This window comes from Pelobates fuscus, chromosome 6, assembly GCF_036172605.1.
Source record: "Pelobates fuscus isolate aPelFus1 chromosome 6, aPelFus1.pri, whole genome shotgun sequence".
In the NCBI taxonomy this organism is placed as follows: domain Eukaryota; kingdom Metazoa; phylum Chordata; class Amphibia; order Anura; family Pelobatidae; genus Pelobates; species Pelobates fuscus.
This window is the reverse complement of record NC_086322.1, coordinates 140983134-141035611: the sequence shown is the minus strand read 5'-3', so window position 1 is coordinate 141035611 and position 52478 is coordinate 140983134. Positions and strand designations below refer to the sequence as shown.

Genomic DNA, 52478 nt, shown 5'->3' with positions numbered 1-52478 from the left:
ACCAATGGCCTTGGGAAGCAAAGGAGGTAATGTCCGGTTCTGAGGCAGTTGACCAACTAATATCTACACAAGCCGATTATCATTTGAGTGTTAGAGGTAAATCTGAGTGGAGATTAAAGACCTCCATCATAGGTTATGTTTGCATAGCAAGGAAAGGAATAATGTATAATACTTCTGTAGGAGAATTAACTTGTCTAGGGCAAAAAGCTTATGATGATGATACTAAAAATACAACTTGGTGGTCGGCTTCAAATGTCTCAGAACCATCTAACCCGTTTGCTAGATATGCCAGTTTAAAGGATGTGTGGTTTGATTTATCCATCACATCTACCTGGAGAGCCCCAGCAAATTTGTACTGGATCTGTGGTAAGAAAGCCTATTCGGAGTTGCCACAGGACTGGGAAGGGGCATGTGTGTTGGGTATGCTCAAACCATCCTTCTTCTTGTTACCGATTGAAACAGGTGAGACTTTAGGTGTTAAAGTGTATGATGTGAATCATAGGAAGAAAAGGGGACCCTTAGAGATAGGCACCTGGGAAGATAATGAATGGCCTCCCCAGCGTATCATAGATTATTATGGGCCAGCCACGTGGGCAGAAGATGGTACCTTTGGTTATAGAACCCCAATTTATATGCTCAACCGTATTATAAGATTACAGGCGGTGGTTGAGATTATTACTAATGAGACCTCACAAGCACTCAATCTTCTAGCGAAGCATAATACCAGGATGAGGACAGCAGTGTACCAAAATAGATTAGCCTTGGATTACCTTTTGGCAGTAGAGGGAGGTGTATGTGGGAAGTTTAACCTGAGCAATTGCTGTCTTCAAATAGATGACGAAGGGCAAGCAATAGCTGAGCTTACTAGCCATATGGTTAAACTAGTGCATGTGCCTACTCAGGTATGGAAAGGGTACAATCCAAGTAGTTGGTTTGGTAGCTGGTATGAGTGGTTTGGAGGGCTTAAGGCAGTGGTAGGTGGAGTCCTACTGATTTTACTGTTGTGTCTACTCCTACCGTGTCTTATACCCTTAGTAGTTAGGTCTGTGCAAAGCCTGATAGGAAGTATAGCAGAGAGGAAGGCTGCTGCACAGATAATGGCGATATATAAGTATAAGGCTCTAGATCAAGGAGAACCAATGCAGGAAGATGAGTGTTAAAAGATTCACATCATAAGATAAGTCTGGTCTGGTTCATGGTAACCTGAGGTATATGCAAACCAAGGTTAAGTGATGCCTCAAGTAATTGTGAAATATCAGAGGCATCAAAGGGGGGAATGTGATGTAATTCCAGTAAAATACAAGTTTAGCAGGCTAAGATTGCCACAAGGCATATGTATGTATATGTGTTTGTAGTATCAGTTAGTTAATTACACGTAGCTAAGATACTGTTATCACTGTACTGACCAGGTGCAGGAATGTAAGAACTGGAATTACGCGTCCCTCTCCTTTGTATCAGATGAGCCACGTGGTTAGACCGGATGGATGAGTTTAGACTCTATTTATTAAATAGGTTAAGGGTATGTGTGGGTGTAGTTAATTGTGGGAGGAGCTACAGTGCTATATAAGGAATGTACTCTATGTATTCAGTACTCAGACTTTGCTGTATTTTGGTGACGCTAGTCCCTCTGAGTCCCGATCGGTGATCCAATAAAGAATCTCTTCCTTCCTGAAGAAACCTGTGTCCATCTCTCTGTGCTTGGCTTCCGTCAGTTTCTCCGGTATCACATTGATTCAATTCATCTCTATGAGGAGATGCAGATTGGCCAGGGCTGTGTTTGAATCATGCTGGCTCTGCCCCTGATCTGCCTCTTTGTCAGTCTCAGCCAATATGGGGATGCACTGTGATTGGATCAGGCCACCACTTCTGATGATGTCAGCAGACTGCTTGTTTTTTTTTTTTAGGCAAACAGCATGCAGATCTACAGCTTCTGGCTTGAATACAGTAAGATTTTGCTATATTTATGGAGGCATGAGGGGCCCAGGGGGGCTAGATGGTGGTTTTAACACAATAGGGTCAGGAATACATGTTTGTGTTCCTGACCCTATAATGATCCTTTAAGACTACAATAAACCAAAAGCAAACAAAAACCTACTCCTTTTAGAACACTAAAGAGGGGTATTTCCTTTCTAATAGTACTGGCCAGCTAAGCTGGTTCCCAGTCACAAAATAATAAACAGCACAAAGTTTTTCTTATTACTAAGGCTCAAATTCACACTCTCTGTGTCTGTGATACCTAGGGTCTCTTGCAGTCTTAGCGAGCAGCTGTACCGCCCCATCCCAATCAAAAATGTCAGTGTTTTGTTTGTTTTTTCAAGATCAATTTCAATCATTTATTTTGTCTGCATTTCCATTAAATAATATTTCATGTTTAGTCTATACAGTCTCTTTAAAAAAAATTGAATCAGAAACATATATTGCATACAAGCATTGTACTCAAATGAGATTAAGGCTAAATATGTAATCTCACATTCAGAAGAAATATAAAACCTTGATGGGACTAATTTTACATGTGGCAGCATGGGATGTGAGGGGGACAGTGAAGGTAAGAGGGACATGGGGCAAGGGGTATAAGAGCAACATAGGGAAGCATGGGGACATGGGACAGCAGAATGTGTTTGAGGGGGAAATGGAGCAGCAGGGGGTGTGATGGGAACACAGGGCAATGGGGGACATGGAGCAGCAGGGGGTGTGAGGATGACATGTAGCAACAGGGGGACATTGAGTAGCAGGGGGTGTGATGGGAACGTTTGGCAATAGAAGACATGTGGCAACGGGAGGAGGGAGGTATGAGGGGGACAGCAGGGAGACATGAGACCGGTCTGCTACAAGAAGTGACCGTCAGACTAAAAACGCTGTAGGGGGCCATTTTCGCTAAGCCCCAGGTCTGTTATCAGCAGCTTAGTGAAAAAATATCAGGGCTAAATAGGGTTGTTCAGTTTTAAATTACGTAGCAGCTGAAGCTGCTCCTGGTATTTATCCTAGCTTTCACATGTGTCAATTTGTGCGCACAGGGCCATCTTTAACAAGGGGCAGCTGCCCAGGGCCCAGTTATTCCTGGGGGGTCCAAAGCAGCAGCCCCTTGAGCATGCAACAATTTAATCAGGGGCCCATGGCTCTTTAAAATTCCTCCCGGTCTGCTGGGAGGAAGTGAGTTCAGGACAGGTCACTTCCTCCCAGCTAAAAGCATGCCGTGCGGGTTGGAGGAGAAGGGACCACATGCAGAGGAAATGAGGAAGCCTAGGGCCTCAGATTTTCATCAGCCTAGGCCAGCCAGCTCCCACTGAACCACAGGGAAGCCACCCTTCTGCATCAAAAATAAGCAAACAGGAGGGTGGTTAAAATATATATATATATACACTGTAACACACCACCTCTTTTCCAGGTAGGATTTTGTCACAGATCTTGTAACCACAGCCTTCTAGGGTAATTAAAGTCCAGGACACATCCAGCTCAGTTTTTCAGCTTTATTCAGTGAAATATATATACAAGTGTTTCAAAAAGTGAAAAATAAACAGAACACAATTCCTTGCTCTTGCTTGAGCACTTACTATACACAGCAAATCCCTATCTGGAATTGGGTGGCTTTCCCACTTGCCAATTTACAAAAAAGTATACCTGCAAGACACCATTCCTCTGGCTTTTCCTCCTCACCCTGCAGCATGCTGATCCCTTCTTTTTAAAAGCCTGATAGCTAATTGATCAGATACAGGTGAGGTGAAATTAGACATAAGTGATACTACTAAGCAAAATAAAAGTTCTGGTCTGACTGTTACATAGCAGCTGGTGCTTTTGGAGCACTGGCCCACCTTGCTCTCCAAGTGCTCCACCCCAGGGACCCATACCGTGGTTTGCAGAGTACCAGTAATGCATCTTGCAAACCTAACATCTCTCCCTGGGACATTTAACTCTCAAACCTCAGGCTGCTGTTCAGTAAATCAGGCCTAATATATATGCCATCAACTACCAAACCACATTTTCTCTCACAGTACCTGTTTATATGAGGTTGTGCATATATGTGTGTATGTGCACCTATGTGTCTATGTTTGTGTACCTGTATGTCTGTGTATGTGTACCTATGTGTCTGTGTACCTATGTGTCTGTGTTTGTGCACCTTTGTGTATATGTTTTGAATATATTTATTAGAGTCGCAGAAAAGCGTAGGCAGGCATTTTGCGAATTGGTAAAAATAACATATGGTTGCCTGCGCAGAGGCATACAAGTCAGAATAAACAAGCAATTATATAGATTAGGTGTACATAAACTTTGCGAGATTTGGTGCATCAAGGGCATTTGACAGGCATATTAACTCATTGTGCAGGCTTTTTAGTCATCTGAGCAATACCTGTGTCTAACTATGCGTGTGATGGTGCTTTCGGCTTGTGTAGCCTTATACGTAGTTAAATAAACTAGCAGTGAAGTAAGTTACATGTACATAAACGTTGCGGGATTTGTTATATCGTGGGTGCTTAACGGGTATAAGAACGCATTGTGCAGGTTGTATATGCGTCTGAGCAATACCTAAGCTTATGAGACTCATATTGCATAAAAGTTATGTCGGCCTGGTAGCATGGGTCAATTCACAAAATCTAGCGTGGGTGCAGTGTAATAGTGCCTCATTAAGTCTAGGCTGATGCATCAGTAGAATTTTCGCTAGGATCAACTATATCGACTTTTAATGCTGATATGGGTAGTCTATTGCTTTGTTATATGGTCCAGAAATTAAGGTAAAAAGCAAATATAATACATAAATAGTTTCAGCAGACCATTTGTGTTATTTCATCTCAGGGCTTGGTCCCTAGGACACAAACTGTAGCACAAATAGCCTATTGACTTTTTTTAAAGCTGATATAGGTAGTCTATTGCATTGTTATATGATCCATTATTAAGGTACTAAGCAAATATAATACGTGCATTATTTCAGCAGACCATTTGTGTTATGTCATCTCAGGGCTTGGTCCCTAGGACATAAAAAAAGTGAGTCCCTTCTCTGGAGGTGGTTTATCAGCTCCGCTGCGGGGGGGATCCCTCATCCCATGGTATATGGCTTCTCGGGTGGTCTTTTGTGCTTCAAGCTGGTTGCTCACTGCTTGGGCCCCCCAGTGTCCCACATGTAGCAGACCCCCTCAGTTCCACCCAGGACTTGCCCCTGCTGTGCATCAGAGAGTCTCTCAGCGTTGTGGGCACTCAGGGTCGGGAGCAGTCCGGCGGCCTCCCACCCCTGAAAAGTCCGCGGGCCCCCCCGTCCCCTGCACCTCCGCAACTCTTGCTGACCTCTGCTGGAGCTCCAGTCCTTTGACGCCTCACCCTTCTCCGGCCACATGCTCGGCGTCGGTGCGCGCCTCCCCAGCCACCGGTCCGCCGGGGTCAGCACACCCCGGTGCCGCAGAGCTCGCAGAGTTGGGGGCGTCTGCCCCTGGACCACCACCAAATCCTGGGGCCCAGACTGGCTCCTTGCCAGGCAGGTCTCCGCCCCGAGTGGTCCTTCTATGGGATCCGGTATCCTGGGGGTCCAGGTGACCCAGCGTGGCTCTCAGCCGTGTGTGTGTATCCGCCATCTTGGTTCCCCGTTGGGAAGGGGCACCCGCGCTGCGCGGGCCTTCGCCCCCAGCCTCTGAAGGTCTGACTCATGGGCCGGGATTACCCCCACCGGCTGGGGGGGGGGGAAGCGGGACCGGGCCGGCGCCCATCTCTCTCCCTCCATCGCCTTACGAGCTCCGCCGCCTCCACATGTGTGTAGGCCTTGTGCCGGTCATTCGGGCTTCGCGGTTGCAGCGTGTGGAGCGGCTGCTTGTTCATCGCTTGGGCTCTTCTTATATGCTGCCCTGGCTCCCGGTGCTCTTAAAGGGTAATTTTTCCTTTGGCTTTTTGGCTTTTTCAGCTTTTTCAAAGCTTTTGTGCCGTTCAAGGTCAGAGCTAGTGCGGATGGCTGCCGCTCTGCTCGGCGGCCCGGCCCCGCCCCACCTTTGTATGTGTGTCTGTGTATATGAACCTGTGTGTATTTTTTACCTGTTTGTGTATGTTTAGCTGTGTGTATGTATATGTGTACTTGTGTGTCAGAGAGTATTTGTACCTGTGTGTCTGTGTACCTGTTTGTGTATGTGAACCTGTGTGTCTGTGTATATGTACCTGTATGTATGTGTACCTGTTTGTGTATATTTACCTGTGTGTCAGAGTATATGTGTACCTGTGTGTGTCTGTATGTTTCTGAGTGTGTGTGCATAACTGCGTGTGTGGAAATGCACACATCCCAGCATTCCAATGCCAACACTGCACAAAAATACACCCTGCATATGTACCTGTGTGTATCTGAATGTGTGAGCATATCTGTGTCAGTGTGTGCAAGTGTGTGGCAAATAATACACACTGCACACAAATATACCCCTCTACTCCAAAGCTAACACTGCACACAAATACACCTCTGTCACCGCCAAACACATTGTCACCCCTCACATACTTTCACCCCCCACACAGTCACTCCCCCCACACACACTGTCAACCCCTACACACTGTCACCCCCCCCACACACACACATACTGTCACCCTCCTTTACACATACTGACACCTCCTTCACTCTGCCACACTCACATTAACTCTGTCACGATATCTAGTGACCCAACACGCAGAGTGTATATATGATAGACTAGACAACGTTTACCGGTCCTTAGAATGGCCAGGTTATACGCAGGGCCGGTGCAAGGATTTTTGTCGCCCTAGGCAAAAGAAAAATATGATCTACCATATGAACTAACGCCAGTGCTGCCCACAGTGTGTGTTTACATTAAAAAGCCTGCAGGGACAGGCTATAGACACCGGAACCACTTAATTAAGCTGCAGTGGTTCTGGGGACTATAGTGTCCATTTAATGTGAGGTAAATTAGAGATTAGTGTCACCAGTGGCGTACACACAACCCATGGGGCCCCGGTGCGCTTACTCTGTGCGGTTTGGGGCCGCAACACATGGCGGTGGGCACCTGGTCGCAGGGCTGCGACCCCTGCGACCCCTGCGACCGCGGTATGTAAGCCAGTGCATGCAGATACACATACACTTAAAGGACCACTACAGACACCCAGATCACATCAGCTCAATGAAGTGGTCTGGGTGCCAGGTCCCTCTAGTTTTAATCCTGCAGCTGAAAACATAGTAGTTTCAGAGAAACTGCTATGTTTCACGGAGGGTTAATCCAGCCTCTAGTGGCTGTCTCATTGACAGCCGCTAAAGGAGCTTCTGAAATTCTCACTGTGAAAATCACAGTGAGAAGACGCTGAACATCCATAGGAAAGCATTGTAATGCTTTCCTATGGGCAGTTTGAATGCGCGCACGGCTCTTGCCACGCATGCGAATTCGGAGCTGAGAGGCGGATCGGGGCGGAGAGATCCCCAGCGCTAAGGGAGTCCGGCACTGGAGAAAGGTAAGTGCTTAAGACACACACACACACTCTCATGAACAGACGCATACACACTAGCTAACAGACACACACACTCAGTGACAGACATACACACACACTCACTCACTTATAAAACACACACTCACTAACAGACGCACACAATCTAAAACACTCAGTAAAAGACACACACAGTAACACACTCACTGACACACTCTAGCACACACAAACTCTAACACACACACACTCTAACACAAACACACTAACACTAATACACACACACTCTCTAAGACACACACACTAACACACACACACACTCTCTAACACACACACTAACACACACACACACTTTTTAAAAATTTCATCCCCCAGCCTCCCTACCTTTGGGAGAGCTGAGGGGATTCCCTGGGGTCCAGTGCTGTCACCCGGTGGGCAGGCAGGCGTGACGTCATCTTCTGGCTCCGGTATCAATGCGGTGCGCGAGGGAGCTGAAGAGGGAGCATACAGGGGAGAGTGCTCCCTCGCGTGCCCGCCATCCTGCCCACCGGGTGACACCAGGGCCAGCCTCGGGGGGCCCTGAGGTGGCCAGCTCCTGGGCCCAGCAGGAGAAGAGGCTGGCCACAGTGGGTACATACCGGGTCGCAGGGCGGCCGGGCCCCCTTGTGCGCCGGGCCCGGTCGCAGCCGCGACCCCTGCAATCCCGGTATGTACGCCACTGAGTGTCACTAATAATATACTAGATTGCCTACTTACAACCAGATGAGGATGGTGATGGGCTCTGGATGCAGTTTTGCTCCACTGGTCTGGTGTAGAACAGGCTCTCTGGAGGCTGTTTGTAACTGTGGTCACAAAATTCAATGTTCTGGGGGAACGTGAAGCAGCTCCATTCTTTGGGGCCCCTTACACAGCTCAAGGTCTGGGCCCCATGGTCTGACGTAGAGTATGCCCATAAGGCCCACCCATAAGCCCACCTATATGTTCCACCCATGAGTTCGCTTGCAGGGAGTGGAGTGTGTAGGTGATGTGTTATTGTAGAGGATCTAATGTGTGTGCTTATGGAATGTAGTGTATAGGGATACCAGTTTGTGTAGATTATGCAGTGTGTTTGTGTGTAGTGGAAGCAGTGTGTGTTTGTGTACAAGGGATGTATTGTGTGTTTCTGGTTGTGTGTAAGGAATGTAGTGTGTGAATCTGTGTTTGGATGCATAAGGGATGCAAGGTGTGTGCCTGTAAGTGTGTGCATTGAGTGTGTGTAAGAAATGCATTGTGTTTCTGTGTGTATGTAAGAGAAGCAGTGTGTGTTTGCATGTGTGTGTAAGGGATGCATTGTGTGTTTCTGTGTATGTGTGCAAAGGATGCGTTGTCTTTGTGTGTAATGGATGCATTGTGTGTTTCTCTGTATGTAAGGGAATCATGTTGTGTTTCTGTGTGTGTAGGGATGCATTGTGTGTTTCTGTGTATGTATAGGGATGCATTGTGTGTGCGCGCGTAGTGTGAAAGAGCTCCCTGTCCTGCCCCCTGTCCTATAGAGCTATCCCTTCTGTCCCTTAGAGCTCTCCCCTGCCCCTTAGTGGTCTCTCCTCCCACCCTCCCCTAGCGGTCTCTTCTCACACCCACCCACCCTCCCTGTGTTCTCCTCACCCCCTCTCCCGTGTTCTTCTCACCCCCCACCCTCCCTGTGTGCTTCTCACTACCCCTCTCCCTGTGTTCTTCTCACTCCAGCTGTGTTCTTCTCACCTCCCCCTCCCTGTGTCTTCCTCACCTCCCTCCTCCCTGTGTTCTCCTCACCTCCCCTTCTTCTCACCCCCTCTCCCGTGTTTTTTAACCCCCACCCTCCCTGTGTTCTTCTCATTCCCTCCTCCCTGTGTTCTTCTCACTCCCCCGTGTTTTTCTCACTCCCCCCTCCCTGTGTTCTTCTCACCTCCCCCCTCCCTGTGTCTTCCTCACCTTCCCCCTCCCTGTGTTCTCCTCACCTCCCCTTCTCCTCACCCCCTCTCCCTGTGTTCTTCTCACTACCCCCCTCCCTGTGTTCTTCTCACCTCCCCCCTCCCTGTGTTCTCCTCATCTCCTCTTCTCCTCACCCCCCCTCCCTGTGTTCTTCTTACTCCCCCACTCCCCCTGTTTTCTTCTTACTCCCCCCGTTTTCTTCTTACTCCCCTCCCCCTCTTCTTCTTACGCCCCTCCCCCCCTCTTCTTCTTATGCCCCTTCCCCCTCTTCTTCTTACGCCCCTCCCCCCTCTTCTTCTTAATCCCCCTTCCCTTCTTCTCCTCACCTCCCCTTCCCTGTAGCATGGCCGAGCTCCTCTCCGGTCCGCGGTACAGGAGCTCGGCCACGCTACAGGGAAAGGGAGGTGAGGAGAGAGGCAGTGCAGGCGGCTGCAGCATTTAAAGGGCCGGCGATGAGGCACCTTATAGGAAGCGCTGGCCCTGCCTGGGCTCTCCTCACCTACCCTGCTCCTCACCCCCTCTCCCGTGCTCTTCTCACCCCCCACCCCCCGTGTGTTCTTCTCACTCCCCCCCCTGTGTTCTCCTCACCTCCTCTCCCTGTGGAATCTCGGTAAAAATAAATTTAGTAGGCCGAGATTACCACGTGGCATGTGTACGTGCATATGCTGACGTATCGATCAGTTGGTTGCACGAGGCAAGATACGATCAGTAGTGTACGGAGCATGTGCAAGAATACAGGATGTAGTATTCCCCCTCCTCCATTGTGCTGGACAAGCCATGCGGTCAAACAGGAAGTTAATTCTTATTTGTGTTGATTGGTTAAGAGAATGTGCGGGTGGAGCTTAATATGGGAGGAGTTATGTGCCTATATAAGGAGCCTGCACTATTGTCCGGGGCTCAGAACTTGTGGTATTTTGGTGACGCTAGTCCCTCTGAGTCCCGATCGGTGATCCAATAAAGAATCTCTTCCTTCCTGAAGAAACCTGTGTCCATCTCTCTGTGCTTGGCTTCCGTCAGTTTCTCCGGTATCATTTGGTGCATTGGCCGGGAAGCTCATCGTTCAACGGTAGCTGAGAGGCAGAGGCGTGAGACGGTCTATCTTTGCCCACGTTCTCTACGGCTGCACCCCTGAACTTCTGCGTGGACCTCCCTTCGTCTCGGCGCCACTGGTCTGTTGTCCAGGAGATCATCGGCCTCTACGTGAGAAGTGCTGGGGTGTCCCCGTCGATGAGTGTGAACTCAGGTTCAGGAACGAGGAGGTAAGACAACTGCTGTTTTAGACGGCAGGACCCACTAGGGGTATACCGATTGTGCGGTAGGCCCAAAGGGGTTTTGAATCTGTGTATCTGCCCCCTCTGTCGGAGGGAAGGAGCGAAGGCGCACCGCTCGATCGAACGCTCTTTAGTCAGACCGTTTGATTTTGTTAGTCAGGCGGGGCTCTGGTGTAAATAGCCCTAGCCGGACACCGGTGTCTTGTCTAGACTAGCGTTCTAGGGTGTATATTTTGTTCGCTAGGTCGGAGGGACCGGGAGACTAAGCGGCGTCTGTGTAAATTCGGTTCGCTAGCTCTCATCCTATCTGGGCTAAGTGGGAAGGCGTGTAAATTTGGAACCCACTAGACTTTTGATAGTGCGACTAAGAGGCGTCTGTGTAAATTCGGTCCTCTAGCTCGCTATATATGTGGTGATTGGGCAGTGTGGCTAACCAAAACGTATGTAGATTGTTTTTAGGTAGTCCATTCAAGGTACTGGCCAATAGTTTAGTTGGGAATTGTAAATGTGTTAAAGATTGTTAGTAAAGTGTATATCTTGTTAGATAGCGCGAGCTCAGCCGTTTAGCGAGAGTGTTAATAGTGTGTTGCTGTATCATAGTGCACGGTACCATAACCCTGTATATTTACTGACACTGTATATAAGTACTAATCATTGTCGTCTATTGCATGTTTAACACCATAACCACTAATAATTGTATTGTGACCTTAACTTGTGCTTTGACCTATGCTAACCGTACTGTAACCGCTATTTGTAAAAGACGATGTTACTGGGGTGTGTTATAGACGGGTAATTCGTATATAGAGAATTATAGCGTGGGTGACTGTATAGTTACGCCAAAGGGCATAATATTGATTATATAGTGACTGGTGTAACAGCTGTGTGTGTACGGGAATTCCCTGAGTGTTTATTGTTATTGTGTACGTTTCACTTGGTAACCGTACCACGTGGTGCTGTTGCCAGAGGAAACGGGTGTGACTGTTGAATAGTACGCGTGTATAGTATTCGTTGTCGACGACGACGTTCCATTGTTAAGTATGGGTGCGTCGCAGTCAACGATTCCGGATCCCTTAGGTTGTATGGTGAAGAATTTTAAAAAGGGATTCAAAACTTGTGATTTTGGGGTTAAAATGTCTCCTGTACGTTTGGTCACTTTGTGTACTAGGGAGTGGCCTACTTTGGTTGCGGCATGGCCGCCACGTGGCAGTTTGGATCCAACTCTGGTACAGCGCTTACACGTGGCTGTATCGGGTAGGCCTGAACTTTACGGCCAGTTTCCTTATATTGATTGTTGGAGACAGGCCGTAAATGACTCGCCAAAATGGCTCCGGACATGCCACGAGGAGCAATGTCGCCTCATGGTAGCTAGGACTTGTTCGTCCACTAGGACTGGTGTTAGGCCCATTTTGGACACGCCCCCTGAGTCCGAGATCCCTTTGCCGCCCCCTTACTTTCCGTTAAGAGGAAGTGACGCAAACGCAGGAAGTCCTGCAACCCTCCCCTCATTACCCTCATCCACTTCCGCTTCCTCCTCCAGTACAGGATCCACCCCCCCTCGTACTAAATCTCCCCTTCCGGAATCAGAACCAACCCCCATTAAAAACGAATATCCTGATTTGGCGCCACTTCAGACTTCCGGTCAAGCTTCATCTAGCTCGGCTCGAAGTGTTTTATTTACAACCTTTTCCCAAAACCAAGCTCCCACATCCCCATACCCTATTTCTCCCCGACTGGAACCTATGACTGATGCCCCTCCACGTAGCCCCATACAGACCCGACAGTTGACCGGTGCCCAACAATTAAGACACTATCAGATGCCTCTTCGTCTGAATCCTGGGTCAGCCTATATCGATGCCGCAGGCCAAATGGCACATGCTGACCCAGTCTTTGTATATGTCCCGTTCACGACAACCGATCTTTTAAACTGGAAGACCCACAATTCCTCGTATACTGAGAAACCACAAGCTATGACTGATCTGTTCACCTCAATAGTACAGACACATAACCCGACATGGGCTGATTGCCAGCAGTTATTAATGACTTTGTTTAACAATGAGGAAAGGACAAGAATTAACCAAGCAGCCATTAAAGCACTAGAGGATAGAGCCCGTGCTTTGAACCAAGCTAATCCAGCAGCATGGGCCGCAACACATTATCCCAACACCGATCCCGATTGGAACGTAAATGGTGCTGATATGGTCCAACTCAGAGCCTATAGAGACGCTATAATTGCTGGCATGAAAGCCGGAGGAAAGAAAGCTATTAACATGTCGAAGACAGTTGAGGTGATTCAGAAAAGTGATGAAGCGCCCAGTGTCTTTTATGACCGATTATTGGAGGCATACCGCTTGTATACCCCTTTTAATCCGGAAGACGCAGATAATTCCCGAATGGTGAACTCCGCCTTTGTCAGCCAAGCTTACGGAGATATTAAGCGCAAGCTACAAAAGTTAGAAGGGTTTGCAGGTATGTCAATCACCCAACTAATGGAGGTAGCGAATAAGGTTTATATGAATAGGGAAACAGAAAGTAAGAAAGAGGAAGAGCGCAAGATGCGTAAAAAGGCTGATATGCTAGCGGTAGCGATCGCAGGCGTAGATAGACGGGGCCCAGATAGAGGCGATAGTAGATGGAATGAGGAACCTCTAAGTAGAAATCAGTGCGCATACTGTAGGGAAGAAGGGCATTGGAGAAATGAGTGTCCTCGAAGAGAACAGTGTGAGAAAGACAGACCTAGGATAGGTTATGGAAACTTTAGAGGCAGAGCGAGAGGTAGAGGAGGCCCCGGAGGGAGTAATGGGAACAGAGGAAGTGTTAGGGAAGACAGGTATATTCCAGCAGCGCAAAGGTCCCGCGATAGAGAAGGCAGGGACTTCGTAGGATTGGCTGACACGGTCATGGAGGACTATTGATACCGACCGGGCTCCATCCCCCTTGGTCGAGCGGAGCCTATGGTCGATGTATCAATAGGGGGGAAAAGGAGTGCGTTCATGATCGACACTGGTGCTGAACATTCAGTGGTGACTAATCTAGTTGCTCCTCCATCTGGAAGGACTATTACTGTGATAGGAGCAACTGGAAGAAGTGCTGAAAAACCGGTTCTTAAAAGTCGACTCTGTACATTGGGAGGCCACGTAGTAAAACATCAATTCCTTTATATGCCTGAATGTCCAGTCCAATTGCTGGGACGTGATATGCTATCAAAATTACAAGCGCAGATTACGTTCCTACCAAATGGAACAACATCCTTAAAGTTTAATGGACCTTCAGGTATCATGACATTATCCGTACCAAAGGAAGAAGAGTGGCGACTTAATACAGCGTTGACTAGCCAAAACCCTAGGAGTGATGAGACATTATTTAATATACCAGGAGTTTGGGCAGAGAACAACCCACCAGGACTGGCCCGCAATATTCCACCTATAAAAATTGAACTAAAACTTGGGGTTTATCCAGTGAGCCTAAGACAATACCACATCCCGCAGAAGGCTAAGAAGAACATCCAATCCTATCTGGATAAGTTCATACGGTATGGTATCCTAAAATTCTGTACTTCCCCCTGGAACACCCCATTGCTGCCTGTTCAAAAGCCCGGTACAGATGAGTATCGACCTGTGCAGGACTTGAGAGCAGTCAATGATGCGGTTGTTAGTATACATCCAGTTGTACCCAATCCATATAACCTGCTTGCTTTAATTCCGGGCGGGGCTACTTACTTTACAGTCTTAGACCTCAAAGATGCCTTCTTTTGCCTCCGAATTGCCGCAGAAAGTCAATGTATTTTCGCTTTCCAATGGGAGAACGCTGTAACGGGCTCAAAACGCCAAATGACTTGGACAAGACTGCCCCAAGGGTTTAAAAATTCACCTACCCTATTTGGTTCAGCCCTAAGTCAAGATCTACTGGATTTCGAGTCCATCCCAGGAGAGTGTGTATTGTTACAATATGTAGATGACTTGTTGATAGCAGCAGTTACAAAAGAGATCTGTCAGCAAGCAACGCACGATCTACTACACATTCTCTGGAAGGCAGGATACAAGGTGTCTAGAAAGAAGGCTCAGTTGTGTTTGCCAACTGTCAAATATCTGGGATTCCATATCTCTGAAGGTCAAAGAATTATGGGGCCAGAGAGAAAAGAAGCTGTCTGCCAAATACCAATACCCAAGAATAGAAGACAAGTGCGAGAATTCTTGGGGGCAGCAGGCTTCTGTAGGATATGGATCCCCAGCTATGCGATACTGGCAAAACCTCTGTACGCAGCTATCAAAGGTACAGAGCACGACCCCTTCTTATGGACCCAAGAACAGCAAACGGCATTTGAAGATGTGAAGAAGGCTTTGATGAGTGCCCCAGCATTAGGTCTACCTGATCACACACGACCATTCTACTTATATGTACACGAGCAAAGAAGAATGGCTGTGGGAGTATTGACACAGTACTTGGGATCATGGCAAAGACCTGTTGCCTACATGTCTAAGCAATTGGATGCAGTGGCCAGCGGACTTCCACCTTGTCTAAGAGCCGTAGCTGCAGCCGCCCTGCTAGTAGCTGAAGCCGATAAACTCACTCTGGGTCAAGAACTTTATGTACGAGTCCCACATGCAGTACAGACGTTGTTGGATTACAAAGGAAATCATTGGTTTAGTAACAGCCGTATGACCAAGTATCAAGCAATGTTGTGCGAAAACCCAAGAGTGCATTTAGAGACTGTAAACACCTTAAATCCAGCTACCCTTTTGCCACAACCTACTGAAAGTCAACATGATTGTTTGGAAGTAATGGATGAAGTATTCTCAAGTAGACCAGATCTTCGTGATTTTCCCATCCAGAACCCCGATGTTCAATATTATACCGACGGCAGTAGTTATGTAGACAAGGTGATAGAAGCTCGGCCACTGGCGAAAGGAACATCAGCACAAAAGGCAGAATTAATAGCACTAACACGAGCGTTACAATTGGCTGAAGGTTTAAGAGTGAACATCTATACGGACTCCAAATATGCGTTTTTAACCACTCATGCCCACGGAGCTTTGTATAAAGAAAGAGGACTACTGAATTCAGAAGGCAAAGAAATCAAATACGCAGCTGAAATCCTACAACTATTGGAAGCAGTGTGGGAGCCGAAAGAAGTCGGTATCATACATTGTCGAGCGCATCTGAGAGGAGATGGTGATGTAACCAAGGGAAATCGGATGGCAGATAGTGCAGCTAAGCGTGCTGCTGAATCAGGAAGACAGGAGTATGTGGGGCATATAGCTGCTCTTATACCAACTCCACTGTCCCAATGGACTCCAGTTTATACAGCTCAAGAAGAGGAGTGGTTAAAGACTGAACCAGGAAAGTATTTGGAGAACAAGTGGTATCAGCTAGAAGATGGAAGAATAGTCATACCAGCATCACTAGCGGTAGAAATTGTCCAAAATTATCATAACGGGACACATTCTGGGAGAGACAGTACTGAAGAATCTCTCAGAAAGCATTTCTACATACCAAGATTGTCCAACTTGACTCAGGCCATTGTACGAAGATGTGTAACGTGTGCTAAAAATAATGCAAGACAAGGACCAGTAAAACCACCAGGAGTCCAGTTTATGGGGGGACTCCCCATGTCCGATCTACAAATAGACTTTACAGTGATGCCTAAATCGGGTGGACATCGTTACCTGCTGGTAATTGTGTGCACCTATTCAGGCTGGGTAGAAGCATGTCCTACTCGTACAGAGAAAGCAGGAGAAGTTGTAAGATTCCTGCTACGAGAAATAATACCCCGATATGGACTACCCTGTTCTATAGGATCGGACAATGGTCCAGCTTTTGTTCATCAGTGCCTACAACAACTGACTCATATGCTTGGTATAAAGTGGAGGCTTCATACTGCATATAGACCCCAGAGTTCTGGTAAGGTAGAGAGAATGAATAGAACTATTAAGAACCAGTTGGCTAAAATGTGTCAGGAAACCCAACTTAAGTGGAACGTTCTCTTACCCATAGCTCTATTGCGAATCCGCAGTACCCCTACCAGAAGGATGGGCCTCTCTCCTTTTGAAATCATGTATGGGCGACCACCTCCCGTACTTGGTAACTTAAGGGGGGATTTGAGTCAGTTGGGAGAAGGAATTACCCGGCAGCAGGTTGTAGAGTTGGGTAAGACTATGGAGGAGGTACAGAAATGGGTACAAGATAGATTACCTGTGAATATTTATCCCCCTGTTCATAGTTATCATCCAGGAGATCAAGTGTGGATTAAAGAGTGGAATAATGTACCGTTAGGGCCTAAGTGGAGAGGTCCTTATGTTGTTCTTTTGTCTACCCCTACAGCGATAAAAGTAGCCGAAGTGACTCCGTGGATACATCACTCCAGGGTTAAACCAGCAGCAGTCGATTCTTGGCAAGTTACAGCAGATCCAGAGAATCCCTGCAAGATCCGGTTAAAACGCACTACTCAGTCGGAGTAACGAGGAATCGTGTGGATTACAAATTTTATTGTTACAGGGATTTGGTGCGTGAGTGAGAAGGCCATAATAAAGCCTGTCCGCTTACCAACACATAGTATATAAGCCAGGAAAGTCTCGAAGGGACACCTGTGAAGACGAGCAGGACTCCATTCCCTGCAGCCCTCACATCCTGGAAGCTGAGGCGCCTTCGCACGGACGAAGACTGAGGATGACGGCGAAAGATGTGCTTTTGATTGTGTTTATTTATATGTGTTTTTATATTCAGGAAGGTAGAGGTACCGACACTCCTAGCTGTGAGGTATGCATTAAGACTACGAGAACAGGTAACCATATTTCCCAAACCCTAATCTGGCATTCACAATACGAGTGTAAAGGAGATGTATCGAGATGTAGATACTTAAATATAGACTATAGTGTGTGCCATTTAGGAGTAGGAGAACCTAAGTGCTTCAGTCCAGAGTATCAACCTCGTACAATCTGGTTGACTCTCAGGAATGGAGATCCTCAGGGGACCCTAATTAATAAGACGGTGTTAGAATCCGTACATTCTTCGGGTGTTCTGCTATTTGATGCGTGTAAAGCGATATCGAGTGGTAGAAAGCCGTGGAATGTATGTGGGGATCTTAGATGGGAGAGGACGTATGGGTCTAATGATAAATATATTTGTCCCAGTAGTAAAAATAAATATGTAAGTCCTAGATGCCCAAATAAAGACTATAACTTTTGCCCATATTGGTCTTGTGTGGGGTGGGCGACTTGGGGACAGACAGTAGACAAAGACATGATAGTGACTAAGTTGCCGACTAGCCCATATTGTAAGTCTATGGAATGTAATCCCATCCATATACTTATAAATAACCCCGATAAGTTCTTAGACAAATATGGCAATTTATTTGGGTTTCAGATATACGGGACGGGTTTAGATCCTGGGACATTATTGTTTATAGGGATAGAGACTGATACGGTATCCTCCCAAACTCATCAAGTATACCATTCCTTTTATGAAGAGATGAGTATAGATAATAAGATCCCCCATAATGCTAAAAACCTGTTCATCGATTTAGCCGAAAGTATTGCCGGTAGTCTTAATGTTACCAACTGCTATGTGTGTGGAGGTACTAACATGGGAGACCAATGGCCTTGGGAAGCAAAGGAGGTAATGTCCGGTTCTGAGGCAGTTGACCAATTAATATCTACACAAGCCGATTATCATATGAGTGTTAGAGGTAAATCTGAGTGGAGATTAAAGACCTCCATCATAGGTTATGTTTGCATAGCAAGGAAAGGAATAATGTATAATACTTCTGTAGGAGAATTAACTTGTCTAGGGCAAAAAGCTTATGATGATGATACAAAGAATACAACTTGGTGGTCGGCTTCAAATGTCTCAGAACCATCTAACCCGTTTGCTAGATACGCCAATTTAAAGGATGTGTGGTTTGATTTATCCATCATATCTACCTGGAGAGCCCCAGCAAATTTGTACTGGATCTGTGGTAAGAAAGCCTATTCGGAGTTGCCACAGGACTGGGAAGGGGCATGTGTGTTGGGTATGCTCAAACCATCCTTCTTCTTGTTACCAATTGAAACAGGTGAGACTTTAGGTGTTAAAGTGTATGATGTGAATCATAGGAAGAAAAGGGGACCCATAGAGATAGGCACCTGGGAAGATAATGAATGGCCTCCCCAGCGTATCATAGATTATTATGGGCCAGCCACGTGGGCTGAGGATGGTACCTTTGGTTACAGAACCCCTATTTATATGCTCAACCGAATTATAAGATTACAGGCGGTGGTTGAGATTATCACTAACGAAACATCACAAGCGCTCAATCTTCTAGCGAAGCATAACACCAGGATGAGGACGGCAGTCTACCAAAATAGATTAGCCTTGGATTACCTTTTGGCAGTAGAGGGAGGTGTATGTGGGAAGTTTAACCTGAGCAATTGCTGTCTTCAAATCGATGACGAAGGGCAAGCAATAGCTGAGCTTACTAGCCATATGGTTAAACTAGCGCATGTGCCTACTGAGGTATGGAAAGGGTATAATCCAAGTAGTTGGTTTGGTAGCTGGTATGAGTGGTTTGGAGGGCTTAAGGCAGTGGTAGGTGGAGTCCTACTGATTTTAATGTTGTGTCTACTCCTGCCTTGTCTTATACCCTTAGTAGTTAGGTCTGTGCAAAGCCTGATAGAAAATATAGCAGAGAGGAAGGCTGCTGCACAGATAATGGCGATTTATAAGTATAAGGCTCTAGATCAGGGAGAACCAATGCAGGAAGATGAGTGTTAAAAGATTCACATCATAAGATAAGTCTGGTCTGGTTCAAGGTAACTTGCGGTGTATGCAAACCGAGGTTAAGTGATGCCTCAAGTAATTGTGAAATATCAAGAGGCATCAAAGGGGGGAATGTGGTGGAATCTCGGTAAAAATAAATTTAGTAGGCCGAGATTACCACGTGGCATGTGTACGTGCATATGCTGACGTATCGATCAGTTGGTTGCACGAGGCAAGATACGATCAGTAGTGTACGGAGCATGTGCAAGAATACAGGATGTAGTATTCCCCCTCCTCCATTGTGCTGGACAAGCCATGCGGTCAAACAGGAAGTTAATTCTTATTTGTGTTGATTGGTTAAGAGAATGTGCGGGTGGAGCTTAATATGGGAGGAGTTATGTGCCTATATAAGGAGCCTGCACTATTGTCCGGGGCTCAGAACTTGTGGTATTTTGGTGACGCTAGTCCCTCTGAGTCCCGATCGGTGATCCAATAAAGAATCTCTTCCTTCCTGAAGAAACCTGTGTCCATCTCTCTGTGCTTGGCTTCCGTCAGTTTCTCCGGTATCATCCCGTGTTCTTCTCACCCCCCACCCTCCTTGTGTTCTTCTCACTCCCCCCGTGTTCTTCTCACTCCTCCCCTCCCTGTGTCTTCCTCACCTCCCCCTCTCTGTGTTCTCCTCACCTCCCCCCTCTCTGTGTTCTCCTCACCTCCCCTTCTCCTCACCCCCTCTCCCTGTGTTCTTCTCACTCCCCCCCTCCCTGTGTTCTTCTCACCTCCCTTACTAAGTGTGCACTTCCTTTCAGTCCGGCCGGGTCCGCGGACCGGAGAGGAGCTCGGCCACGCTACAGGGAAAGGGAGGTGAGGAGAGAGGCAGTGCTGCAGTCGTCTGAGGCTCTCTATAGAGCGCTCAGCGGCTGCAGCATTTAAAGGGCCGGCGATGGCGGCTGCCTAGTTTGCCTTATAGGAAGCGCCGGCCCTGGTTATACGTTGTTAGAATAAGAATGGTCAAGGACAAGCCGAGTCAGGGAAGCCAGAAATCAGGGAAGTGAAAAACCAATAGCAGAGTCAGGGAGAACAGAACAGAGAATAATCAGGAGAAAGCCAAGATCAAAATACCAAAATAGACACATAAAATAACGCACTCTTGGGAACTGTAAACAGAAACCACAAGAGGGCAATTACTTCTTTTATAGTCTATGCCTTACATTGATAGCCATGGCCCCAAAACTTTCAAATTCAAAAGTTTCGGCGGGCCGTGACGTCATTAGCGTCATGACGTTGGTGCTCATGAGCCGCATCATAAAAAGGGGTGGGGTTACAACAGCCGGCATCGGAACCACAGGTGAGATGAGAGGGACTGTGAGAAGGGTCTCTTTCCCCTTCATGGAACAGCCAGGGCAACATAAGGTAATGTAACAAACTCCCCCAATCCTGTCACTCACACCCATGCCAAACTCACCTCTTTACTGTGATACTTGTTAATGGGCACACTGACTGTCAAATTTATTAATGGGAAAACTTAGTGTGATATTTATTAATTGGAAAACTGACTGTGATGTTTATTAATGGGCACACTGGCTGTTGAATTTTTCAATGGGCACCTGGCTTAGCATATGTTTAATGGGCAAACAGACTGTGGCATGTTCTGTGGGGCAAAGTGATGCTGGCAACAGGCAGGTTTTGTGTGTTGTTAAATTGCCACTGTGCCAAGTGCTGTGGAGCAATGTGGAAATTGACATGAGTTATTGTGACACATATAAGTGCTGTGGGGGAGTATGGCACTGTGGCAAGCGCTGTGGTGGCAGTGTGACCTTTTTGCAAGTGTTCTGGTGCATGGTGACCCGGTAGCCATATATTTTTGCTTGTGGTGTGCCTTGGGTGAGAAAAAGTTGAGGAGCACTGACATTTGATGTTTGTTTTTTTGTGGGTTTTTTTTTGTCTGGTGTAATTGCATGCTAGGGGGTGGGAGGGTCCAGGGGGCCCAAGCAAATGCTTGCCCAGGGTCCAATCTAAATTAAAGATGGCCCAGTGTGCGCATGTGCCATTTTCTTAGGTATAAAACTTATTACACCATTTTTTACATGATTTATCTTTCTGATTATTTTTTGTAATGCTCCAAAAATATTTCTATATCAGTTTTTTTGCTCTTTTTTTTCCTAGTGATTTTACATGACATTCACAAAGTAAGACAAATGAGTAATATTCGGGGAAGAAAAGACGCATTTTAACCACTCAGTGGTAGAAAAATATGTTGGCAAAAAAAGGCACAATCTGAAACCTTTTAGGGGTGACACATTTGTGAACTGGGGAATAAAATATAAACAAACAAAAATGGACAGGAAAAAAGAATGACGGAAGAGGCGCAGTAAAATTTTAGCAATTGATTTATTTATTTTTTACTTGTATTGGGACTGTAACAGTAACGGGATCTACTAAAAAGAATAGCAGAATGGAATGCCCATAGGCATAGACAATAATGGAGCAAACAGGATTGCCCATAGAGTATATCAGAACCATTCAACATATCAAATAAATCTTTAGCGTACCGTTTAATATTGAGAGTAAATGGGACAACACATTACACTAGTTCTAGTGCACTAGACTAGTTCTTAAAAAAAATTGAATGCAAAATTCCAGCAGCCTTAACTACAAATCCCGGCATGCCCTGCCAGTCCTACGGTAAGTAGGAATGCCGGGATTTGTAGTTTAAATGAGAACTCTGGGGATTCCGAATCTAGGTATAGAATTTTTCACTAGCAATCCTCATAGAATCACAAACATACAATGCTTGGGACGTTCCATTTCTAGTCACGCGGTGGGCACATTGTTGTTCTCAAGTCCCCTCTAATGTAACACGCTTCCTGGTTCGGGGCCCTTACTACAGGCTGGGGCTTCCTCTTCCTTGCTCCTCCCAATTCTACCGCCACGTCAGGCCTGTGCAGGTCAGTGTGATCAGTGCTGCACACCCACCATCCCTGGGCTGCTGCTGGCGGTAGGTACATTAGATTTGAGGAGGGAAGATTCCTGTGTGTTCCAGTGGGGTGCTAGGCTGTCTGTGCCCTGGGAGGGGGTATATTGTGACTGCTGTGAATTCTTACTCTCCCCTCCTTAATCCCCAAGTGCCCCAGCCCCATACTGTACCCTATTCTATTGTATGATTTGTCTTGCTGTGTGCACTCATTAAGTGCTGGTGGTCCATTATAGGGAGCTGTAAGGCTGAAGGATGGAGAGTCTCTACCGTATGCCATTTACTGTGCTGGAATGCCCCAACTTGAAGCTGAAGAAGCCTTCTTGGCTGCATATGCCCTCTGCCATGACAGTCTATGCCATGGTGGTGGTATCCTATTTTCTCATCACAGGAGGTAAGGCAGATCAATTCAGTTCGTGCAATCTCTGCACCACATACCGTAATAACATGACTTCCCAAATCTCTGCATTGTACTGTATTGCCTGTAATGTATTTTTGATTAATCAATTTGGGGATGTGTGAAAGAATTACTGCTTTTTCTGTAGTTTGATATATTATGCTAAACTACTACATTTCTATTAGCTGTTGTGTAGCGTACAGTCCATATCAATGAACAATGAAGTGAGGTGGCAACCAGACTCCTGTTCAGTATGTAATGAGATGCCAAATTGAAATGTCCCAATGGTGACAAGACACATCCCTCTCAATTTACATACAATGTAGCAACCTGTCTTATAGCCTAGCTATAGTCTATTGATCATATGTTTTAAAGGGGAACTCAAAGAAGTTACTGCTCCCCCCCGATAATTTAGATTAGGCATTAAAATGTCACTCTAACCCCTTGTAAAAAAAATAAATAAAAATAAAATGTTGCTACAGGGACACTTTAGTCATCAAAATAACAGCAGCTTATTGTCGTTCTTCTGGTGTCTATAACTTGCCTATGCAGGCTTTTTAATGTTCGGAGAAAAGGCAGCATTTACATTACTGCTTAGTAATACCTCTAGAGCCAGTCACCAGATGTGCTTTTCTGCGCTGGTGTTCAGCATCTCCAGCGTCTCAGCTCTGAACATTCCCCAAAGAGATGTATTGATTTAATGTTGACTGGTGCAGCGCAGCATTTTGGTGCACATGTCCCGTCGCACCCAATGACTTGGTGATCTTAGCCATGGTGGCGGACTAAGGCGGAGCCGGTGACGGCGAGACCAGCGCGGCATGGGAGAAAAGATGACTAAAATCACCTTTACACCTTTTTACCTCAAAAAAAGGGGGACTGGGGACCTAAACAGTTATTTTACCACTATAGTGTCATTTGTCTTTGTGTTTCTGATACTATAGTGTTCCTTTGAGTTTACAATGCATTATTAGCCAGGTGAATGCAGGGAAACAGGAAGGGAGTGGAGGCTGGAAAAAACTACTTTTCCCTTGCAGGTAATGCTGCCTGCACACTGTGCATTCTGGAGATTTTTGCACAGAATTTATATTATTCAGCCTGGAACAGAAGTCACGTGTGCCGGTGGTGGTGGGGCGTGCAACTAGCCTCGGGGAAAACGTGCACATTAGTCAATAGGCGGCGCTCCTGCCCAACGGAGAGGTATAATAATGCTGAACTGACACCTCCACATTATCAATGTCTGTTCTATCCAATCTGAAAAGTATTGATTGGCTCAGGGTGCAAGGACCATCCACTACTAATGCTCTCAGCCAATCGGTACCATGCAAGTTAGATGGAATTGACGGTTTACAAAGATATTGATTTAAATGGTGAATCCGTGCCAGGATATTCTTGGCAACATAACCAGTATGGCGAACTGTAGTGATTATGTTGTTTAAACAATCGTAGAGCTGCTGTCAACTGCTAGGTGTCTGTAAAGAAGGGGCTCCACATACATCTAATCCACTGTAGTTGGCTGTTTTCAAGCACCATGATCACTACCATACACTGTAGTGGTGATAGTGTCTGGGGCACCTTTCCATCCTACATGGTTAAACTGTTAAAGAATGGTTTGACAACTTACCTGGGGTCTGCTGAGCACCTTCCACTGGCTCTCATAGATATGGAAGCTTTCTGGAGCTTCCCTTAACTGCACTGGGTATTATCAACCAGACTTATCTCTGTGTAGGAGCTTCCTTTTCATTGGAGGTGGCAGCAGGCAGGACTTGGCTCACTGTAGCTAATGGATGGCAGCTCCTTGAGGAAGCTTTTTGGTTTCAGGACATGGCTGGTTTTCCCAAGTAAGTTGTAAAACCATTCTTAAATAGTTAGACTACTGGGGGAGACACCAGGTCACTCCTAGCACCTTAACCACTATAGTGGGATGTAATGGTTATGGTGCCTGGAGCTTTATTTTAATGCTTTGCAGCTCAAGGTTAGGAGTCTGCCAGATTTCTGTTGAGTCAGTGTAGTTTCTTGATTTCACTGTCGATACCGTAAATCTTTTCTTGTCCTAATAATTTTTTTTTTTTGGTGCTCTGGTGTCATCCTTACGTGATTCTATTAATTTTAGCAAGGTATTCCAAATGTTCAATTTGCAGTGTTAAGACAGCATCTAATGGCTATCTTCCAGACAGCCACTAGAGGTGCTTTGTGCGTTCTTACTCCGTGAAACGATGTTGGACGGCATCACGCTTTGCATGAGGACATCCAACATCTTAAAAAAAAAAAAAAAAAACATAGGAAAGCATAGATCCAGTGCTTTCCTATGGGGAAGGTCTAATGCGCACTCAGGACTCACTGCACATGCGTGTCAGGTTTCCACTAGCTGCGTGACGTCTCGTGGAAGATGAGACCTATTCGGTGCCGTGGGACCTCAGCACTGGAATTAAGGTATATGGAAAAAGGGTTTTTAACTCTTTAATCGCCAGGTGGGGAGGAGGTGCAGAGGGACACTATAGCGTTAGGAAAACACATTTGTATTCCTTACGTTATTGTGCTCCTTCAATAATTTATTTTATAAATTAAAAGGTGTTTTAAATAGAGGGTTTTTTCTTCTCTCAACTATAATTGAGTCTAACATAGGTTAAACACAGATGTTAAAGTATGCACTTTATGTAAGCGACCGCAACTGTCACAACAAAATGCATACTTTTAAGAAAAATATTTTTTAATTTCTGTTAAATTCTTTTAATATTTTTTTTTTTTGGGGGGGTGGGGGAAGGTTAAATTGTTGCACATCATTATTGAAGGCTTAATGCTGTTTTTGATTTTGTGTGTTTTTAGGAATAATATACGATGTGATTGTAGAGCCACCTAGTGTTGGATCAATGACAGATGAACATGGCCATCAAAGGCCTGTGGCTTTCTTAGCCTACAGGTAAGCCTTGAAAATGTCTTTTACCCTATTGCTAATTTTCAATATTGCCATAAAACAGTTTTTAATCCTGGTTTGCTGCTTATTAGAAATTATTCAGTTTTAAAAACATTAATAAATGTTTTAATTGTCAGACTATAATGCGCCTACAATATAATGCTGAACATTATACATTCTTTAAAGGGCTTTGAACTTGTTGGCCACTAAGTATTCAGGTAAGGGCCAGGACCGGATTTCCCATTAGGCAGAGTAGGCACCTGTAAAATGTCCCCTGTCTTCTAGGGGCACCTCTTTTCAGCTCTTATAATGCTCCTTTGTGGAACCCAAGGGGTGATAGGGAAAGATAAGTACCCAGAGCCTTGGCCAGTGTCCTCAGTAGTCCAGTCTCGGTTGATTGCAGGTCTTCAGGAACAGTTATGGAGAGTGTGCAACTCGGAGCTCTGCCAGCTCCTAGAGGGTGCCGGGCAGGAAGTGTAAAGGATCACTTCCCACAAGCACGTTAATAGCCTCTCACACAGGAAATCCATTGCAGGAGGAGCAGGGACAGCACTGAGTATGCATACTGTATGACAGCTCCTGCAGCTCTAATATTAATCATAAAAGGCTGACTGAACTACAGAAGTCATAGGAGAGTGAGTAATTTGCAAATAAACATTAATTCTCCAAAAGACCTAAACACCCTTTTCCCCTACCCTAGATTTAACCCCTCCTAAAACCCGAACATTTTAGCACTCAAAGCCTAAACCTGAAAAATCATATACTTTAATCTTAGGTTAACGCGTCTTAAACACTAAACACCCCATGTACCTCAATACTAACCTTAGCCCAAATCTAATCCAACCATAAACAGAATAATTCTAAACACCCCTAATACTACAACTACAACTCAAGCTTTTCAATTATTTAACTTAACACTCTATGTAAGCTAACTCTGACATTAACCCTTCTGTAACCTTAACCCTCCTCCCCCCCCCCCTTTACCCTAACATAACATAACACAATCTTTAACCCTGCATGTATTTACATAGATGTAGCTGGGATGGGGTGTCAGGGGGTACCTTAGAATTGTGTGCCGATAGGCCCCTGACATGGAGATCCAGCCCTTAGCAGGACTATAACTGGTGTTGAGCCCTTTAAATATTTACAAAACTCTATGGGGTTTTTTATTTACCTATTTCAAATCGAACTGTTCCCCTTATTTAGAGAGCAAAGTAATACAGAGCTACTGGTGTTAAAGAAGAAACACTTTCAATGTTGGAGGAAGTTTTTTTAGAAACCACATTGTGATAGTAACTTGGAATGTCACTGGCCCTTGAGGGGTTGGTGTTATCTGGATTGTGGTTGTTGCAGAGTACTAAAGAAGAAAGACCCATGTTTTATGCATGCATATGTTTTTGCATGCAGACCCATTACCTTTCCTTTAAATTATAACAGCACTTTGTCTTCCAAATATCACAAGACTAAAAAAAGGATATTAAATCTTTATTCTGACATAGTTGAAAGACATAGTTAAAATTTTCAAAGATGTCCTTTTTTTTCTGTTCTGATACTTGATTTCTGTTCTGATACATGATTTGCATGTATTCTTTAATGCTCTACTGCAGTGTTTCTACACCAGTCCTCAAGACCAACAAACAGTCCAGGTTTTGTCAGTATTTCCATTGGAATAAAACAGGGAAATACATAAATCCTGGATTGTTGGTGGCCCATGGGGACTGGTTTGGCAACAACTGCTTCTACTACAAACTTATGATAGTAACAACAAAACTCTTCACTATCTTACTTAGAGAGACACCAATACTCTGCATACCATAGAGAAGTCACGTAACCCTGGAAAACATGACTTTGGTTCTGATTAAACCCAGATAGACTCTAGCTCTAGTTCCAACATAGAGTAAAAAGAGGCAATATTATGTCACATCTTTTCCCATTGGTCCCTTTTTAAGTTGTATAATAAATATTGCATTATCTTTAGGGATGTCCTTGTCATTATTTTCCTTCTTCAGGTCCCAAAGCCGTATTTCTCATCACAAGACTGATTACTATAGTTGTATACATTTATTTTGTGTTCCCTGATCACTGTTGTTTTGGATTTCTGCAGAGTGAATGGACAGTATATTATGGAAGGCTTGGCATCAAGCTTCCTGTTTACTATGGGAGGTCTAGGATTCATCATCTTGGATCGATCAAATGCACCGAATATCCCCAAGCTGAATAGGTTCCTGCTGCTGTTCATCGGATTTGTGTGTGTCCTACTCAGCTTCTTCATGGCTAGAGTATTCATGAGAATGAAGTTACCGTAAGTAATTTCCAGTGTCAAGTAACTTCTAGTTCTTATAGATAAAAAAAATATCCACTGAAGTTACTCCTCGTCAAATCAGATTTTATGTAAACACCAAAGTTTAACAAACAGTGCTTGGATTCTGTGCATTGTGGTAAGGTGGATTTATTTTGAACTCATGGATACCCTTGGTTTGTTAATAGTTTAAGTGAATGACTATTTATAGGGTTTGTAAACCATTAAAGGGATTCTATAGTGTAAGGAAGACAAATCTGTATTGCTTGCACTATAGTTCCTTCTGACCTTCTCCTCCTTTGCACCTCCTCTCCCCCAGCATTGCAAGGATTAAAACCCTTCTAACATTTTCCTGATTCCAGTGCCAATCTCCCTCTGTACTGGGTCGGCACTCCGCCTCCTGCAGTGTTACCCAATGGGGAGGGGCTCATGCGCATGCCATTAGACCCTCCTTATAGGAAATCCTATGGGGAATTAACTGACGCTAGATGTCCTCGTGCAGCGTCAGGCAACCAAAAGTAGCCTAACCAACAGCAAGTGCCTTTACTGGCTGGCTGACAGCCACTAGAGGCAGTCTTAGTCCTGCAATTTAATCTGCAATGATTTATAGTGCAGGACTAAGTGGGACTGGGACACTGCACCCAGACCACTTCAATGAGATGAAGTGGTCTGGGTGCCTACAGTGTCCTTTTATCAGAATGTTTTAACCAGTGCCAGATTGATCCATTAATAAAGTGAGTCTAGGGTGCCCAGCAAACTTGAAAGGAAGGATGGAGTTCTGCGACTCATTATAAAAGAATACTGTGTATTTCTGTAGGATTTATTCACTAAATTTTGAATTGTAAGCCAAAGTGCATAATTTAGGCTAAAATCACCAGTCTCTGAATTTTTTGAGTTGGAGAATTTTTGCAGATCAGCTATCTTGGCCTAAATGTAGCAGTTTGGATTTCAGTTCACTACAAACCCAATGCTTAGTATATTCTTATGTGGGTCTAGTGTATTTTTCTGTGTGTCTGCGTGTATTTTTCTCTGTGTGTGTCTGCATGCTTGTATACCCATTCCTTCTTGACTAAAATTTGGGGCCTCTTAAAAGCTAATCAGATTGTAACCAATCATCTCTGAGTGGAGGTGTACTTTGAAATGTTAGAAGATGGCAAACATAGGATGTCTTCATTAAAGTGCCAAATACTTCAGTTTGCTTGCAAAATTACATTTGGATCCATCGGAAAGAGCATGTGAAGAGCATCTTCTCAGAGCATGGTCCAGAAGTATAATGACTAGTAAGAAGTACTTAGCTTGTTGGAGTGAAATGTTTAGTTAGAATTCGAATTATTGATATAGCACCTACATATTACACAACGCTGTATAAAAGGAAACAAGACAAACGTTTCGTTTTAACAAAACATGTGGTTATGGCACGGCTCTCCAGATGTAGCTGAACTACCAGTCATTTGCTTCTCTGGCTATTTATTTCATTCAAAGTATAATGGGAGTTATAGTTTAGCAACATCTGAAGGGCCAGTGTTTGGAGAACCATGACATATGGGAACTGTAGGTTTCCATTCACGCTGTCATGTGGTGAGCGATAAACTTTGTTAAGCCACTCGGTTTTATAGATGGCAAGTATCCCATTTCAATATTATTTCTAACCCATCTCTAGCAGGCCAGCCCTTCTTTTTACTCCTCTTATTTTGTCTCTCCTCATCACTTGTAAAAAACAAAACAAAAAAAAAACAGTAACATTCATGATATTGTTATCTGTTGCTGGAACACATACTCATAGACTTAACCCCCTTAAGGACACATGACGGAGATTTTCTGTCAGGCTGGTCCTACCCTTAAGGACGCATGACGGAAAATTTCCGACATGCAGTATTTTTCCAGCAGGGTCTATTACCTTGCTGGTAACTATGAGCCCTAGGTATCATTTGATTCCTAGGACTCCCCTCTCTCACCTGGGGCCAGAATTAGTGGCCCCAGACTGACCGATGCTCTGTTTGCAGAGCTCAAGGTGAGCGCTGAAACAAGCTTTTAAATGGGGATTTAAATCCCCACTATTACAATTTGGTGTGATCAGGGTTAAATCAATGGAAACCTGGGGCTCCCCTCTATCAGCTGGGGACATTTTTAGTGACCCCAGCCTTTTTGATGAGCTACATGCAGTGCTGGAAGTCAGCTTGGCATGTATCTGCTTAAATAGGCATTTAAATGCCTATATCTAGATTGTGGTGTAAGCAGGGTTAAATCCCTGCTCACACCAGGAAACCCAGGTATCATTAGATAGCTGGGGCTTCCCTCTGTCAGTTGGGCCATTTTAGTGGCCCCAGACTGTTTGATGAGCTGCATGCAGTGCTGAAAGTCAGCACTGCATGTAGCCCTTTTAATCCACAAAAAACACTGCAGCTGAGATCAAGCTCCGCTACAGTCATTCTTTCAAGTGATCTGGTGCTTGGGAGACTCCCAGGGTCTTAATAGACCCTGGAGTGTCACCCTCTATGCCCCAATGCCATTCTGATCAGTACTGGGCATTTTCAGTTGCCCAGCACAGATCGCATTGCATTGGGCATAATGTCTTCAGATGGGACACTGCAATACTGAAAATAGCCAGTAGATGGCAGCAACATACCACTGTCTGTTTTAGTTTAAAATCCTTTTACAAATATCAGTACTGATATTAGTAGAGGGAAACCTTTGGGATTAAGATTACAATTAAGGATTATTATTCGGTTTAGAATAAGTACTAGATTTATTATCGGGTTTATTATTGGGTTTATTATTAAATTTGTTTAAGATTAGGTTTATAATTGTAGTATTGGGATTATGTTTCAGATTAGGATTCAGATTATGGTTCAGATTAGGATTAGGGTCAGCACGGGCATCCCTTGCTTAATATAGCTAGGGAATTCCTCCGCTGACACCAGTACAGGGAATCATTTTAACACTAAAGGTGCTAAAGGTAGGATGGAGATTAGGATTAAGGTTATAATTAGGGTTACACATGGGATTACGTTATGGGTTAGGATTGTGGTAAGGGTTTATTATTAGATTGAGGATTAGATTTGGGATTAGGATTTGGTTAAGAATTAGGAATTTAGATTGGGATTAAGATTGCTACTTTCCAAAGATATACATATGGGGTATATTTGTACTGAGAAGATGTTGCTGAGTACAGCTAAGGTCATTTTATGACAGTGGGACACTGATTTAAAAAATAAGCATCAAAAATACTATGAGTATGTAAAAATATTAAAATAAAAATGAATACCACAAACTTTGAAACAAAATGTCACTTCAATAAAGATTATAATATTTTATGTGAGAGTCCCCATGGTGTCCACTTTTGTAAATGGTATGCATTGGTGGCGTAATTTAAATATATGAGCGATTAAAATGCCCCAAAATGAAACAAAGACCCATCGTCAATTTGACATTTTAAAAAAACGGTACTGTATTATTTCACAAAAACCTGGCTAAGGTATACAATGGGGGTCATTTTGTACTCCGGAAATATAGCTGAGAATAATTTATTGATTTAATTTACAGTAGCATATATCAAGTTTCCAAAATGAACTACTAAAATACAACAGGTGTGTATAAAAATGCAAAAATAAAACAATATGATCAAACTTGAAAAAAATTGGTGCTAACATAAATGTATAATAAAGCTCAAAATGCACCATGTGACATAGCCCGTGGTGTCTACTTTCACAAATGGTATGCATTTATGGGGTAATTTTAACTGTCAAGCTGCTACAATGCCCTAAAATGTGATATACACACACCAAATCCATTTATCAAAATTCGAATTGTAAAAACTGTAATGGTCAGGACTCTTTTAAGGCACTGTAGCTTCACAGGATAGTGGCAAAGACATTATTGGAGGTATTTTTATTCAGAAGAGTTTGCTGAGCATAATTATGGGGTTTTGATCACAGTGGCACATACCAGAAAAATGATAAAAAAAAAAAAAAAAAGTAACGTGTATGTACAAAAATGCAAACAAAATTATTTTACCACAAAGTTTGACATAAACTGGTGAAAAAATGGCATCACGTTAAGGCACAATGTACACCATATGAGATACACTGTAGTGTCTACTTTCACCAATGGTAGGTCCTTGAGGGATAAATTCAACAGTTAAACTACTACAATGACCCAAAATGAGACTTGCCACCATCAAATTAATCTATCAAAATTATCACTGTGAACACTGAAATGGTCAGGTCTCTTTTATGACACTGTAACGTCACAGAATAGTGACAAAGGCATAGATTGGGGGTATCATTTTACTCCGTTGATATGGATGAAAACAATATGGGGTTTTCTACAGCAGTAGTATATATCAGCTTTATGAAATACACATAAAAAATCCTTGTTTTATGTGTGTGTTAGAAATCTGAAAAAAAAAAGTTACTACACTATTTAGCAGAGATTGGCAGCGAAATGGCTACATAAAAAGTGTCAGAATACCCTGACACTAATCCTAGACAAATTATGCACTCTGAAAATCAGAACAACTAATTGAATATTTTTTAAATTACTTTCCTTAAAGGGACTCTCCAGGCAGAGTAGTTAACTCACCTGGTCCCAGCACTGGGAGCCTCGTGAAGCTGCGCCCCCTATTTCGTTAAAATGACGAAATAGGCAGGCGCGAGCAGGGAGCAATCAGACGCTTCCATTTGGAAGCGTCATTGCTCCCTTGTGTGCATGCGCGGGTTCGCTGCAGATGCGCACATACTTCATAGGGCTGCATTCATGACGTCCTCTGAAGTCCTGAGCGCACTACCGCGCCTTCGTGCGGCCGCAAGCTGAGCTGACTGACCGCTCAGCTCGCGGTCTTTGCCCGCCACCTCTCCTCTGCTGACAGGCTGGAGAGAGAAGGCGCGCATGCAGTGCCTTCTCTCTCCTGCACACGTCAGACGTATTTTAATACGTCTGGCGTGTACAAGGCCTTTTTAGGGCCCTACATGATAGGAAGTCCCTCTGGTGGCCTTCTGAGTGACGGCCACTGGAGGTATTCCTATCAATCAATGTAAACACTGTATTTTCTCTGAAAATACAGGGTTTAAATTAGATTGGCTGCAGGGAGCTATAGATCTCACCTGAACAACTACATTAAGCTGTACTTGTTCAGGTGACTATAGTGTCCCTTTAAGCTGCACTTATTATACACATGTTATTATTGCCTAAACTGTGGGAAAAAGCAGTTTTTTCATATTTTTTTTGCAATTGTTTTCATTTTTTTTTTATAACAAATAAGAATTTATATATGTCACATCAGATTAAAGCCCTTTTTTTGTCCTTTAAAAAACTATATATAACATGTGTTGGTGCAATAAATAAGAAAAATGCAAATGGAGGTTGAACACAAACAGCAACAAATGCTTGTGTCCTTAAGGGTAAGTCCAGATTTTGAAGCTGTGTCCTTGAGAGGTTAATAATACCAAGTTTATTTATACTGTACAGAATAAATGGGTATGATCCCTATACAGCCTTGCATGTTTTTATATAAACCATTAGGAGCTTATTCAGCTCTGTGTGTGTCTATAAATCCACACAGCAGCTATAAAACATTCCCTTATTTTACCTTGCATGGCACAGTCTGCTCTGACACTTTTAATGACTGCCTAATTGTGTACGGGAATGAGGTAGACAGAGCTTGTCAGTGAAAGGTATTTCTGTCATCTTTTACTTCTGACTGTTCTGCTCAGAGAAATCATCCTGTACCTCAGTCTTTTTAATATGGTGACAGAGCAAGACATTTTGATAAGTGGAGAACAGATGTCGAAATCCTCTTTGACAAGGTAATAAAATTCACATGTAAAGGCTGACATTACCTGCTGGTCCTAATAAGAATTGGGTTAAGGCTGCAGTTATACGTTGATTAGTGGGGTACTGCAAGTCTGGTAAAGCCGTGTGCCTGCAACCTGTCACTGTCATCCATGCATCTTTTTATCACAGCAGCAGTAGACAGGACAGGAGAACCAATGTTTTTGGCATATCGCTCAAAATACAGTGTGATAGAAATTTGCCTGTAACCTTGTCTAGCGGTTCCCAAACCAGCCGTCAAAGCACACCAACATTCCAGGATTTAACCATTCTCCAGTTCTGTTCCAGTGTGTTTACTGACAAAACTGTTTTCCTTGAGGACTGGGATGGGAACCATGGTGGAATGCAATGCTGCATATATCCTTATATATTTTATTCAACTCTTAGTGCAATAGCAAGATTTTAAAACAAAGTATAATGTCATTTTTATTGAAAGGGATACTCTAAATACCAAAACAACATTAATTTTATGAAGCAGTTATGGTGTATAGATCATGCTCCTGCAGTCTCACTGCTAAATCCTCTGCCAAATAGGAGTTACATCTGTTTTTCTTATGTTTATTCAGCTCTAGTCACACCTCCCTGGCTGTGACTCTCACAGTCTACATGTAAAAAATGTCATTTTCAATCAGTCCATACAGTGTTTTCATTGTAGAAGGTTTTATCTCCTGCTCTGTTAACTGAACTTAAATGACACACATGAGACTTAATAAGGGGTTGTGATATTACGATATTGCACATTGTTATTACCAACACATGTTCACGTAACCATTGTGTCTTTTATTCTTTTGCAGTGGATACCTCATGGGCTGAATGTAACATTTGCCTGCACCAAATACTCTAATAAATTGCAGTAATACTCAAGGAAGAAGAATTACGGCCGCTTGTGGCAGAAAGTGGGACTTTAAGTATGAGAGATGACCAGAAAAGCGCAATCTTCCTTAAAAGACCTAGCTTGTCAGCAAGAAAATATTTTTGTAGTTGTTTTTCACTGCTTGTTGTGTCCATATTTGGTTCAGAATAAAATAATCCTTTGTTAGTTAGCATTGTTTTTAATGCACGATAGGATTTACGATTTGTACATACTAAGGGGGAACTATTGGGAAATTAACTTTGCTTGTCTTTTGGGAGCTGATCTGAAATCGTAAAGCATGAATGGCACAACTTCGACCATAACGATCATTATAATACTATAATTCATAATTATCACCTGATTAATCAATTTTGTAGAGGTCAAAATGAAAAGAAATTCCACATTTGTTTTTTAAACTTTATTTATCGCAGTCCCTGATTTAAATAGTTTTTCATTATCCAAATTTAAAGTGCTTTTCTTTTTCTTCCCAACCCAGTCTGTAATTGCTCGGAAGGGTTTATTGCCCCCATTTCTTCTCCCCTATGGTCATAAAAGTGTTAACTCCAAAGTGCTTGAATTTCCTGATCACAGATCAGAGAATTGGTTCTCTGGTTCTGAAAATACTGTTTGCTTCAATTTGATTTTTGCCAGAAATAAGCCCGTTTTGTACATCACCAGTATGAGATTTATCGGGTCTGCATATTAGTAACAAGCTGTGCTGTTTAGTTTCTTTTTTTAAGAAGTGGTGTTTTTTTGTTTGTTTGTTTTTTGACATGCTCTGCAGGGGGTGGTATGTAAATCAAACCTATGCGGTGCCATACATGCGCATGCTTGTCTGACACAATGTCTGAGTGGACATGCGCTTGTATGCCATGACTTAAAGTTGCCCAACTGAGAATGTTCTTCTATTTCCAGTAGGGATCGACCGATTATCGGTTTTACCGATATAATCGGCCGATATTCGGTATTTTCGGCAATATCGGTATCGGCCAATAGGGATACCGATATTGCCGATAATACTTCCCAGGACCGCCAGGCTCATTACAAGCCCGGCGGTCCTGGTGGGGGCGGGCAGCAAGCGTTTACTCACCTCCCAGCAGCTCCTCCAGCTCCCCAGTGTAAATCTCGCGAGACCCGCGGCCAGCTCTCACGGCCGCGGGTCTCGCGAGATTTACACATGGGAGCTGGAGGAGCTGCTGGGAGGTGAGTAAACGCTTGCTGCCCCTCCTCCCACAGCTAAGCCAATGCCACTGGACCACCAGGGATTAACATATCCCCCCTCCCTGGCAAGGCAACAAGCAGGGAGGGGGACAACAAGAAACTAATAATAATAATTAAATATATATATATTAAAAAAAATTAATATAAAAATAAAAATAATAATTTAATAAAAAATGCCCCCTCACACATACACTCTTATTATACACATGCACTACACAAACACACTGTGTATATAATTCAGTGTGTTTGTATAGTGTGTGTATAATAATGTAGTGTGTTTGTATAGTGTGTGTTTATAATAATGCAGTGTGTGTTTGTATAGTGTGTGTGTATAATGCACACTACACAAACACACTGCATTATAAACACACAAACACACTGCATTAGACACACACACACACTATACAAACACACTGCATTATATACACACACACACTATACAAACACACACTGCATTATATACACACACACTACAAACACACTGCATTATATACACACATTATACAAACACACTGCATTATATACACACATTATACAAACACTGCATTATATAAACTTCATTATATACACAGTGTGTTTGTGTAGTGTGTTTATATAATTCAGTGTCTTTGTGTAGTGTGTTTATATAATTCAGTGTGTGTTTGTGTAGTGTGTTTATATAATGCACACTACACACACACTCTGCATTATATACATACACTATACATTATATAAACACACTACATTCACTATACACACAGTACACAAATACACACACTCTGCATTCCTTATATACACACACTACACAAACCCGCACACTTTGCATTTAGTATATACAGCATTCACTTTACACACACACTGCATTCACTTTACGCACACTACCTACACACTACACAAACACTCTGCTTTCATTATATACACACTAGACAAATACACAATACACACTGCATCCACTACACACACTAGACAAATACACAATACACACTGCATCCACTACACACACTAGACAAATACACACTGTATCCACTACACAAACACACACTGCATCCACTACACACACACACACTGCATCCACTACACACACACTACACAAACACTACATCCACTACACACACACACTACACAAACATACACAGCTCCCCTGTCTAAGCACACTGCATCCACTACACGTGGCATGTATATTTTGTGCATTTACCTTTAGAAATAGTTTTTATTTTCCAAAATGGTAAATGTACAGAATATCGGCAAATTATATCGGCTATCGGCCTAAAAGTTCACAGAATATCGGTATCGGTATCGGCTCTAAAAAATCAATATCGGTCGATCCCTAATTTCCAGCTATCACGTTCACATTGCCTCTTTAAACTGCTCAATAATTGATATTTACCACAGCACTGTTCCCTCTGTACATTCCTAAGCAGTATTAAAAAAAACCCAAAAAAAAACTGACGTCCCCCCTCTGGGACAAGTGGACATTGTGAAGGAAATAGAATCCATCTTTTTGGGTAAAGGCAAAAGAGGTATGTATTTGCTGCAGCTTAACCATGGTAGACAAATTAAATGGTGCGATACAAGAGGCAGCTGCAGGTGGCCAAAACATTTTGCTCATCAGCGAGCAAGATAAACAAGAATTTTCTCTATAGCCACGGTGATCGCATGAGCCATAATCGATGCACCGTCTTGAATTGTAAAGTTTCAGAGTTCAATTGCAGGCGTTCCTATCGGTAGCAAAGTAGAATTCATTGAGCAAGTAAAGACTATCACTTCAACAATTGGTGACAAAACAAAATCAATTGCAGATATAGTCTATATATAAGGGGATTATGCATCTCAATGTGCAGCAGATATTGCCCCAATGAGAATATTGCCGTATGCTCCAGCCAGAGATGTTTATAGATACAGATGGATTCATCAGAGTCTCTCAGGAGCAAGACATGCAGGTTTTCATCTCAGGATTGAAATATTAACTCATCTCATGAAACTCAACTCATCTCATGGAAGAATACAGGATTATAACTTAAGGGGTTAATAAGCCATATTACAAATTTACATCTTTGTGTTTTTTGTTTTTTTTTAACAATCCAAGGTTTTTAATTTCATATAGCACCACCAGAATTGTAGAGGTTGAGTTGGAGATGGATGTTTGGACCATCTGTTTCCCTTAAACTTTTTCTAAGCTCTTGGCGTGTATTACTCACAGGTTATGTAGTAATGCCATCTTACTGCTCATCCTGTTTTGTGTGTGTCATGGTAACCTGAGAGGAGGAGGAAAAAAATCTATATGTTGTTCCGTGCTTATGAAGGTATACATAAACTTACCTTGTGTAATTGTTACCCCGGAGGAGGCTCTCTGAACGATTTCACTCACCTGGTGTCTTTTCTTTGGGGGGGGGGGGGGGGGGGGGGGGGGGGGATCCTCCATCCCCTTGCTTGCATAGAGGGGATATTGTGTTCTAGTTCCCATAGGAGAGGGCTGTCTGTCATTGTTATGTTGATCTGTTTGTGCCCTATTACCGATAATACCTCAATGTGCCACAATTGATCTAGAGCAGCTTTTTGAGAACTGTTCATAGGACAAACTCCTCATATCCTTGTTTGCCTTAGTAGCAGGTCACTAAGCTTGTTTGGCAGCTCAAGGAATTCTCTGGGCCCCTTGTTCAACCAACGAGGCAATTATTTCTGTTTGTCTTGTTTACCCAGGTTTTTCTCTGTATGCTTTGGACAAGCAGTTGAGATCTTCCTGTCTTGATACAAAAAGAGAATTCATGGTTTTATTTATTGCTACAGTGTCCTGTTTATATTTGCACATTTAATATCTACATGTAAGCTACAAAAATGTTATAATGTAAGTAGTGAGTGCCTTGAGGAAAGCATACTATTCAAAGATACCTAGTCAAAAACAATTATTTTTAAATTGGAACAGTAAATATCTTCTGAGCTTTCTGTCACGTCTAAACATTTGTTATGAAGGAACACAACTGCAGATTTCTTATAGTTTGAATATTTATTATCAAAAGTAAAAGGTATTGACTTTAAGTCCAATTACAGGTACTGTAGCTTTAATTAATAAACGATAACTGAAGTCCACAATTACAGGCACTGTAGCTTTAAGTAGTAAACGATAACTGAAGTCCACAATTACAGGCACTGTAGCTTTAAGTAGTAAACGATAACTGAAGTCCACAATTACAGGCACTGTAGCTTTAAGTAGTAAACGATAACTGAAGTCCACAATTACAGGCACTGTAGCTTTAAGTAGTAAACGGTAGTAATTAGCAGACACTGAATCAGAAAGAGTCTCTTTAGTAGTATTAATGAATTAGGTGATAAGAAGTTACAATAGCTGTTCCATAGACTTTAACTGAAGCGATATAGATGCAGCTAACTGAGACAAAGTATGAGTTGAAGTTAGCTGTAACGGTTTTGTTTTATCGAAGGACTTTGAAGACAGGAAATAACAGCTTTGAAATGCAACGCTTATCACAGAGGTTTTACTTAGCTTCCGGCACATAGAACACTGGTTCCCGAGATCTCCTCAGAGGCGGCTATCCTGGAAGGAGAGAGTTCAGCTTTAGTCGTGGAAGAGGAGAGGTGAAGGGAACTTGAAGTCTTCTAGTCCGGTCCGGTAACAGAGGGCTTTCACAACGATGTTGTAGCCGGTTCGTGAGTACGGAACGTAGTTCAATAATCCAGCGTCGATCAGCTGGTGCGGTCGGATTAAATAGGGAGACCGTGTCATAAAGGGGTGTGGCTAAGCTCCGTGGAACCAGGAAGTAAGAGGATACCATAGTTAAGGCATGACACTTTCTTAACATCCCCCCATGTATGGTTTAACCATCAATTTTACATATGGATGCGAGCATTGGTTTTATATTTATGTTTGTCAAGTTTCAAAGTTTTCCTGTTTGGGAATTGATAAAGACTATTCAAGATAATTGAGCTGCTGATGAAGAATAACCCATGGTAACATTTTAAACCATGGCTGTGTTGGCTGTTTACAACAATCCATAATTAGATCCACTATTATTTTCAACTCTGGGCCCATCGAGCATGTAAAATAAAACTGTCATCTACAAAACATAGATGACAAGGTCACCTTCACCTAGGTATATATTTAAAGGAACACTATAGGGTCAGGAACACAAACATGTATTTCTGACCCTATGGTGTTAAAACCACTATCTAGCCCCCCTGTCACTCCCTTGCCCCTCTCTCTCTCTCTCTCTCTCTCTCTCTCTCTCTCTCTCTCTCTCTCTCTCTCTCTCTATATATATATATATATATATATATATATACAAATCTTACTTGTATTCAAGTCTGGAGCTGCTGCCTCTGACATCATCAGAAGTGGTGGTCTGAGCCAATCACAATCCTTCCCAATAGGATTGGCTGAGGCAGATCGGGGGCAGAGCAAGCACGAGTCAGACACAGCCCTGGCCAATCAGCATCTCCTCATAGAGATGAATTGAATCAATGTATCTCTATGAGGAAAGTTCAGTGTCTGCATGCAGAGGGAGGAGACACTGGATGTTGTGATGCACACTAGGCAGGATTGCCCAAGGATGCACCTCTAGCAGCCATCTGAGTGGCCAGTGAAGTTATCACTAGGCTGTAATGTAAACACTGCATGTTTTCTGAAAAGAGTGTTTACAGCAAAAAGCCTGAAGGTAATGATTCTACTCACCAGAACAAATTCAATAAGCTGTAGTTGTTCTGGTGATGATAGTGACCCTTTAAGCAAATTCTAGATACAATTAGCTGGAGACTGCTTCTTTTGCATCCAATATTATCCAATCTTAAAAACAAATTCAAAAAATAAATAAAACATCAACACGTGGCGGAGCCACTTTAATGAAGCACTATTGTGATTATTAATCTTATCAAATTCGATTATTAGATAGCTACGCATTAAAATGAATATCAAATCAAAGAAATAAATCAATAATTTCCTAAAACATATCTCACTTTATATTATACACAAAGTTAGGTCATCTACAATCACATAGAAATATAAAACTTTCTCTCTATATATCTTTCATGCTTTATACCACTAGAGGGAGATGAGTACAAGACAAATGCCATTGAGAAATAAAAACGTGATTATCTGAATGCATAGTTTAAGAGGTCCTTGAAGAGGTTATAATAAGCATAATGTATTCAAAGCAAACTGATCCAGTGGAACATATTCACTAAACTGGGAGTTGTTAAAGGATCTCTCCAAGCACCATAACTTTAACAGCTTGTTGTAGCGGTAAAGGCAGCAGGAGTGCCCTCAAATGGGTCTGGTATGCCTAGTGCAACACACAGGGATGAGGGAGTCTGACTTGAAGTGAAGAGCTCAAAAACTGGATATAGGCAGAAATTTCACCAAAAAACTGTCTAGAATGTGAAGTATTGTGATTAACACTGTAAGTCCCGTGTAATGGATCCAGGAGCTGGTTCACTTAAAAAAGGCTTTGTTAAAATTCAGGATGAAAACATAAAATTTGTATATATGGTGTGTATACCTTTAAATCTGTTTCAAACAGAATAAAATTAGGTGCACGCCAAATACTATACTTTTAGCAAACAAGAAATTAAAATCGCCTTCAAGTATAGGAAACTGTTTCCTGTGATGTAATAAATCAGTGTAACACTGATGCGTAATGACACAAAAATATATGGTGTGTGTGTCTTTAAATCTATGATCATTAAGTGAACAGAGTATATACCAAATGGTGTACTTTGAAGTACGGAGATATATTACTTATAAGGTGGAAATATAGTGTGAATGACTGTATTTCATAAAAATGGATAAAAATCAATAAAGTCCAATGAATTCCAAATGAAGTTTAAAAATGATTCAAAATTTATTAGAAAAAAGCGCCTATGTAAGGGCATTCAAAGTGGTAGAATATAAAAATATAAAACTGCCTAAAAATAAATAAATATAAGTCAGGGACGTTATGCAAGATTGTTACCAGCACATCTGTGTAGGTTGTTCCGTTTTCGTAGTGAGGACCGATTAGGATGGATGTGGATAGTTTGTTACACTTTCTGCCGGCTGTTCGTGAGGTTGGCGTGCGTCCCAGACCTCACTCTGGATGATGCACGCTGTTGGCCGGCGGGTCCCCAGATCTCGGAACACTCTACGTTGGATGGAAAAATACTGCAGCTGGATCCTTGGTCTGCGTCCGTACCCTGCTTTGGACCACAAAGAAGTAAGCAGGGTACGGACGCAGACCAAGGATCCAGCTGCAGTATTTTTCCATCAAACGTAGAGTGTTCCGAGATCTGGGGACCCGCCGGCCAACAGCGTGCATCATCCAGAGTGAGGTCTGGGACGCACGCCAACCTCACGAACAGCCGGCAGAAAGTGTAACAAACTATCCACATCCATCCTAATCGGTCCTCACTACGAAAACGGAACAACCTACACAGATGTGCTGGTAACAATCTTGCATAACTTCCCTGACTTATATTTATTTATTTTTAGGCAGTTTTATATTTTTATATTCTACCACTTTGAATGCCCTGACATAGGCGCTTTTTTCTAATAAATTTTGAATCATTTTTAAACTTCATTTGGAATTCATTGGACTTTATTGATTTTTATCCATTTTTATGAAATACAGTCATTCACACTATATTTCCACCTTATAAGTAATATATCTCCGTACTTCAAAGTACACCATTTGGTATATACTCTGTTCACTTAATGATCATAGATTTAAAGACACACACACCATATATTTTTGTGTCATTACGCATCAGTGTTACACTGATTTATTACATCACAGGAAACAGTTTCCTATACTTGAAGGCGATTTTAATTTCTTGTTTGCTAAAAGTATAGTATTTGGCGTGCACCTAATTTTATTCTGTTTGAAACAGATTTAAAGGTATACACACCATATATACAAATTTTATGTTTTCATCCTGAATTTTAACAAAGCCTTTTTTAAGTGAACCAGCTCCTGGATCCATTACACGGGACTTACAGTGTTAATCACAATACTTAGCAGGAGTGCCCTGTTTAGGAATTCTAACCCTCTGATGTTAGTAGTGGAGACGGAGTGAGGGCTGGTGGACCCTGGATGAGTTGTCAAACCAATGGGGGCTGCTAGGGCATTCCTGGCAACAAAACCACTATAGAAAGCTGTAGTGGTTATGGTACTTAGTGTTATTTTAAAAATTATTATTCGCTTGCATGAAGTGAACGATAATTTGCGAGCATGCATCCTACCTGATGCATTCGGTTCTGAATATATTAAAACTGATACTTTGCGAATCCTCTGAATCCTATAGTTTATATAAAATTTGGATGCGAAAGCACGATTTTAATCCGGACACTGCGTGCTGCAGTTTAGTTAGGGAACACTGAATTCCAACCATATTTTGCTTTAGTAAATATAAAAATTGCCACTGTGGTCGGAATCCAGTCACTCTTACTGGATTTCTCCCAACTAGACAAAATCAGGTGTTTAGTAAATAACCCCATTAATCTCTAGGGAAGCAATAATACACAATTAACTCCTAGGGTTGGAGGACAAAAGTAGTGCTGCATGTTGGTAGTGCAGAACCTAGATATCGTCGGTCTTAAGGTTGGGAGCTATGATGTATGTTGCCGTCTGGGAGTTACAGGAGACCCGTGTGACCTCACATTTTTAATATCTTTACACCTTGAGGTATTCTTAAGAAATAGTACAAATTTGTTAATTCAAAAAAATGTAAACAGATATTAGAGGGGAACACAGAACATAACAAGGAAAAAGAAAACAGAAAAATTGAGATACTTGCTCTACGTAATCATTTTTGAGTGGTGCATAGCGCTTGCTTATCGCACCTATTTTATCCTTAGTATTTGTCACCCAATACCCTCTCCCACCGTGAAGTTTATGCCCGCCAGGTGATCTCTCCCACAGCTAGGTGGAGGGGTTCTGGTGTGGTCTGACATACACGTAGCGTTCTGGTGTCCACCAGACTTTATGTCCATCTGGACCAGACCCTTTCATACTGCTCTATTGTGCCTCCAATGGCACATGATACTTTTTCATATTTTTGCGTGAGGTTCACCTTTTGGATAACCAGTGCGGGTCGGGCCTACTGGTTGATTTCCAAAAAGTGGCTATACAAAGTTCTGCTGCAAGCGTGATATGGATGGTCAGTGCCTGTTTAGCAAACAATGTGGTCAGTATATGGAGTAGATAACTCTGGTGAGAGGGGTAATGTCTTCCCCGTGCTTTTTTCTAGTAATAGTTGGACTCATTGCCAGAAGGCTGTGAGTTCTGGGCAGTGGCAGGAAATATGGCTTAGGGTGCCTACGCTCAAGGAAACAACCCCAACACGTTTGGTTGGCTCCTGGGTATATGAGAGAGCTAGTTTCTGTGGAGTGAGGTACCATCTCATCCACATTTTATAAGCTGCCTCTATATGGAAACATTTTTTTAAAAGTGCATATACATACTGTAATAAAACATATAGAACATGTGAACCAGAGCATCTAAAAATGTAATTTATGAAAATGTGCAAAATTACCTTCTCCTCTGTGCCACCAGGTGTCGCTGTGACCAGCAAACCAATTTGGTTCTTCTTCTGTGAATTTCTCTTTTAACCCCTTAAGGACACATGACATGTGTGACATGTCATGATTCCCTTTTATTCCAGAAGTTTGGTCCTTAAGGGGTTAAAGGGATAGTTCTGATTCATGTGAAATTACAAACGGTGATAAATATTACGTGTGTCAGTGTTATTTACAAAAGTGAGAATGCAAGGTGAATTTAAAGTGAATTTCAAATTTAAGGTCAAAATGGGGAACTTGAAAAATACTCTAAGTCAACTATGCTTTCTGTTACTTTGGCCTTAAATTTTAAATTCTCTCGAAACTCTTACTTTTGTAAATAACCCTGTATGTGTAACAGCTATGGGGCTTGCAACAAAAAGTGCAACAAAAATCCTTGCATTTTAGTGAACGCGCATCATGAGAGATGCAGGGAGAGAGAGGTCAAAGATTCATTCTAATTAATGCAGAGTAAAGGCATAAATCATTGTCAGACCTAAGATCAGGTGGGATATATTTATCAAAACACTATTAGGAAAGACTTGGATTTTGAACTATATCTGGTAATCTATATGGAAGGGGACAGTTCAAAGTCAAAGTGTATTAGGAAGGAGCAGATAGGAGTGGTGGAAGAGGCAAGGTTTGGTGACTGACAGGATGGGGGGAGTGCAATAGAGGTCAGACTCAAAGAGGACTCCGAGCCTGCAAGCCTTTTGGGAAAAGTTAATAGTGGCACCATTAACTAGAAGGGCAGAAGAGGAGTTGTAATTTTGAGAGATTCAGCTTCAGAAAGCGATCCAATCAGCCATCTAGTCAGAGATGGAGGAGAGACGGGTGGAGGTTGATCTGGGTGTTGTCAGGATAAAGGTGTTATTGAAAACAAAGAAAACAGATCAAGTTAAAACAGTGAAGAGTGAGAACGGAAACTGTGCCCACAATGGAACCCTGAGGAACGAGATAGTAAAATGGAGAATGTGCCTAAAAAGCAGACAATACAAAAATCACTGTGAAAAGTAAGAGGAAAACCATAAAAGAGCAGTAACAAGATTGCAGAGAGTGAGGAGAAGAAGTTGGTAGTCAACAGTGTCAAAAGCTTCACAAAGATCAAGAAAGAGTAATAGAATGTAGATACCTGTAGGTTTGGCAACAATCTAATTTGGGATGAAAGAAGGGGAGAAAACATTTTAGTGAGGGCAATGAGTGAGTTGTATCAGATGAGGAAGCTAATAGGAGAGGCAGACTTTAGTAAAAGCTGAAAGAGAAGAAAAGAAGAACAAGTCTTATGTCATCGCATACCGACCTGATACATAGGTAAATCCCCTATCTAGGCAATATCTATATTGACTATATGTTAGAAGACTGCTCAACCTGAGAATGATGTACCACACAACAAAACTATAGCCTGACTTGGTGACTTCATCCAAGGTTGGTTCTATCCAATCAGCCCACCAACAAACCCTCACCATAATTGCCAGTAGACATCAGTGGTCAGTTATTATACACTGTTATAACAAAACGAGTGTACACTGGCCAAGTTATTTCAAAGCATACACATTACTCCTTGTGTACATGCTGATATATTTCACTCGCAGCCCAGCTTTTTATGGCTCTCTGGTGTTTAGGGTTGCCAGTCACCAAGACCTGCTCCAGGCTCTACATGAGAACTGAAGTCACTGCCATTTTTACACCAAACACTTGCATTATGTTGACAGAGAGATCCATGTGAAACAGTACGTAGCCCAGCTTCAAATCACAATGCTGGGGTTGGTCTGTCTGTGTTGTCTAGGGGATACCTGTTTCCAACATCATATATTAAAAGCTATGGCCTGGTCTGTAAATTAGTCCAGATGAAAATCAGACAGTACTCAGTTATTCTGCAGCCTCTGAGCCTAAAGGCTAAAGCTCATGCTTACGTACTAAATAGCTGGACATAGATTAAATAGCAGGACGGGCACATCATTCTCATGGACAGGTCCCATTCATACAATTAAAATGATTATTCTACCAAAGCTATTATATACTTTACATATGTTGCCAATAGACATTCCTAGCATTTTAATTTCTTTCAAAATTACTCAAGCACGTATCTACTCATTTATATAAGAGCTTGTATTACTTCTGTACTAGATTTACCAACTAATAAGGGTGTCATGAGAATGGCACACATACTAGATTACTACAGTTGCAATTTTAGCACAGACAACTAACTTTTGACTCTCTAGAATAAGTAGACCTAGAAAGAAGCTAGACTGACAAAATGCTCTAGCTAGACATATGATGGACTCCAAACAAGTCCACCGTCCCTTCTCTTGTATACATCCCAATACAGTGTGAGATTTCTTAAAAAAAAAAAATTGGAGACCCAAAAAGGTTCTTACTACTTACCCCCTCATCAGATTTATCAGCAATGAAAGCCATCAAGCCTTGCACTGAAAAAGACATCACAAACATATCACAGTTACCTTTCAATCATAATACTGCAGCACTTTTTAAAATCTTATTTCACCAGCAGGGGGGTTCCCAACCCAGTCCTCAAGTACCCCCTGACAGTCCAGGATTTAAGGATTACGCAATTATGTCTAAGGTGTTTTTTTGAAAAAAAAAAACACTTTAGATACAAGAGGGTAATCCCTAAATCCTGGACTGGTAGGGGGTACTTGAGGACTGGGTTGGAAAACTCCCTGCTGGTGAAATAAGATTTAAAAAATGTTATTAGAGCAATCAGGGTAAAGAAAATAATAATAATAATAATATATATATAATATTTTATAAAAAGAAATATAAAATATTAACATATAATTAGATATAATTACATAAATATACATGTAGGATTTAAAGACATATACATGTATATATATTTAAATTCTACATGTATATTTATGTAATCTTTTAACATAATTAATTAATTTTATTAATTATAATTTAAGAGACCAGCCTGACAACCCAGGCAGCAAAGTTTGCAAGTCATATGTTTATTCCTGAAAACAGCATAAAGCCTGGATATGGGGGGTACTATTGTACTTGGGAGACTTCGCTGAACAAAAATATGTGTGTTATAAAACAGTAAAACTTATCACAAGGATGATATCACTTGTAAAAGTGCAGTTTTTGTGTAAAATAATGCAAAAAACAAATATGAACGCTTACTTTGGCCAGCGTTTGTGACTACATGACTACCACAGTTTGAACACCCTGGGTTGTCTACTTTTTCAAATGGTATGCCATGGTGGGGTTAATTTTAAGTTCTGGGCTGCCATACCATCTCAAAGGCAACATCGCCAATTTGGCAAATTTTAATTTGCAAAAATAAAAATTAACAAATCTTATATTTGACCATTTAACTTCCAAAACACCATAAAAACTGTACATGAGGGGTACTGTTGTACTCGTGAGACATTACTCTACACAAATATGAGTGTTTGTTTTTAGAGCAGTAAAATGTATAATACTGATGATCAGGGCCGTCTATAATCTGATTAGGACCCTGGGCAATGCATTTTCTTGGGCCCCCTGGGCCCTGCCCCTCCCACCGCCTCACCCCCCAATTACGCCCAACACACTGACAGGCGTACTGGCACATACACACACAGACAGACAGACATTAAAACATTCACAGATACATACTGACACACACAGTCACTGACACACAAATATATACTGGCAGACATACTGACACACACACAGACATACATACATACACAGACACATACACTAACAGACGTACTGGCAAATACACACACAGACAGACAGACATTAAAACATTCACAGATACATACTGACACACACAGTCACTGACACACAAATATATACTGGCAGACATACTGACACACACACAGACATACACACACACACAAACACATACGCTGACAGATATACTTACACAGACACATACACTGACAGACGCATTGACACACACACAGGCATACTGACATACACACTGACACACACACACACAGGCATACTGACATACACACAGACACGTACTGGCAGATACACACAGACAGACATTAAAACATTCACAGATACATACTGACACACACATACACTGAAACACAAATATATCCTGGCAGACATACTGACACACACACACAGACATACATACACACACAGACGCATACACTGACAGACATACTGACACACACACAGGCCTACTGACACACACACATACACACACACACTGACATACACACTGACACACACACAGACACACTGACATACACACACACATACACACTGACATACACACACACACACTGACATACACACGCACATACACACTGACATACACAGACACACTGACATACAAACACACACAGACATACTGACACACACAGACATACATACATACACACAGACATACATACACACAGACACACAGACATACTGACAGACACACACACAGACATACTGACAGACACACACACAGACATACATACACACAGACACACACACACACAGACATACTGACAGACACACACACACTGACATACACAGACACACTGACAGACACACACACAGACATACATACACACACACACACACACACACACACAGACATACTGACAGACACACACACACACACACACACACACAGACCTACTGACATACATTTAACCACCCTCCAGGTTCTTACCTTTTCCTGGAGGGTGGTTTCCCTGGTCCAGTGGCAGGCTGAGGCAGATGGGAGTTCTACTCTGGAACTCCCCTCCTCCCTGCATTCCTCCTCCCGCGCGGCTGTTATCTCCGGTGGGAGGAAGTGACCTCACTTCCTCCCAGCCGGCTGCAGAACTGGAAGGGGCCCGGTCGCGCTGTTTAAGCGCCACAGCGCCCGACCGGGCCCCTGCTGACACATGCTCCCCGGGTGGCCCTTAGTGCATGGGCTACCCGGGGGGCCTCCTCAGTGTGCGGGAGCCGCACCACCCGGTCCATAGGGGCTGCGCAAATCGCGGGGCCCACAGAGCAGCTGCTCTGGGCCCCCCAGGAGCAACTGGGCCCGGGGCAGCTGCCCCGTTTGCCCCGCGTTAAAGATGGCCCTGCTGATGATATCATCGGTTAAAGGGCAGTTTATTTGTGAAAAATGCAAAAAAACAATTATAAACGCTAATTTTGACCAGGGTTTGTGACTAAATAGCTACTAAAAAAGACTGGATATACCCCATTTTGAATACCCTGGGTTGTCTACTTTTACAAATGGTATGCCAAGATGTTAATTTTCATTCCTGGGCTGTCATATGGTCTCAAAGGCAACATAGGACCAGCAAACCAATCTGGCAAATTTTAATGGAAAAGGGGAAATCCCTATAGACCCATTTAAGTTTCCCAAAACTCATGAAACCTGTACATGGGGGGTACTGTGGTACTCGTGAGACATTGCTGAATACAAATATGTGTATTTTATTGCAGTAAAATATAACAGTATTATGACATTCCCAATTAAAATGTCATGCAGAACTTGAAAAATAACACATTTTCTTAATTTCTCATACTTTTTTAGATTTTATTCACACTCTGTTATGTTTCATATGTACATATTTGTTATGAAATGAAAGCCCTGTTTCCCCTGAATAAAATGGTATGTAATAAGTGTGGGTGCACGTAATATGAAAGAGGTGAATTACGGTTGAAAAACATATAGCGCAAATTCCAGGTTTTGTTTCCATTTTTACACAAAATACAATCTACAGGAAGGAATATAGAAAAATATAGTGTAGTAAAATTAAAACACCATAAATGCGCTTGATAAGATTGCACTCACAAGATAAAAACGAAATATGGGCGTATAAGTAATCTCTCAGGCTTGACGGATAACTGCAAACTTCTTTTGGACCTTATTAGAAAAGGAGAGACACACAAACCATAGTGCACCAATTAAATATAAAGTTAAGTGGTTTTATTAGATTGCACTCACACAAAATCGGTTGAAATCCAGCATATCAGTCACTTAGGGAGTCACAGTGTCGACATCTTTCTTCCCAAAGTATGATGAAAAACGAGAGCCGGATAAAAAACCATAAAAACAATAAAATTACATGAAATAAAAAATAAACAATAAAGTTCAATAAAGTGCTGTTGTGGTCCCTCCGCCCTACGCGTTTCGTCCGAAACCGAACTTCCTCAGGGGCAAAAAATGAAGGTAGACCTTCATTTTTTGCCCCTGAGGAAGTTCGGTTTCGGACGAAACGCGTAGGGCGGAGGGACCACAACAGCACTTTATTGAACTTTATTGTTTATTTTTTATTTCATGTAATTTTATTGTTTTTATGGTTTTTTATCCGGCTCTCGTTTTTCATCATACTTTGGGAAGAAAGATGTCGACACTGTGACTCCCTAAGTGACTGATATGCTGGATTTCAACCGATTTTGTGTGAGTGCAATCTAATAAAACCACTTAACTTTATATTTAATTGGTGCACTATGGTTTGTGTGTCTCTCCTTTTCTAATAAGGTCCAAAAGAAGTTTGCAGTTATCCGTCAAGCCTGAGAGATTACTTATACGCCCATATTTCGTTTTTATCTTGTGAGTGCAATCTTATCAAGCGCATTTATGGTGTTTTAATTTTACTACACTATATTTTTCTATATTCCTTCCTGTAGATTGTATTTTGTATATTTGTATTAAGAAGATTGAAGGTTCTTCTTACAATCTAACATTTGGTAATTTTATTTTATATATTTTTTACCTACTGGGGAGCACGTGTGTCGTGTGTATACATATATTTCTGTTTGTTTCCATTTTGTTTTGATCAAAACTTGTACAATTGGCTCCATACTTAAGGGGTTAAAAGAAGAAAACTTAACTACTCACTTAGATAGTAAAGTAACAGTATTTTCTATCCGGGAGGCTCCTGTAAGGAAAAATGGTAATTATTTAAAGGGACACTTTTGTCACCAAAACAACTTTAGCTTAATAAAGCAATTTTGATGTATATATCATTCATCTTAAGTTTCACTGCACAATTCCTTCAATCGTACCCGTTTTTCCTTATTTAATTGTGTAAATAGATTAAAAGAACACACCAAGTACCATAGCCTGGAGTCCACTGGTTACCCCCAGGGCCGGACTGGCCCACCGGGATACCGGGAAATTTCCCGGTGGGCCGCGGCATCTGGGGGCTGCGCTGGTATGTGCCACCGGGTGGCCGGTCCGGTGGCACACTCAGAGGGGGGCACTCCTAATTCTGAGGGCTGAAGGGGGAGGGAGCATATCTCTACCATGCTCCCTCGCGGTTCCCACAATCCCCAGCAGCATCCGTGCTGGGGATTGTGGGAACCGCGAGGGAGCATGGTAGAGATATGTTCCCACCCCCTTCAGCCCACAGCATTAACAGTGCCGCCGGACCGGCGAGGCTGCCATCCGGCCCGGCGGCTCCAGCCTGGAACGCGGCCGGCCCCCTGACTCCTCTCAGGTGGGTGGGGGGGAAGGAGCTCATGCAACTGCTGAGAATCTAATTGCTGCTCTAAACAGTGCCTGCTTAACGGAACTTGCTGAAAATCTCACAAATGTTGCTGAAAATGGTACATAAAAACCTGAATAGAGAGAGAGACGGGGGGGTGAAAAGAGAGAGAGACAGGGGGGTGAATAGAGAGAGAGAGACAGAGGGGGGGTGAATAGAGAGAGAGAGACAGAGGGGGGGTAAATAGAGAGAGAGAGACAGAGGGGGTGAATAGAGACAGAGAGACAGAGGGGGGGTGAATAGAGACAGAGAGACATAGGGGGGTGAATAGAGACAGAGGGGGGTGAATAGAGAGAGAGACAGAGGGGGGGTGAATAGAGAGAGAGACACAGAGGGGGGGTAAATAGAGAGAGAGAGACAGGGGGGGTGAATAGAGACAGACGGGGGGCTGAATAGAGAGAGACAGGGGGGTGAATAGAGAGAGACAGGGGGGGTGAATAGAGAGAGACGGGGGGGGGTGAATAGAGAGAGACAGGGGGGGTGAATAGAGAGAGACAGGGGGGTGAATAGAGAGAGACGGGGGGGTGAATAGAGAGAGACGGGGGGTGAATAGAGAGAGACAGGGGGGGGTGAATAGAGAGAGACAGGGGGGGTGAATAGAGAGAGACAGGGGGAGGGAGAGTGCCACAGGGAAATGAGGGAGGGAGAGTGCCACAGGGAAAGGAGGGAGAAAGAGACAGAGGGGGGAGAG

The 52478-nt window shown here is 42.9% G+C and overlaps 1 protein-coding gene across 1 annotated transcript; it reads left to right on the top strand.

Moving 5' to 3' along the window:
* The first annotated feature begins 22182 nt into the window (after positions 1–22182).
* Positions 22183–34780, top strand: OSTC (oligosaccharyltransferase complex non-catalytic subunit). Its single transcript, XM_063460059.1, has 5 exons — positions 22183–22329; positions 22542–22699; positions 25526–25619; positions 27718–27915; positions 34536–34780. The coding sequence occupies exons 2-5, from the start codon at positions 22561–22563 to the stop codon at positions 34552–34554; spliced, it is 450 nt and encodes a 149-aa protein (XP_063316129.1). The 5' UTR covers positions 22183–22329; positions 22542–22560; the 3' UTR covers positions 34555–34780.
* Positions 34781–52478: the final 17698 nt, after the last annotated feature.

What these genes read in the sequence shown, in the direction of transcription:
- OSTC (XM_063460059.1), top strand. Translation starts at nt 22,561, where the DNA reads ATGGAGAGTCTCTACCGTATGCCATTTACTGTGCTGGAATGCCCCAAC. An exon ending in CTATTTTCTCATCACAGGAG is followed by an intron (nt 22,700 to 25,525) that starts GTAAGGCAGATC and finishes GTGTGTTTTTAG; the next exon opens with GAATAATATACGATGTGATT. An exon ending in GTGGCTTTCTTAGCCTACAG is followed by an intron (nt 25,620 to 27,717) that starts GTAAGCCTTGAA and finishes GGATTTCTGCAG; the next exon opens with AGTGAATGGACAGTATATTA.